Below are 72089 nucleotides of genomic sequence, written 5' to 3'. Positions count from 1 at the left end.
TGTGCGGGTGTGTGTGTGTGTGCGTTATAGCGCTTTGGTTAAAATTGAGGACACGGGGTCAGCAAAGTTTCTTTGGGGGAGAGAGCAGGGGGAATCAGGGTCAGGGGCCCCAGTTTGGATAGTGGGCCTCTGATAGGGACCACAGCTATTCGGGGGCAGTTCAAAACTGGTGTTGTACAAATGCATTGGTCTATTTGTTCACTATATGGTTTGTTGGCATATGTATATATGGTTTTGTTGCATATGTATCAGTCATCATGCACTTGTTTTGAACCAAGTCTGAGACTGAGACTATTGGTTATGCATCACATACTGTATATTGGTTTGTTTGCCTGGTTACTGGCTTGGTAGCATATATATATTGATTTCAGAGCAAACACATTGTTGGACTGGAGTGGTAGGCGGCCATGCACACTCATTGTTTTGCCTTCTTGTCAGGACACCGAGTCGGGTCGGGAAGCGAACCCGGGTCGCTGGATTGGTAACCCACGATTTAACTAGTGGGCTATTGAGGACCCAGATGCAGAGATTAAAGTCAAAAGTTTGTTTTATTTTCTCCCCGTCAAAACGGAGTTTCAAAAAATGCAACGTGTCTTGAACAGCAAAAACTCGAACACAAGAGGTAGATCCAAAAGCACAGAAGAACTCAAAAGGTAGTAATCCAAACGAAATCGTTAAATCCAAAAAGGTAATAATCCAAACAAAGAAGTAAGTCCAAAGCACAGAAGGACAGTCAATATGAAAAAGGCTTAACTAAGAAAGCTAGAAAAGTATAGCTCTTGCTCACCCAGGCGAAGAAACCAAAAAACAAGTATCCAAAGGCCACCGCTTAGAGAAGCAGAAACAGCGGCCGAGAACCGCGTTAGCAAACAGTAACTGTTACGAGAGGGTAACAAGGAACACTACGTCTGAACAAACGTCGCGATGACGTGTCTAGCACACTACCAGGTATTTATACCCTGGTCAAACAAAGTTAATTGAACAATAATTACAATGCAAAACAGGTGTGGGACAAAGACAGAGGCAAACAATTCAATAAGTCCGAAATAATGTCTTTAGGCCACCAGAGGTCGCCAATGACCCCAGTGGCGCAAACAGAAATCCCAAGTCATGACAGTACCCCCCCTCTTAGGGGCGTCTCCTGACGACCCCTGGGCGATCAGGATGCTTGCGGTGAAAGTCACTGATGAGGGAGTCGTCAAAAATGTTCCGGGCCGGGACCCATGAGCGCTCCTCTGCGTTGTAACCCTCCCAGTCCACCAGGTACTGTAACCCGCGCCCAACCCGACGGGAGTCCAGCAACCGGCGAACTGTGAAGGCGGGCTGTCCACCCACGATGCGGGGGGCGGGAGGGGGCCTGGCAGCCGGAGCCAGAGGAGAGGATAGGAGGGGTCGCAGGAGGGAAACATGGAATGAGGGGTTAATCCTCAGGGTGCGAGGGAGCTGGAGCTGGTAGGTCACCGGGTTGATCCTCCGGACGACCTTGAACGGACCAATAAACCGAGGCGCCAGCTTGCGGGACTCCACTCGCAAGGGAATATCCCGTGCGGACAACCACACCCTCTGCCCTGGACGGAAGGATGAAGCAGGTCGCCGGCGCCGGTGGCCTGGGACTGGTTGGTCCTCGCGGTGCGCACCAGGTTCTGCCGGGCCTTCCTCCAGGTCCGCCTACACCTTCTCATGAAGTGTTGAACCGAAGGCACCCCGACGTCCTCCTCCTGCTCTGCAAACAAGGGAGGCTGGAACCCAAACTGGCACTGAAAAGGCGACAGGTTAGTAGCGGAAGACTGGAGGGTGTTGTGTGCATTTTCTGCCCACGGCAGACAGGAACTCCAGGAGGACGCGTTGTCTGCCACCAGTGCCCTCAGGGTGGTCTCGAGCTCCTGGTTCATCCTCTCCGTCTGTCCGTTCGACTGAGGGTGGAAGCCGGAGGAGAGACTGGCCGTCGCCCCAATGATCTTGCAGAAAGCCCTCCACACCCTGGAGGAAAACTGGGGACCACGGTCGGACACGATATCCTGTGGAAGAGCAAACAACCGAAAGACATGGTTAAAAGTGAGTTTCGCTGTCTCAAGTGCGGACGGTAGCTTGGGCAATGGCACAAAGCGACAGGCTTTAGAAAACCAGAATAACCGTGTTCCCCTCCGCCACAGGGAGACCGGTCACAAAATCCATAGAAATGTGAGACCACGGTCGGTGTGGAATGGGGAGAGGGTGTAGCAACCCCAGAGGCCGCTGGTGGGGGTTCTTGCTTCGTACACAGATGGCGCAGGCACCGACAAAAGCCTTTACATCCTCGGCCATGCCAGGCCACCAAAACCGTCTCTGCACGAACTCCAGCGTCCGTCGAGCCCCAGGGTGTGCTGTGATACGTGAAGCATGACCCCACTGGAGTACCTGTGACCGTACGCCTCGGGGAACGAAGAGGAGTCCAGGCCTCTCCGGGCCTGGGGTGGGTTCGTCCCGTTGCGCCCTTCTGACCTTGGCTTCAATCCCCCAGCGGATGGACGCCACGATCCGGGAGAGGGGAATGACGGACCTCTCTTCCTTATCCTGGCTAGACGAGGGAAACTGCCGGGACAAGGCGTCGGGCTTGGTGTTCTTCGAACCCGGGCGGTAGGAGAGGGTAAAGTCGAACCGACTAAAAAACAAGGACCATCGAGACTGCCGGGGGTTGAGGTGCTTGGCGACCTGGAGGTACTCAAGGTTCCGATGGTCCGTCCACACCAGGAACGGATGTTGAGCACCCTCCAGCCAGTGCCTCCACTCCTCGAGCGCCAGCTTGACGGCCAGCAACTCCCGGTCACCCACGTCGTACCGGGATTCCGCAGGGCTCAGCCGGTGGAGAAGAAGGCGCAGGGGTGGATCTTGCCGTCCTGAGCCTTCTGTGAGAGATAGCCCCAACCCCTACCTCAGAGGCATCCACCTCCACAGTGAAAGGCAGGGATGGGTCCGGAAGGACGAGAATGGGAGCCGAAGAGAACCTTCTCTTCAGTTCACAAAAGGCCTTCTCCGCCTTAGGGGACCAGACAAAGGGACCCCGACCCTTCTTGGTCAGGGCGGAGATGGGTTCTGCAATAGAACTAAAACCTCGGATGAACCTCCTATAAAAATTTGCAAAGCCCAGGAACTGCTGTACCCCCTTAACGGACTTAGGAGCCTCCCAGTCCCTCACTGCCTTGGTCTTCTTTGGGTCCATTTCGATTTGGGCCTCCCTAAGTATGTACCCCAGGAAGGTGACTTCAGGCCTGTGAAATTCGCACTTCTGGGGTTTCACAAAAAGATGGTTCTTAAGAGTCTCTTGAGAACTTGTCGGACATGTAGCCGATGTTCCTGCAGAGAACTGGAGAAAATCAAAATATCGTCCAGGTACACAAAAACAAAATGATTAATCATGTCCCGGAGACAGTCATTGATCAGGGCCTGGAACACGGCTGGAGCATTAGTCAGGCCGAAAGGCATTACCTGGTACTCGTAGTGCCCCGTAGGGGTGTTGAAGGCCGTCTTCCACTCGTCCCCCTTCCGGATGCGGACCAGGTGGTAGGCATTTCGCAGGTCTAGTTTGGTAAAAATGCTTGCACCCTGGAGGAGATCAAATGTGGACATCAGTGGCAGAGGGTAACGATTACGGATGGTGATTTTGTTAAGGCTCCAGTAGTCGATACAGGCCGCAGGGAACCATCCTTCTTGCCCACGAAGAAAAACCCCGCTCCAAGCAGGGGACGTGGACGGACGGATGAACCCAGACGCTAGAGCGTCCCTGATGTAATCGTCCATGGCCTTCCTTTCTGGACGGGAAAGGGAAAAAATCCGCCCTCTTGTTGGACTGGTGCCTGGCTGTAGCTCGACTGAGCAGTCGTATGGCCGGTGAGGTGGAAGTGAAGCAGCCCGGCTCTTGCTGAACACCTCCTGCAGATCCAGGTACTCTGCCGGCACCAGCGACAGTTCAGCAGGCTCAGGAGGCTCGGGAAAACAAGGAGGAGAGTCACTGAAGAGGCAGGTGGCCGTGGCAGGTGGGACCCCACTCGAGGATGCGGCCGTTACCCAGTCAAGATGGGGGTTGTGGCGGTTGAGCCACGGGGAACCCCAAGACCACCGGAAACTCCGGAGAGCAGATCAGGTTTAGGGAGATCTCCTCACGATGATCTTCCAGTTGCAGCCTCACCCGTGATGTGACTCGGGTCACGCTGCCGTTCCCCAGTGCTCGCCCATCAAGGGCGGTGACAGCAAAGCGGTGTCTCAAGGGAGACCAGAGGAATCTTGAGCCTTTGAGCAAGCCCCCGGTCTATGAAGTTACCTGCTGCTCCGGAGTCTACCAGAGCCTGGCATGAATGTTTGTTCTTACCCCAGGAGATGGAAATAGGGAGATACACCGCCTGGTCCGGAGACTGGGAAGAAAGGGTTGCGCCCGTCACAACCCCTCCCCTGGTTGGACGGACGACCCCTTTTCCCGAGAGCTCAAGACATGAAGATAGGCGATGACCAGTCTCGCCGCAGTATAGAACAAAGCCCTCACGCATCCGCCGCTCCTTCTCTTTGGACCGGCAGTCGGGCCCCTCCCAGCTGCATGGACTCGGGATCTTCCCTTGATTTGGACCTCCCAGAGCCTGCTGGTAGTAGCCAGGAGACCCCCTGGTCCCCACGACGCTCCCTCATACGGTTGTCCAACCGCACGGCGTGGGCAATCAGAGGTTCTAACTCCCTGGGACACCCAATCGACGCCAACCCGTCCTTCAAGGCGTCCGACAGCCCGTGGTGGGAGGCCGTTACCAGAGCCCTGTCGTTCCATTCACTCTCCTCTGCGAGAGTGCGGAACTCTATAGCATAGTCCGTAACGGAACGCTTGTCCTGCCGAATGGTCATCAGCAGCTTGGCAGAGTCTGGCCCGGTCGTAGACTGGTCAAAGACCAGTAACATCTCTTCCTGGAAATCCTTGAAGGAAGAGCATACTGAGCCCTGCTTCGCCCAGACTGCGGTAGCCCATTTCAAGGCCTTGTCTGTGAGAAGGGTAATGATGTAGGCTATGCGAAAGCGGTCCGAGGCAAAGGCACGGGGTTGGAGCTCGAAGATCAGGTCGCACTGTGTAAGAAAGCCCCGACAACCCCCCTTGCTGCCATCATAGCGATGCGGCTGGGAGACCCGGGGGTCCGCAGCGGAGTGTGGGACAGGAGCCTCAGGGAGATGCTGTGCGGCGCCTCTCTGGTCCAGTTGTTGCAGGTGCTGGGTATGGCGAAGTAAGTCCTCTCGCTGGCAAGCAATATCTGCCTCTTGGCGGACAAGGTTCTCCTGCTGGAGAGACATGCTGTCGCGCTGGGAAGTAAGCAGCGCCTGCTGGTGGGCCATACGCTCCCGCTGCGCCGCCAGCTCTGCCTGCTGGCGAGTAGCTTCCTCCTGCTGGCGACCTTCTGCTTCCCTGTGGTGAACGAGTGCTTGTTCGTGCTGGTCAAGACGGGTGTTGCTTGCCTGTAGGCTAAGAGATATAGCCTGGAGCATCTGCTCCATTCTTTCCCATTGCTGGGACATTTGCTCTGCTAGGTCCATAATGATCGCGACGTTCTGTCAGGACACCGGAGTCGGGAAGCGAACCCGGGCCGCTGGATTGGTAACCCACGATTTACCCAGTGGGCTATTGAGGACCCAGATGCAGAGAGTAAAGTCAAAAGTTTGTTTTATTTTCTCACCGTCACAACTCAAAAAGATAGTAATCCAAACGAAATCGTTATATCCAAAAATGGCAATAATCCAAACAGAGAAGTAAGTCCAACGCACAGAAGACCAGTCAATATGAAAAAAAGGCTTAACTAAAGAAGCTATAAAAGTATAGCTCTTGCTCACCCAGGCAAAGAAACCAAAAAACAAGTATCCATAAACCGCTTGGAGAAGCAGCGAGACAGCGGCCGAGAACCGCGTTAGCAAACGTTACGAGAGGGTTACAGAGAACACCACGTCTAAACAAACGTCGCGATGACGTGTCAAGCACACTACCAGGTATTTATACCCTGGTCCAACAACGTTAATTGAACCATCATTACATAATGCAAGACAGGTGTGGGACAAAGACAGAGGCAAACAATACAATGAGTCCGAAACAATGTCTTTAGACCACCAGAGGTCGCCAATGACCCCAGTGGCGCAAACAGAAATCCCGAGTCATGACAGATAATCTGTCTCATTTTAAGAACTAATTATCTTTTAACCAAGGTGTCAGCAATGATATCATTCTTTTCTGACAAACTTGTCACTTCATTAGTGTTGACGAGCTGAGAAATAGTGTTTAACCCACCATATAATGGTGTTATATGTTCATTGCAAATGTGTTAAAAGGTACAAGATTTAGGCTATATGAAAGCCACTGAAATCTCTCAGAAACCTTGAACTGTGACTCCACTATAAATGGATGACTAGAGCTCTACCTGTATAAGGGGAAAACTATTTACTTACCAATAATCTTTAATCGCCACTGAGAACAAGACCGGATCCAGCGAGGGTCCAGTGTGGTTCCAGTAGGCAATGTTTCTGCCATTCTGGCAGAGGATGGTCACGTTGTCTGGGGGTGCAACTGCAGAGGACGGCAAAAGAGAATACAAGAAAACAAAAACAAAACATAAAACAACAGCACATGATATTATGCAGTCAGGTTCATCACAGTTGAATTCTGTTGATCTGTTGAATTCAAAACCAACAGACAACAAAACTACATAGTGAATAGCATGGGAATGTCTCTCTCCCCATAGTATGACTGTGGATCATCAAAATGAATAAGAGGGAATGTCACAGAAACTACTTACAGACACATACCTTAAAAACATATTGTCGACATACTGTATTGTCGCTTTGACAAGGCTGGTAAGGAAAATGTTCCAACCTGGGCCCTATGTTTTTAGATCTTTCGGGGTCAAAATTGTTACTAGGGACAAATAACAATCAAAATCGGTCCAGTATTGAGTTAGAGCCAGCAAGTTAAAGTAAACCCTTTGTTTTAGCCACTGACAGCTCCCACAAAGATCTATCAATAGGGCCAAAATTCCAGACGTTTCCGTTTAAGGGCATTATCTAACGACTTCTGTTCCTTCCTTAGCTAATTCTGGCATCCGCCTTGTTGCCTTTGGGGTTGGCAGGGTTTGGGAGGAAAATCGTAAAGCATGACTTTGTGCTTCAGGATGTACGGTTCAATATTGACCTACTTCATTACATTATAACAACATATAACTCCATGACCCTACCATGGAGGTGAGGGGTCCATCAGGCTCTTTACAAGGCAAACATTTCCTTTCTCTCTGTGCAGTGCTTAGTTTCTCTGAACCCGGGTTCTTTCTGTTTAAGATTTTTCTCTCTCACTAGGCAACCTAATCATCCAATATTTTCTCATCTGAAATTGTGTGCCACAGCAAAAGACTAGTTTGCAATTTTAATCCACTATACTTCTTGTCAAATTCAGCAAATTGCTCCTCACGGACCTGTAGCTGTACGTTCGATGTGTGTGCTCATAAACACTCCAGTATTTATAATACTATACACTCCAGTATTTATACACAGTCTCTTGTCACTGTAAATCGCCAAATCTCACCCCCTTGGTCACATGAGTGACAGAGTAGAGAGACAAAGCAACCAGCTGCCATTCATTTTCAATGGGAGTCGATGTTTTACACAGGAAACTCTCCAAAGCCAAACTTTGGAGCTTAAACCACTGAGCATTTAAGAACTTGAATTTCAGAACTTATTGTTAATTAATGTGGCCGAGAGCCGAAATATTTGAAAAGACACACCTAATTTGAAATGAAAGGGTGACTGACTGAGACTTCTTTTGTGAAACACAAAGGGCAGCTTTTCTGTTTCAGTTTTTAAGCAGTTACACTCTGGAGTGATTTGTACTATTGTTGTGCTATATGTTGCTGTTGTGTTATATGTTGTTGTGTTATATGTTGTTGTTGTGTTATATGTTGTTGTGTTATATGTTGTCCCCGGTCACACCAACAGGAGCAGCGCTCCAAATTTAGTTGTATGCAAATACAATGACAATAAAGGTTTTTAATTTCTTCTTCTTTTTCCACTACACTGAAACACTTCAGGACAGATAGATAGATAGATAGATGGATACTTTATTAATCCCGAGGGAAATTTAGGTCATCCAGTAGTTTATAGACTTATACACTTATACAACTCACAGACATACATACATCAATCACATACACATAGGGAGAACATGTTCACAAGGAGTGGGGTGTTTACAGATACAAAAATGGGTCTGACCCTATGGTACAATATGCATTGATTGTGACAATGTAGACGCCCAGGAGGAATCAGAATCAGAATCAGAATCAGAATAGTATTTATTGCCAAGTAGGTTTACACCTACCTGGAATTTGTTCTGGTGTATAGGTGCATACAGTCAGTGAACATAAAACATACAAAGACAATAAGTACTACACATAACATAAAAACATAAAAACCCACTAAGTACTACACATGAGAGAAGTACTTCAGATAAAACACAGTATATAGGATACAATATATATATATATTAGTGCTGTCAAACGATTAAAATATTTAATCGCGATTAATCGCATTTTTGTCATAGTTAACTCAAAATTAATCGCGATTAATCGCAAATTTGTATCTATTCTAAATGTCCCTTCGTTTATTTATTTTTTCCATCATTTTATTTTTATTTGAATGCCCTTATCAACATGGAAAAGTGGATTGGCTTGCTTTAAGCAAATGTTTTATTTTATTGAAACCCAACATTGTCAAACAGGGCGGTACAAAATAAAATTATAAAGTGCACATTTCAGGTAAACAAGGACTCAGCCTATAGTGTAGTTAAACCATGGCTTAATATTTTCTCTTTTTCAAGTTTGCTGGGAACATAGCAGTCAGGCCTCTTATTTCAGAAACAATGAACCATAACAGTTAGGTTACCAATAAAAGGTAAGCCTACTACTTCTTTGATTTCAGCCAGCTGCCTGTTGACATTTTCAGACAACAGTGAAGCTCGCTTCTTTTGCACAACACAACTTTTAAAAGTAAACTTTCAATTCAGAAGCTTTTTATCATCCATTTCGCCGTATCGCGCTCACCATTCACTCAAACCGTAACGTTAGCCTGATGGACCGCAGCCTCCTGCCGGAGGCAAGGACCTCGAAGAGTTTGTGACCCGGGTGGGAGGGATCGGCCACAATCTTACCTGCCCGCCTCAGGGTCCTAGAGGCGAACAGGTCCTGTAGAGATGGCAGATTGCAGCCAATCACCTTCTCGGCAGAACGGATGATACGCTGCAGTCTGCCTTTGTCATTAGCAGTGGCAGCAGTGTACCAGATGGTGATGCAGGAGGTGAGGATGGACTCTATGATGCAGGTGTAGAAGTGCACCATCATTGTCTTTGGCAGGTTGAACTTCTTCAGCTACCGCAGAAAGTACATCCTCTGTTGAGCTCTTTTGGTGAGGGAGCTGATGTTCAGCTCCAACTTGAGGTCCTGGGAGATGATGGTGCCCAGGAAGCGGAAGGACGCCGCAGTGTCGACTGGGGAGTCTCTCAGGGTGATGGGGGTGGGTGGGGCTGGGTTCCTTCTAAAGTCTACGACCATTTCCACTGTCTTCAGAGCATTTAGCTCCAGGTTGTTCTGCCCACACCAGGTCACCAGATGGTCAATCTCCCACCTGTAAGCGGACTCTTCCCCCCAAGAGATGAGCCCAATGCGGGTGGTGTCGTCCGCGAACTTAAGGAGTTTGACGGACTGGTGACTGGAGGTGCAGCTGTTGGTATACAGGGAGAAGAGTAGAGGAGAAAGAATGCAGCCCTGAGGGGAACCGGTGCTTATAGTCCTGGAGTCAGAGACATGCTTCCCCAGCCTCACGTGTTGCCTCCTGTCAGACAGGAAGTCTGTGATCCACCTGCAGGTGGAGTCAGGCACGCTCAGCTGGGAGAGCTTGTCCTGAAGCAGAGCCAGAATGATTGTGTTGAAGGCAGAGCTGAAGTCAACAAACAGGATCCTGGCGTAGGTTCCTGAGGAGTCCAGGTGCTGGAGGATGAAGTGAAGGGCCATGTTAACTGCATCGTCTACAGACCTGTTGGCTCTGTAGGCAAACTGCAGGGGGTCCAGTAGAGGGTCAGTGATGGCTTTGAGGTGAACCAGCACAAGACGCTCAAATGCCTTCATAACCACAGAGGTCAGGGCGACGGGTCTGTAGTCGTTGAGTCCAGTGATTTTTGTTTTTTTGGGGACGGGGATGATGGTGGAGGTCTTGAAGCAGGCTGGTACGTGGCATGTCTCCAGTAAGGTGTAAAAAATGTCTATGAACACCGGAGACAGCTGATCAGCACAGTGCTTCAGGATTGATGGAGAGACAGAGTCTGGCCCGGCTGCTTTGCGGGGGTTCTGTGTTCTTGTGCTACTAGTGTGAATAGTGCAAAGATAGTGTTCTTGTGCTTGTGTGTGTGTGGATAGTGCAAAGAGCAAAATATAAGTGGTTAAATCTGTGCAAGGAGCTAGTATAGCCAGTAAAGGGATGGACAGTGGGTTGGTAAAATAATAAATTGAGATGAGATGAGATGGGGTGGGCAGACTAAGGTAGACTCATGCAGGGAAGACCATCCCCCTTCTGCGGGGCGTTGTAAAGCAGACGTCCTCAGCCTGTCCGATGAGCATGACAGTGACAGCTGGCTTTTAAGGCACTGGCGATGCCAGGGGGTGTGCTGGGGCTCTAGAAAACGCTGAATAGAGTTGATCAATTGAGTTGTTCAGTTTGCGGCTGCTTACAGTTTTTCTCGATTGCATACACACATTTAGCGAATCATGGGTCAACTTAATCTAATGCTCACATCTTCTTTGCACAGCAAGAGTCTTCTCTGGCGAATGGGTTAACTATTTCTCATTGCTTTCACACAAATTTCTTTGAGTTTTAACTAGTGATGGGAAGTTCGGATAATTTTACCGACTCGGTTCTTTGAATCTGTATCATGTATCATGACAGTCTGGATGATTTGAAGTGGTCATTTATTATCACACTAGCATTCAATTATCACAAGGTAAACAAATCCTTTCTGTTTCCTCTTCTGAGCCTATGCAGGTCACGTGAAAAATTATCCTAAGATCCGTATCCGAAGACCCAGTCAAAATGAACGAGTAATTTCTGTTTTCTCTAGCTACCAGTGCTGAGCCTATGCAGGTCACGTGAAAAATGAACGATGAACGAATTGAACATTGATCCAAAAGACTTGGTTGGCAGAAGAACGAAATCCGAAGACTCGGTTGGCAGAAGAACGATACATTGACCCGAAGACACGGTCGGGAGGTGAACGATTCATTCATCTGCCGGATACAGATCTGTATCCGGCAGATGAACGAGTCGTTCACCTCCCGACCGTGTCTTCGGGTCAATGTTTCGTTCTTCTGCCAACCAAGTCTTCGGATCAATGATTCGTTCATCTGCCGGATACGGATCTTTAGATCATTTTTCACGTGACCTGCATACTGGTAGCTAGAGGAAACAGACTCGGTCTTCGGATACGGATCTTTTGATCATTTCCCACGTGACCTGCATTCAACGAATCATTTCTGTTTCCTTGGCTCAGCCTATGCAAGTCCCGATGCGTGGCCACGAGAAAATGAACGAATCTTTTTTTGAGAGGACTCGTTACTCTCGAGTCCTTGTAAGGATCACTAACACATCACTAGTTTTAACACACTTTTCGAAACAGTTAACACACTTCTCAGAGAAAGACACAAAACCATTTTGAATAACCATGTCAACACATTGCAGACACTTAGTAGCAGCCTACTGAAACTGCTCTCTATATTCTAAATTTCGTCAGCACCTGTGTGAACTCTCTGTGCACAACTAATCAAGTAGTCCTCAACCTCTAAAAGAGGTCAATAGATTGATTTTGATACCAAGCATGGATCGAGAAGGCCGCCACCAAAAATAGTGCAATAAAGGCTGTAAATACTGTAAATATACTGTAAATATACAGTAATCAGAATTCTACCGTTTATGTTGTAAATTACTTTAGTGAAACTACAGTACTACATTGTATTGTGGCAACACACTTTACAAAAGTATACAAATGGTTGTTGCCAAGAGTGCAAATACAATGAAACACAGTACAGTAAATTGACTGTAAAGGCCATCAAAGTGTCATTGTCATTGCCGAACGTACAAACAATTGATGCCACAGTATGACGGCTCAGGTTTGGCTGAACCCCGTGATCAATGACTGTTGCCCTAATTTCATTAGAGCATCTTACATGAACGCCACACAGGGGCCCCTCTATTTCTACTATGGCCTCTTCCTTGTCCTCGTCCTTGCTGAGGTACACACTGGCCCACACTGGTGGCAGGGGGAGACTGTTCACTGCAGAACAGATTTGACCTTTTTACTGTATCTTGAAACCTGTCATTTTGACTTACAGTATCCAATCTAATGTGAAAAAATGACTGCAATAAATATTTTTGTGTCAGAATCTTTGCCATTTTGTACACAATAGAACAAATGTAAAATCAATGGTGTTGACAGGTCCTTGTTTAGAATATCTTTTACAGTATTTAGCAATACAAAAACAGAACTACAATATATTATGTATACAAATGATCAGATTTCAAATACTTTCTGACAGTATATTGTCAAGAGTGCTCAGTACAAAACCCAAATTGTAGTATGTTGTCAGTGATAAAATAGTCAATGCTGTGAGGGTATTGCACAAAAGTTGAAGTGATGGATTCAGAGGTTGATATTAATAGCTGTAGTTTGAATTTTGTTATCCATTGTTAAATAAATGAGAAAACGTAAATTTTCAATTGAGCACAAATTGTAGGTTTTGATGGAAATGTTTGGTTTTGATGGGTGTGTGTTTTGAGAAGGTGGTGTCATTCTGCAAACATCAAATAGTGTTTTGGTTATTTCATCTTCTGTTATGGGCTGTGTGTGAGCTGTTTTGAAAAAGTAAACAGTGATTTGAAAAATGTGCCAAAGCAATCGAGAAAAACTGTAATGTTTGGCTAGTAACTTTCCATAAGGGCACGTATTACCAGAACTACTGGAAGTAAAGTCTAGACAGAGACATAATGTGATATGATATGAAAAAGCTGGTTTTTAATATGCTAAATTGACAGCTGGGGTGTGCTGGGGCTCCAGAGAATGCTGAATTTTTCTGTTTGGGGTTGCGTGATGTTTGCTAATTACTTTTCAAAAGGGCAATTAACACTAGAAATACTGGATCTAAAAATCTATGAAAACGCATAGTAAGTAATCTGATAATAGCCAATGTGAAATCAATAGCCATTCTGGTGTATTGGAAAGCGACATAGCTACTGATTCAGTTAACAACCCAATATAGTACAATAGTATCCTGCGGCCCAGTATCCTGAAAAACGTCTTAGTTACTTACGTAACCTCGGTTCCTTAAGCAGAGACCAGATATAACAGTATGGGTCATGACGTTAGTCATGGGTCCAAATCGAAGCCTTTATCCATTCACGCCTGAAAGACTGCGATTCGTCCAAGCTCCCTCCTTAGCCCGCCCCCTCAAGAGCTTATAAATTCAGGAGCGTGGACTGAAACTTCCTTGGAAAGAAAACTGAGCGTAGAAGTATCAAACCAAGGGCAACACTGTACACGCAACACTTTTCATATCTGGTCCCTGCTTAAGGAACCGAGGTTACGTAAGTAACCGAAACGTTCCTTATCGCAGCTGGACTGCAATATCACAGTATGGGACCGTATATATTCCCGCGTGATAATACAGTGGCAGCCAATCACACACACCAACTTTATACATTGCTTCGCCCTCCTAGAGGTTCATACAGCAGCTGGTGGTGAACATTATAGGGCACATCCTTTATACATCGGCGACAGGGATCAGTGATCCCTCGCCTGTAGGAAACAACCCTGGAATGGCTCATTCGCAACGTAACACGTAGACGCTAATGAACACATACATCATTATATCGCCCTCAGGCTAGGGGATTCAGAGATCGCCTGCCTGTAGAACACCTTGTAAAAAACTAGGTTCAGCCACATCTAACATATAGAATCTAATGAAAGTGTGGCGAGAACTCCAGCTTGCAGCTTTACAAATATCTTCCACTGAGACTCCTTTCAGTAAGGCCCAGGAAGAAGAGACCCCCCGCGTAGAGTGCGCATGCAACTTCTCCGGGGGATCCAAAGACAAACTCTTATAAGACAACACGATTGCCTCTACTATCCAACGGGAGAGGCTCGGTTTTGATAGAGGTCTGCCTTTTGCACGTGCACCAAAGCACACCAATAGCTGATCTGATTGTCTGAATGCCCCAGTGCGCTCTACATAGCATCGGAGAGCGCGTACTGGGCAAAGCCTATTCAAACGTTCCTCCTCTGCTGACGCAAAAGGAGGATAACAATTCTCTGCCCTCGTCCGCTACCCTGCTCAGCACATGCTGGAGGAGCGGAACTGGGGGAAACGCATATAGGCGCAGGCTCGGCCACTGGTGGCTCAGCGCGTCTATGCCGAGTGGAGGGTTGTCGCCCCCTAGTGAGAACCAGAGAGGGCAGCAGGTGTTCTGTCTGCTGGCAAACAGATCCACCTGCGCCCTGAAAAAACGCAGCCAGATCTGCTCTATCACCCGAGGGTGTAGACACCAATCTGCTGCTCGAGGGTCGCCCCTCGATAACAGGTCCGCCCCGTAGTTGAGGTGGCCTGGAATATGAACTGCTCTGAGGGAACGGATGTGAACTGCTGCCCACAGGAGCAAGCGGTTCGCCCAGTAGTGTAGTGACGGGGAGCGCACTCCGCCTTGGCGGTTTATATACGCCAATGCTGTAGTGTTGTCCGTCTTACCAACACATGCTGACCACTTAATCTGGGTAGAAAGTGGTGCAGTGCTAAGGCGACCGTTTGCAGTTCTAATACATTTATATGTGACACAGCCTCTGCCGCAGACCAGCGGCCGTTCACGCTTTCCCCCTCGCAGACCGCTCCCCACCCTCTCGTGGAAGCGTCTGTGTTTACCACTACGCGGTGCGTCACTATGCCCATGGGGCCTGACGCCGCGAGGAACCACGGGGTTCTCCAGACTGCCAGGGTTTTCCTGCATCTGGAGGTCACTGTTATTCTGCGGTGTCTGTCCTTGGATGAATTGAGTCTCAAGGAGAGATACCACATTTGGAAAGGCCGCATGCGTAACATCCCCAGAGGGAGAGCGATCGCGGCCGATGCCATCATGCCCAACAGCCGTTGGCAGCACAGTGACGAGACAGGAGGAGAGCTTGGCCTGGTAGCGCTGCAGGAGTGCTGCCGTGTTCGTGGTGCAGGCAGCCTGCCCTGCTGCCAGGTAGGCTTTCTCAGCCAGAGCCGCCTGGTGCCTGGCCACTCGCGTGGGCAGGAGGGGCTTCTGGCCGAGGCGCATCGTGGGGGAGGCGGGCGAGAGGTAGCCCGCCACTGCATCCTCGACCGGCGGAAAAGAGAGGTAGCCGCTGTAGCGAAGGGAGAGCATGGTCACCCCACCCGGACTCGAACCCGGGTCTACAGGGTGCCAAACATGCGCTCTGACCGCCACACCAAAGAGCCCGGCTCAATGGCATGGCAGCCAGAGAGCATATTCAACCGTAGGGACGATCACATCATCACACTGCCCTCACCTTCGGGAAGCGCTTCACGTACACAGACATCCTCACGCATACACCAATCATGCTTCTCCCATCCAGAGCACCCCACACGCAAGTGCTTCACCCAACCATGGGGTTCTTCACACAGTGCTTCACCCAACCATGGGGTCCTTCACACGGGGTGAACATTCCTGGGGGTCCCTCACACAATGTTCACGGGTGCGCTTCCGAAGACCTCACAGCAGGGCATCCCACTTCTGACACCATTTGTAGCGAAGGGATTGCGTGGTCACCCCACCCGGACTCGAACCCGGGTCTACAGGGTGCCAAACATGCTCTCTGACCACCACACCAAAGAGCCCGGCTCAATGGCATGGCAGCCAGAGAGCATATTCAACCGTAGGGACGATCACAACGTCACAGCCGCTCTCTTTGGCCTGGTCGAGGTGCATGTACGAGGCGAACCCCGGCACTGGGGCACGGCCCGAGTAGGGGGTTGCCCACGTCGTCTTCAGCTCCCCATGTACCTCCGCAAAGAAGGGGAGGGCGCTGGGGGCTGGCACGGCTGGGCCAGCATAGAATTCCCCATCCAGCAGCGAGGCCAGCACGCTGGGAGGGGGAGGGGGAGGGAGAGGGAGACCGAGGCAGCTCGCTGCCCTCAGTGCAACCTCATGCAGCTGCTGGCCCAGAGTCCTGGATGTGGCCGGGGGAGAGGTTGCCCGTGGCCGAACATCCAGACTGAGCTGGTAAAAAACCTGATTAACTCACCAACTCGTAATGAGTAAAAGCACACAAAGATTCTTTGAATACAGAAATGAGCGTAGGAATGAGATATACTCAGACTGGATACTTCGAGGCGAAGTTTTCAAAGAGGAAGTTTCAGTCCACGCTCCTGAATTTATAAGCTCCTGAGGGGGCGGGCTCAGGAGGGAGCTTGGACGAATCGCAGCCTTTCAGGCGTGAATGGATAAATGCTTCGATTTGGACCCATGACTAACGTCATGACCCATACTGTTATATCAGTCCAGCTGCGATAAGGAACATTAATTATTTTGCTGAGAGTTAAATACTGTAAAAGGGTTGATATTGTAACTAGCTTTTACTCCGATACACAGTGGTGTAACCCCTTAATTACTTTTCAGTCCACGACATGATTGCCGAAAAGATATTTTTGTTGACAGCACACAACTACTGTTAACAATAAACGTTAGCTTAAACTGACTGATGCTTTGTTTCCACTCAGACGTTTTATCGGCAGGCGGTATTCCGCCTAGGGGGCATTGTCAGAAAAATCACGTTTGCCTGTCAAGTAGCAAGTTCGTCGTCATGTATAACATTAAGCCTTGTGAATCTACCTATTTAGATGAGGGTTGCCGCCGTTGTTCTGTTCTTTAGAGCTTTTAACAACTATCCTGACACTAATATAGAGTCTAATCATTCTATTATTCCAAACAGCCCTCAAATATAATATAACAAACCACAAATCTTGGCCTGCTGTTCTTCCTTACCATGCTAACATTACATTATCGACCAATACTAATTAAACGAACACTTACCCATCCTGACATTGCTGACTCCTTCCAAAACCAATATAAGCTGAAATAAACGAACTGTTTCTATCATGTTTCATCTGATGTGCGTCCTTTACTGCTGAGGAGAAACGCTTCCCCATACATGAAGCTACCGACAGGAAAGTCCCTCTGTGACGACAAAGGGAAAACCGAAGCGCACGTAGGCTACAATACGGAGACCAGGTGATTATTTTGGGGGGTTTTAGCTATTTTGCGTCCCCTCACAATACTTTTGCATTACCTCGCAATGATTTTCTATTCACTCGCATTGATATTACATTTCCTCACTTACTCAAAAGTATTGCAAGTATTGCAAGTATTGTAAGTAATCCATTTCGTGTGTACCTAGAAGTATCGCAAGGGAATGCAAAACTATTGCCTTTCCTGCGGATGGGAGGGATTTTACACACAAACCTTCCTGTCCCTGACAGAATCAAGAAACCCCACTTAACACACAAATGGTCAGCAAGACCCTCCCTGTCTGCTGACATTCACACCTTTTCATATATAGGTAGACCCCATGCCTAACATGCCCCCAACTTACAAGTTGAACCAGACCCCAGTCACACCCATTACGCTAAGTTGTGTATTCTACCGTACTATAACTAAAATTTAACTTGTATGCCGAGTTTGTTGTGTTGGAGAAAGAACATCGTAGAGGTTCATGGGAAGAGACGGATACTTATGCCATTAGGTGCCATAAAACAAGATGAGGAACTACCCCTCCCCACAGCCCCCATTCCTATTTTGAGAGTTTCCGGTAAATCATAGGTGTGAACTTGAGAGGAACATCCCTATATTTTGTCACAAGGTGTCTTTATTTACAAATCAAGATGTACAAATAAAACAAAGCCAAAACATGACGATGAAATGAAAAATGACAAACAAGAACAACAGGTTAACAACAGGTTTTGTTCAGTAACTTGTTCAGTAACGGTATTCAATCAAACCAAACTAATAACAGAACTTGATACCGATGCTCTGGGTTTTCCCTGCCATAGAAAGGCTTAGGCGCAGCATTGACGTTTAATTGGTTGGTCTTTGACTTTGACTTTGATTGGTCACCTTGAATATTGCCCATGACCTTTGATTGGATGTTTCACTGCCATGAATAATATATAAGTGTGGAAGCATTTTTGCAAGTTTCTTTTTGGTTTTGGAAAAAAACTAAACAATAACGCTCATGGTAGTTAAATAACTGCTTGAGAGACCCCACATTCGATTCTGTTCACTGAAATGCATGTGTATGTCATCTCCATGTAGATTTACATTATAAAAAATATCTATTGCTATACTTCTGCTAATAGCGAAAAATAACACCCTACAAAGCAAGCCACAAGTCACCATTGCTCGCTTTACAGTTTAGGGATTATAAATGCTCAACAACAACACGGTCAACTTAAACACATCCATTACCTGAAGATTTGATAGGCACAATATGTGGCATAGAAATAAGATGAAGTTTTTTGCAACAAAGCTCCATGAGATCTTCATTTCAGCCCAAAAGCTCCTAGATGGGGCGCTAGTTCAGAAAGCAGAAGGCTAGATCATGAGGGAGGGGGTCCTCATCAGCAAAAGGAGGGGTCATGCTTTGCTAGTGAGCTAGCGAGGTCCGTAACCACTGACACTGTCCCCTGGAGCGATCTCAATGACGACGGAGGCGCGAGGGCTGTCTGAAGTGTTGTTGGTGATTCTCGCTCTCTGCATGTAGCAGTCATCATTGCTGACATCACAGCCCTGAGGTCGTAGTTGGGGGAGTGGCTCAGCCTTGAGACGGGCTTCATAACCGTCCCCTGGTTGATCCTCACTAGAGGTGGCTGGAGCGGGGATCCGGAAATGGGTCTTCTCCTGGCAGCTGGATGGCGTGACGGCCGTCGGGGTGACGTCGGGGGAGTCCTCAGGCGACTGAAGCAGAGGAGTGCACCCCGTCTGGACCTGGCTGGCAACGGAAGACTCAGGTTGCAGAATGCATTGGGAACCTGCCACTGGTTTGGATTTTAAAGAACCCTGAACAAAGAATGAAAAACAAGACAAAGGAAGGAGAATGATGACATACAATCGTGCAGTAGAACAGACAACTGGAGACCACAACTGGATGGTGCCACTGCTGCTGGGATATAAAGCAAATACAAAACCAGCTCTCTCTAGTGGCCAAAATCACCACTTCAAAATGGATATGTGCACTCCACCATAATCAAGTGACCAATCACTGAATAAAGAAACAGCAACCTAATTAACCTTTGCAATACATATAGCACTAGTAGGTAGCACCACCTGCTGGTAAATGACAAACCAGATGTACAGCTGGTTTGACTACAAGTGGAGAACACATTGATTTGACTTAATATAGATCTCAGGCATTGCCATCATCTGGAGAATATGTCCAAATATGAAAAACCGCCTACATGAAGCCACAAATGACTAAACTTTCATTCTGACTATTCTGCAACTTTGCATGTCTGTGCGTGTATGCGTGCATGTGTATGAAACAAACATAATCCACAGTGATCATTCTCAACAACATAGACAAAAATGAAAAAATTTCACAACAAACACAAAAATGCGATTCTAATGACGTGTCTCTCTGGAGAGTGACTTTCTGACTTACGGGCATCATGACGCTTGCGCGTTCTATCATAGTCTTGACCACTTTCCGTGCACCCAGGAGAATGCCCACTAGTGTCACCAAGACCATGATGCAGCTCACCACCAACAGATAGATGGGCCAAGAACCTGTACATGAGAGGTGAAGGGTCAACAAGGTTTCCAAATAAAACAAAAAATATGCAAAATAACATTTACATTCAAAGCCAAAAAGATCCCTTGTAAAAGGTTAAAAGGAGATTTTGTCTAAATCTAGAAAGCTATCTACTTAATAGCCAACAGACTCGCCTTGCACATACCAACAGCAGAGCAGGCTGTGAAAATCAAAATAGATAGCTGATCTTATTTGTTTGGTTGTGTCCATCCCGGAGCACAAAACTATATGGTGAATAGCTGGTATAGTTAGTGGGAACAACAGGTGTGTTTATCTCTCCATCTCAAAACCATCAAAATTAATTTAAGGATGATGTATCTACCTACATAAATATAGCAACATTTAAGAATGCTGCTTTAAATAAATATACAAACAGCCAATATGCAATTGTGAAATGACAAAAAAGGCTTTCTGAAAAGTAACTTAACTAACCCTTTTCAGAAGCAGAGTTGCATATGTTTGTGGAGGACTTATAGCGCACGGCGTCAAGGTATCCCTCTATCTCCAGGGCGCAGTTTCCTGAGTCTGCGCTCCGCAGTATCTCGCCATAGCATATTTCAGCCACCGGGGAGCACTCAAAGTCAAGTTGCTTCTATGATGTACAAAATTGAATAGAGGATAAGGCACATCATGGACATGAAGACAAAAGTTTGATATTACTGTAGTGAAGAGAAAGCAGACATGTAATTATCAAAATTGAGGAATAACTGGAATACCAAAAAAATGTAGTAAAATGGGGCCAAATGATATCTTGTGGAAAATTAAAGTTACCTCCTACAGATTGTGTAATTAGTCAACATTAATCTTACCTCATTATTGATGTAGACAACGTAGTAAAATTGCACTTCCTCTTCATCGTGTCCTTCAGTGTAATTCCCCTCGTAGTCATAGGGCTCACCTTCATCGACAGGCACAAGGGCTGACGCAGGATTTTCAAATCCGAACTTGACCAAATTGGTCCCAACCGTCACGTTTGGCCTCGGGAGGTCCATGAAACCTGTAACAAGGAACACAAGTGGTGCTTATCAATCAATCTGAGGGCACAGGCTCATGCATAGCATCATTCCACTGAAGCATCACAGCGAGGGCCCTCAGATTCACATGACACTTCTAACCCACAGCAGCACATTCTGCAGAACAAGTAACAACATGAAGGCTCTTAAAACCATAAAGAATAGAGCTCCTCAACCACCATCTCTGCCACTGGGTGCTAATCTATGCTGGGACACAATCCAAATATACCCGTTTCTACCTGCAACCTATATTACAGCATGAAACGACACACACACACAATGCTTTGAGTATCACAAGAGCTCTCCTTACTTTTGCGGTGTTTCTGGTGTCTTGTGTCTTGTAGTATTGCGATATTTGGGCCACAATTTCAATATTATTGCGATTCTTAACATATTGCGATACAGCAAGTATTGCGATTCGATTCTGCGATATATTGCGATTCATGTCCCCCATATTATTCAGAAGGCATTACAATAAATGAGGAAAATAAGACTGCTCAACTCACTTCAAATGTCACATTTAATTCTGTGTACAACATTATCTTCTACACATTAAAAACAAGTGCAAAAACAAAAAATTCTGATTTCGCGGGAGCTTTTCCAAAATGTTGTGAAGAAAGTTGCTGTGTTTTTTAGGTGTTTGTTGATGCAATTGCGGGAGCAAATGAAAGTTGCGATAAAAAGTTCAGAATTTCCCTCTTTGTAATTATAAATGAGTTATTTGTTGAAAAATAAGTAATTAATAAACAAACATTCATTAAAGCCCAAAACCATTGTACTCTTAATAACCTTACCAACATGCCAAACAAAAGATTATCAGGACTACAAAAATGTAGCAAAATAGGCTTTACTTATCCACAGCGAAGTGCACCACGGATCATTTTGAGCATTTGATATAATCAAATCATTGAATTTGCGCGTGTCCTGTTCAAACAGACAGGAGACATTGAGACGGTGAGGCAGCGACGAGCTGTGCCTCAGATTGCGCAATTCCTCACAAACTGGGTTGAGCGCATGCGTAGAACCTATTTAGTCTTGCTGATCTGACATAAAACCACTGTGAAAAAACACAGAGGGGAGGTAAACACTACCTCTGCCTCAATGAATCCCATCGAGAGCCCAACGGTCGCGTTTAAATGCTTGTTCTGCCGTTGCTTTTCTTCTACACTTATATTTGACCTTGACCGCGAAAATGGAAGATTCTATAGCTAAGCTTAAACATTTCTCAAAACTGGACTTTCAAACAAAACGTAAAGTTATCAATAATGGGAGACCAATGCCGGAGCTAAAAGGTATGCTTCAAACGAAGCTAAAAGGTATGCTTCTCACCCCTCATTCGCTAACATTACATTGATACAAACCATGTACAACCGGTTGTGATGGTGAAGCCATTTTCATTTGAATTTGCTGTTGAATGCACGACAACAAAGCACCGCAACAAGCGCCACCTTGTGGATGTAATATGCAAATGTAATATTATCAGAGTAAACTCTGAGAAAAACAATGGAGAAAACCCGAAAGTAAAACACATAATTATATAATTAAATATTGCAATACTTTGCGCTACTGTATCGATATAATTGCGTGGGCAAAATATTGCGATACTGAACAGAATCGATTTTTTCCCCCACCACTAGCTGCCCCTATGTCTTACCTCCCAGATACAATGTTTAGAAGATCTCTATACCTTCCATTTCCTGTCCCTGTACTATTTCTGAGCCTATTTCTAATCTACAGGTTTTCCTACACTGGTATTATGAAGATGGCAATCTGTGCCAATGGATCTATCCCCTTTTTTCTGAAGCATTTGAATTACTAACATGCAAATTATAGATAAACTGAATCTGAACATGATGCTTAACACAAGTCAAGATGCTAATCATTCAGTAAATTGTTTTGCAGACCATTTGAGTGGATGAGTACTTACAGGCTACGTCAGATGAAAAATCACGGTCATAGCTGAATATGACATCAACTTCATCAGAAACGCTGGATCCATCACAGGCCGCCAAAGTGAAAATGTATATGCCCTTTTTTGTAGGCGGCGTGGCTAAGGACATGTCGATATGATGTTCGGATGTGTTGGATTGAATTAATGTCGCGCCATCCCTGTTGACAGAAACATCATAATGCATACATTTGGGCGTCACCAAATTTAGCAAAACTGTTTTCTCATCTCCTCTCTAGTGAGAAACCCAATCTTGCATTCATATGGGATAAAAGCCTGTCATTTAAGCCTACTGAAACAATACTTTGAAGGTAAACAATCATGAGGTGATTTTTACTGCTGTATTCCCTTGTTCATTTTTGAAAACCATTTTTCATTGAGTTTACTTTTTGCACATGTGCATGTGTATCAGCCTTGACAGGATGTTTTGATATCTGGCTGGGCAAAAGTGTGTGTCTTCTAATTCTTATTTTTCTGATACAACACTAGTGATAATCTGTCTCATTTTAAGAACTAATTATCTTTTAACCAAGGTGTCAGCAATGATATCATTCTTTTCTGACAAACTTGTCACTTCATTAATGTTACAATGAAAAACCCTGACGAGCTGAGAAATAGTGTTTAACCCACCATATAATGGTGTTATATGTTCATTGCAAATGTGTTAAAAGGTACATGATTTAGGCCATATGAAAGCCATTGAATTTTTTCAAAGGCATTTTAGGTAATCTCTCAGAAACCTTGAACTGTGACTCCACTATAAATGTATGACTAGAGCTCTTCCTGTATGAGGGTAAACTATTTACTTACCAATAACCTTTAATCGCCACTGAGAACAAGACCGGATCCAGCGAGGGTCCAGTGTGGTTCCAGTAGGCAATGTTTCTGCCATTCTGGCAGAGGATGGTCACATTGTCTGGGGGTGCAACTGCAGAGGATGGCAAAAGAGAAGAGACAAGAAAACAAAACATTAAACAACAGCACATGATAATATGCAGTCAGGTTCATCACAGTTGAATTCTGTTGATCTGTTGAATTCAAAACCAACAGACCACAAAACTACATAGTGAATAGCATGGGAATGTCTCTCTCCCCATAGTATGACTGTGGATCATCAAAATGAATAAGAGGGAATGTCACAGAAACTACTTACAGACACATACCTTAAAAACATATTGTCGACATACTGTATTGTCGCTTTGACAAGGCTGGTAAGGAAAATGTTCCAACCTGGGCCCTATGTTTTTAGATCTTTCGGGGTCAAAATTGTTACTAGGGACAAATAACAATCAAAATCGGTCCAGTATTGAGTTAGAGCCAGCAAGTTAAAGTAAACCCTTTGTTTTAGCCACTGACAGCTCCCACAAAGATCTATCAATAGGGCCAAAATTCCAGACGTTTCCGTTTAAGGGCATTATCTAACGACTTCTGTTCCTTCCTTAGCTAATTCTGGCATCCGCCTTGTTGCCTTTGGGGTTGGCAGGGTTTGGGAGGAAAATCGTAAAGCATGACTTTGTGCTTCAGGATGTACGGTTCAATATTGACCTACTTCATTACATTATAACCACATATAACTCCATGACCCAACCATGGAGGTGAGGGTTCTATCAGGCTCTTTACAAGGCAAACATTTCCTTTCTCTCTGTGCAGTGCTTAGTTTCTCTGAACCCGGGTTCTTTCTGTTTAATATTTTTTTTCTCTCACTAGGCAACCTAATCATCCAATATTTTCTCATCTGAAATTGTGTGCCACAGCAAAAGACTAGTTCGCAATTCTAATCCAATATACTTCTTGTCAAATTCAGCAAATTGCTCCTCACGGACCTGTAGCTGTGCGTTCGATGTGTGTGCTCATAAACACTCCAGTATTTATACACAGTCATGGATCTTTAGCCGGGAAACAAACATAAACAATACCAGCCAATAGACACGTTGCCAGAATTGCGGACTCTGTCTTTAATGACGATAAAAAAAAAATTTTTTTTTAAAAACAATAAATGACTATAAAGTAAACTACTGTCATCACATTTCAGTACAAGGACCCATGATAAAAAAAATCCTCTGTGCCTCCTTCACTCTGTGTAAGTTGTGCCAACCATTTCTTAAACATTTTTGTTATTTTTGAAAGGCTTTGGAACAAAACTGCTTGTAGCAATTGTCCCCCATCTAGATCTAGGCCGACAACTGCAAAATTGTGAGAAAGGACATCAGGCCACTCTCTGCACATCCAAGGTGTTCCTCAGAATGGGTGACCAACAGTTGTGGCTGAATGGCTCCTCATGTCCTCAAAATTAGATTGTTGAGCACGCTCTACCTTGGTCTACTGCTGCCAAAAAATGTAGGCCCTGCTATAAAAATGACAAATTATTCAGTGTCTTAACTCAAGCCTGCTTGGAGTCTTCAGCACAGTAAAATGCAAACGTTAAAGACCGAAAAGACTTTAAACAAGTAAAAAAATGTAACATCAAACATCAGACACAAAAGGGGAGTCTGATACTGGTACACATTCAAAATGTCATGACCTATATTCAGAGGCTTCCTGTAGAGTTAAGATCAGGACACGTGACCTCCATTTCTACGATATGGGCCAGGATCAGAACAGAAAACTTTCTAAGAGACTGCTGTGTGTGTCAATTTTGGAGGAGTTCACTGCAGGAGATGAAGTTGTTTTGCAACCTGCATGTGATGCCTATTTCACTTCCTTCTCAACATCAGATCTAATGAGGAACTGTGGTTGACAGTCAAGGTAACCCATCAGAAACATCTGAATACCCCTCATCTGCCTGTTGATGGATGATGTATAGTTAAGGAGGTCAAAATAACGTAGTACTATGAGGCGGTTTTCCATTGCAGGAACTCATGGCATTTCCCAGGTTGCACAAACGTGTGCAGGAACGGCCCCCTAATCGGCCCTTTCAGCCTTTCTGTTTCTATTGTAGTGTAGGAACTACCTGACCTACTTGATGTAGCCTTTGCTCTTCGATCGCAATGTCAACTTCGAGCATGAACAAATTATATATTCCTCCAGCAACAGCACCAACAATTAGACTGTTAAACCTGAGATTTTCTAGATAATTTCCTGCAGCGCAAATGGCACCTTATGCCAAACTGATTTGGTAAAGCCCACTCATAGTGCCAATGTGCTGTGTATGAAGATCGTAAACTTTACACCTTTCCTGTACTCCAAGTAATTGTGGATGTAAGTGTGCACAAGGTTAAGTATTAAAATTAGAATATAGTTCCTGGACACAGTCTCAGTTCTTAGTGGCTCTTTCTCACTTCGCACTCTCTCTCTCTGTAGGTGTGGGGTGAAACAACATCGCTTCCACAAGACCTCACATGACACCATCCGGGACGGTGAGTCAGAGCAAAACAAACAGGATATCGAAAGCTACGCCTCAGCGAACCACAGGCACATGTACAACGTGTGAACGAGGCATCAGCGGACCACAGAGACATGTACTACGTGCCACAACGTACACGTGTGAACGAGGCATCAGCGGACCAGCTGCAAACACTTTCCTCTGAGCACATCAGCACACTGCACTGTTTGCATTAACATTGAAAACTCTGTTCCGGTAAAAACAAATGTGAAAGTTTTGACACATAAGCATTTATCAATTTCGGTGATTCACCTCAAGTGCCTTCACAATATGATTCTTCACTTTGTAAGACTAATAAGGTGTCAGGTACATCACTGAAGAGAGTATAACAAATTGCAGGGTTTATAAGGAGTGTCTCTGTCTTCCACGAGGATATACACTGTTGCCTCATGTAAACAAAGGACCAACATCTAAACAGTTCTGTAATCCTGCATTCGTTCATGATAAACAACTAATTCCAGGAAGACTGTTTGCAACACTTTGCTACTATAGATCATTGACAAGTATATACGATTCACTAACAGGCTAACCAGACCTATGGCCTACACCAAGTGCAAAATGTATGCAATCTTGTCATATGATCCTAGCTTCTACTAAGACACTTTGAGGGTGAAATGATGCCAAGACTGCAACCAACTGCCACAATATATAGTTACTTTATTACTGCTTGTTAACATCATGAAACTACATATCTACAAGTTGTTTTAATTGAATTAATTTACACAACATGATGAGCAATGAGCTATGTTTCAAGGAGCCTAGGCTAAGTCAAATTCAAAGGCCTCAGCACCCAGAGGCAAGCGTTATGGAACTAGTGGCAACTCCCTTTTGACAGGAAGAAACCTTGAGTGGTGATGGTGAAGAAACACCCAGAGCTAGGCTTAAGTCTCTCACACTGACAGTTAAACAAGTCAACCTGCACAGGCATGGCATAGTAAGAGGATAGAATCATTTTGCAATATCACTGCAGGGTGGGACAAGTGTTGTTGTGTGCAACGTAGTACTCACCGGTCTGCTCAAAATACACCTTTCATTAATTGATAATAGGACACAATGGCCAATGCACCACAACTCATTCCTTTATGGAGTGCAATCGAACTAGGCCTAAATATTGATCCATGCAACAAAAACAGAAACAGGAGACAGACGTTTCCAAATAAGGCTCGGCTGCTGCATACTTTTGCAACACTTAAGACATTTCGCAAGAGCAAGAGGAAGTGGGAAATGAAACGTTGCAACACCTAAGTATTGTGAAATCAAATACGATCTGTGCTTCTAAAGAACAAAGTCAGAGAGGACACTGTGTGCATGAGTTATTGACATTTGCTCTGGTGTCAACACTTCCTTGCACACGCGAACGCAAATACATACTCAGAAGAGCCTGTGCGTGCATTATCTTCTGCTCAACGTCGTGACCTCCGTTGTCCCTTGCATAATCAACTGGTCATCTTCCCAGGATTTATAAATGAAACAAAGCTGTGTCACAGAATGTCTGCCGAATGGTTTCATTAATGGCTTATATTTCTGTCGACTTTTAACATTTTTAGCAAAGGGCAAAGATATCACTTCAGCACTGGTTGTCTACATGTGCAAAAAAAAGCTTTAGAACAGAACTAATTGTGAGGAACTTTCTGGCTGAGTGGAGTTGAGGTGACGAGTTGAGATAGGACTATTCTAGTGTCAGCCTCTCTAAACAAACCCTGTTTACAACATCCGAAATTACAGCATAGTAGATAAATCAAAACTTTTAGTACTACTACTGCTGCTACTACTACTAATCATATTAATAATAATTGGGTGGGTATGTATGTTAAATGCAGAACACACTGCCAAGGAAACACATCATCATCTGCAAATGCAATGCTATAGTTCTGCTCCCAAATGAGCTTGACCACAGTCCCTGACCACATACAGCACGTGAGCTTTCGTGGCGGTTTTGCAGTGCAAAGGTGTGAAAAAGAAACCAGTGCTCTGGCAACCCTCGCAAATCAAGGCACAGAATGAGCTACTGTTTGTATTCAGAGTGAGAAATTCATATTTACTATGCGTCACACTGGATGGTCTCCTATAGACTATCTACAGATGCTCAGATTATAAACAAACCACTTATCTGTTGAAACTACAATTCATGGTGAAGGTTATGGTTAGGAGATGGATTTGGTTATGGTGATGTTCAGTGGACAATTAGAGTTGCTGAGGACTGGGAGTAGAGGATGTTCTCAAGACTTTAAATAGTTTTTGAAAGGAATGATGTGTTCTAAGATGTCAATCAGTCTAAAGGAAGCTACTTAGTTTAGGCTGCCAAAACAAATGTTCCACATCTTTTAAGAAATCAGCTTTATGAAGAGAAACAGTCATGACTCGCACAAATCAGCCCGGGAAAAGAGCGAAAGCTAATATTAAGAGAAGATTTCCTTGGTCTGATCTAAAATGTTGCTGCAACTTTATAGTAATCACATACAAAATACCATGGAAAAGAACTTTCACAAACTCTGCTTTATATAAATCAGGAAAGTACAAAAAAAAGGTTATCTCTGCAAATCAGTTACACTCACAAACTACACATGGACCGTAGAGACATTGTTAACAACACCTTTACATGTAGGCAGTGTCATGATTCAGTGAAAATCAGGCGATTGGGGCTTGGCTCAGAACAGAGCAATTTGATTTTGAAATCTTGTGACTGAATTTTAATTGGGCTTTATTGTTGTTCTTCTATCCAGGCTGCAAAGAGTCCTCTTTTAACAGCAAAACACAATGGCTTCGGGACACTTCAGTGTCTGAGTTGCACAGAGCACACTACACTGGGTGGTGAAAGAAATAATTTAAATAGCACATAACATTCATTGAGACGTGACCAGCAAGTCCATTGACTGAAGTTTGGGTAGTACGTAAGAACAATTTGATATTCTATGCTACTCCAAGCCTAACTCTGGGTGTTATACAAAGATTCAATGTGATGTTACTCTTTATTACACAATGTACACATTTTTTATTTAATAGTGTAGTTACACAGTAAATCACATTTGTCATTTTCAGTGTTGGTGGCTGTGGATGGCATGTGCATCAGTTTCGTTTCCTGTGAGGATACGTGTGAGGTGAGGATAGCATTACCATAACATTTCAACTCATTTACAGAAAGCCAACCTTAAATAATGACGACAACAACAGTTGGGAGAAAAAAACTAGGTATAAGTTTACCACTGGACCACTGTAGGTCTCGGTGGTAACATTAGGTTTCTTTTTTTTAAGCTATATTAAGCCAGCTAGTGAGGCGATGGTGTTACATTATGTAGGCTCTGTTTTATAGCCAAAACTAAGTCCTTAAGCTAATAGGTTGTTGCAAGAGTGGTTGCTAGGGTGCCACTATGGTAGTCAATATGGTAGTTATGACGATTTCTAAGGTGGTGCTATGGTGGTTTAGATGGTTGCTGAGGTGGTTGCTAAGGTGTCATTAGGGTAGTTTTAGCAGATTTTAAGGTGTTGGTTTGGTGGTTTAGGGGGGTGGCTTGGGTATCATTATGGTACTCAAGGTGGACACAGAAAGAGAGCCTTCATATTGGCGCAGGTTACGGTTGACAGTTGACGGTCAACGGTTCAAGGTAGGGTAAGCGATTCTGGAGAAACCAGCAAGAGTAAGACAGCTTTTGAACTGAAAAAATCCCAACCCCTTTCTTCAGACCCCTGCAAAGCCATTCCTCCTAAACACTTGAACATGCTAGCCTACTGCACATTCAGCGTTAGGGAGAAGAATGCAGCAAATCATTGCCATCTATGTCGTGTCTCAGTCACTTCTAACTCTATGGTCACACGAGCGACACAGAAGGGAGACAACCCCTTTGTTGCTTGCTGCTTATGGTCGTCCCTAGCTCGTGGTTACAAGGTTACAGAAAACCAGGGGGGAAACCACTGAGCAATAAAGCATGAAGTTCAGAACATATTGTTAATTAATGTGGCAGAGAACCAACATATCTGAAAAGACTTCAAGCCCCAACACACCTAACTTGAACTGAAAGGGTGACTGACTGACTAAATAACATACGTGAGACTTTTTTTGTGAAACACAAAGGGCAGCTTTTCTGTTTCAGTTTTTAAGCAATTAGACTCTGGAGTGACACTTTACACTGAAATACTTCAGGACAGCTGGCTTTTACTGGTGCTGGGGCCCTACAAAACGCTTAATAGAGTTGATCAATTGAGTTGCTCAGTTTGCGGCTGCTTAATGTTTGGCTAGTGACTTTCCATAAGGGCACTTATTACCAGAACGACTGGAAGTAAAGTCTAGACAGAGACATAATGTGATATGATATGACAAGGCTGGCTTTTAATATTGACGGCCAGGGGTGTGCTGGGGGTCCAGAGAATGCTGAATTGTTCCGTTTGGGGCTGCTTGATGTTTATTGTTAATTAACACTAGAAATACTGGATCTAAAAATCTAGACAGACATAATGCGATATGCGATAAGTAAGTAATCTGATAATAGCTAATGTGAAATCAAAAGCACTTTTGTCCATTCTGGTGTAGGCCTACTAGCAAGCGACTACTGATTCAGATAACCCAATATAAAGACAACATTATCCTGCGGCGCAGTATCCTGAAAAACATTCATTATTTTGTTAAATACTGTAAAAGGGTTGATATTGTAACCAGCTTTTACTCCGATACACAGTGGTGTAACCCCTAAATTACTTTTCAGTCCACGACATGATTGCCGAAAGGATATTTTTGTTGACAGCACACATCTACTGTCAACATTAAACGTTAGCTTAAAATGACTGAGCAGTTGACGTTAGATTTCATTAGGTCGTCATGTATAACAATTCGCCTTGTGCATCTACCTATTTAGATGAGGGTTGCCGCCGTTATTCTGTTCTTTAGAGCTTTTAACAACTATTCTGACAATAATATATCTTGGCCTGTTTATCCTTCTCCTACTCTCTTACCATGCTAATGTTACATTACCAACCAATAGGCTACTAATAAAACGAACACTTACCCATCCTGACATTGCTGACTCCTTCCAAAATCAATACAAGCTGAAATAAACGAATCGTTTCTATCATGTTTCAACTGATGTGCGTCCTTTAGTGCTGAGGAGAAAAGCTTCCTCATACATATGAAGCTACCGACAGGAAAGTCCCTCCTTGACAGGAAAGGGAAAACCGAAGTCTTTACGCACGCGTAGTACGGAGACTCACCAGGATCAGATTATTTTGGGGTTTTTAACTATTTTGCGTCTGTCCCCTCACAAGACTTTTGCATTCCCTCTCATTGATATTACATTTCCTCACTAACTCAAAAGTATTGCAAGGCAACGCAAAATCCATTGAGTGTGTGCCCAGAAGTATCGCAGGGGGATGCAAAGCTATTGCCTTTCCTGCGGATGGGAGGGTTTCTACACACAAACCTTCCTGTCCTTGAAGAAACCCCACTATCTACCTAGACCATTTCTAGACCGAAGCTGTCCAGCTGTTCAGTTTAGTTAGTTTGGTGGAAAATGAAATCTACGACCACTAATTCAAAGATAGTAAATTATATAAAAATCAAACTTGTATTAGCTTATGTCCACCTGTAAGTGTGTATGTTTTCTTTATTTTATGCAAACATTTGTAATTTGTAAACACATAGGCCTATGCTGCCGCACACACAAACTGTAGGCATAATCATGGAAAGCGCAATTAGCAACTAAACTGTGGGCATAGGATAAAGGTAGACACAAAACAATTGTAGAAATATATTGCATTAACAAACTGCATTGACAAATGACAATACTTCTCATAATACATGTCATTAATGTATACATAACATGTATACAACATAACACTGATTGATGGATTCTTAAAAAGGCTAACAGACTGTATTTGATTTCACATTCAAAGTTACTGTTCTATAGGGCTTAAAGTCGGCAAGTACACTGCAGCGAACACGGTCTGCGCGGGAAACGTTGTGTACCAGCGGACTTGTGCGCTCACTGCACAGGTGCATTTAAGTTTCCAAGCACTGGCTCGGGATCAAGAAAAAATAAGATCTATTTATGCTATTTATTCATTCAGCAGACGCTATTTCCAAAGCGACTTGCAGTAGCCTACAGATGCACATTTTCATTAGTATGTTTGCTCCCGGAGAATAAAACTACAGCAGACCCGCTGATAAAATTGCATGCTTCAGGGAATAACAGCTGATTACCATTACTAATTACCAGTAACAGTATTTTAGGGTAGCAATTACTATTAGAGGAGTAAACAATTATGAAGGGGCAGAGAAAAATATAGACCATTACAATAATAACGGTCTTTGCTGTATATTCATAGGATGTGGACATCATTTTTCAAACATTGCGATTAAGTGATTGAGCTTGTGCGCTGAGACGCTCCCACGACAGCAGAAAAACGAGTATACACAGCCAGTCCGTGTCGGTGTTGCACTAAGCCGTGTCCGGAGTATACCTGCCCCTTAAAGGCACAGTGTGTAGTTTTTAGTGTCATCTATCAGTAGAAATGGAATATAGTATTTATAATTATGTTTCCATTAGTGTATAAATGACCTGTAACTATGAATTGTTGTGTTTTCGTTAGCTTAGAATGAGCCCTTTGTATTTAGGGAGTGTGTCCTTTTCCCCAGAGTCCACCATGTTGCACCGCCATGTTCCTACAGAAGCCCAGAATGGATAAACCAAAACTTTGACAGGAGCAGGGGCGGCTTGTCCATAAGGGCGATTGGGGCGACACACTGCCTAGGAAAAAAAAAAAAAAAAAACCTGATGTATAAACGCAATATCCTTGTAAGTCGTGTAAATGACGACATGTAAATTTAAATGTAATAATTTTTTTTCTGTCGGATTCTACCACTAGACCGTCTGATCTGCCTCTGTATGTCATTGTCGAATCAGGTAACAGTCATTCAGTCAGCCTAAATTCGTGCTTCAAATGGCCCCGCCCCTTCTGGGGCGATTTGGGGCGAAATGAAAATCGCCCCAGACCTCTCCCATTGACTCCCATTGTCGCTACCGGATGGTAGTCTTCTACCGGATGGTAGTCCGCATGCGCACTACCCGATCAGTCGCCACTTTGCGACACTGTAGACAGCGGAATACAATCGCTGGCTAAAGCTGATGGAAGTTCGCGAAAGACGGTATACTTTAAGAAGTTTGGTCATTGTATACAGCTGTAAGTTCTTAACGTTTGTATAATAAAGAAGTTAAAGATATACTTGATATCCTCTTTTGTTCTCCCTGTCAAGTTCTATTGGCTAGCACATCAATGCTTTATTTGTTTTACCTACTGCTATATTTTCTCACTTCTTCATAATACAAGCTATTTGCCTTTTACCCTTACTCTGTTTCCACACTTTTAATAATTAAATATTACATTAAATATACCCACATTATGCGTTAAGACAACCCCATATGTTGACGTTGAGCCTTCTGCCATAAACCGTTTGTGTCTGAGCATGCGCGATGTGCGGGACTACTATCCGGTAGAGGACTACCATCCGGTAGCGACACCCATGTTAACTCCATTTTTTTTCACAAAACAGAGCTTTCAATGCATTCTCTATGGCTTCCGGGAGGGCTCGCCCCTCCATGTCGTGTCATAAGTAATGGACGTAAAAGCCTATAGGAACGTCATACAGCTCGAGGCATATTCTGTCAAGATGGCTACTGTTCAGTGCAATAACTCGATTCGCTCTTTGACAGAAACTCCTTTTTAGTCGGTGTACTAATGAAGATACATTGACAACAAAACAATTAGGACTTCCTAGACCCAATGTATCCATTCAACAGGTTACTACAAAGGGAGGGAAATCCTACATCCAAGAATTGGAACGAAAGAAAAACGCGGTCGTGAAGTGGCTAACGCGGTCTGTATTTCATATACCACTGTCACTTTTCACAGTGTGTTTCACAGTTCGCTTCTTGCACTAACACTGAATATTTTTTTATGTGATGACTTATTTTGCTTTTGTAAGCCAATACTTTCAAGATCAGTCAATAAATATTGTTGGTTTTGACTTATGTTACCCCTTCTTTATGTTGTTACTGGACATATCATATCCTGTTAAGCTATGTTACATCATACAACATTTGAGACACGTGGATAATGAAAAAGTGGGATCATTTAATGTGGAGCCACATCATGTTTGCTTATGAAGGCTCCTGGATGCAACTTTCTTCCATAGCTTTCCACCTGTAACTTGCTAGTCTAGCTATGTAGCAAGAGGGGACATATTACTGTTGTGTGCTGCCAATAGTGGACAAAAAGGTATTGCTGTATGAGTTAATCAGCTAACTTAATGTACCTACTGTATGGGTCGCCTTAATCATTATCAAAAAAATTGCCCCCCCTGAGAATTTCTTCAGGAGCCGCCACTGGACAGGAGATAAGCCTTTTTGCCTTATTATGACATTTGGTGACCACCATAGGTCCACTTCCACTATGTCCACTATGGTTTTACCCCAGATAAAATCCCAGATAAAATCCTGACAGATAGCCGTCCAACTTCATGTCCGCTGGACTCCATCCCATCCAACATCCTTCAAGCCATATCGCCTACCGTCTTACTGGCAATCACACAGGTGATTAATGCTTCATTTAATTCTGGAACATTTCCTTCTCTTTTCAAAGTGGCTCGGGTAACGCCGCTGCTCAAGAAGCCGTCTCTCGATCCCACTCAGGTGGAAAACTATCGACCGGTCTCACGCTCCTATCTAAAACCATTGAAAGGGCAGCTTCCAAACAGGTCACAGAGTTCCTGTCAAGGAACAATCTCCTCGATCCAAACCAGTCTGGATTCAAAAGCGGTCACTCCACCGAAACAGGGTCTGTGACGGAGGCTTTAAAAACAGCTAGAGCAGTAGCTCAATCCTCGGCTCTTGTCCTGCTTGACTTATCAGCTGCGTTTGATACAGTCAACCACCGCATCCTTCTGTCCATACTGTCAAGTATGGGCATTTCTGGCAAGGCGCACTCCTGGTTTGAATCGTACCTCACTGGGCGCTCGTTCAATGTGTCATAGCAAGGTCAGCTGTCTGTACCTCACCGCCTCACCACTGGGGTGCCCCAAGGCTCGGTGATGGGACCACTTTTCTTTGCCATTTACACCACCTCGTTGGGCCCTATCATCCACTCGCATGGTTTTTCCTATTACTGTTATGCAGATGATACTCTACTGTTTCTGTCTTTCCCTCCTGAGGACACCACTGTCTCGGCGCGGATCTCGGACTGTCTTGCTGATATATTCACATGGATGAAAAATCACCACCTTCAGCTGAACTTGGCCAAAACGGAACTGATGGTCTTCCCAGCCAAACAGGTCGTCCACCACAACATCAATATCAATATTGACTCTTTATCTCTTGTTCCATCCAAAACAGCAAGAAACCTCTGGGTCATTATTGATGACCAACTGACCAAGTGACGCGTGAGCTTTTGTGTAGATCCGGCCCAAAGGTAACAGTAGCAAACAGTAACCATAACACTGCCCCTAGAGAGAGCATTTCGTGTTTATATAGCAACTGACGGCCATCGTAGGTTTGGGAAGGGGTGACTGAGGGGTATTTAGTTAGATGCAATGTGCATTCTTGCCGCTAGATGTCACTAAATCCCACACACTGTCATTTTAGTATAGGGCGGGTTAAGTGCACGATTAAACGCTGTAAAAGGTCAATAAAAAAATTATAAGAAAAAATTAAATAAAAGGTAAAGTTGTTTTTTTTGGGTCACTAAATAAATCGCCATTGAAGGCTTAACCACAAAAAACACGGCCCACCACTGCTAATAACATTATTTTCTGTAGACGAGAACGGGAACAGCACATCTTCTAAGATGAAGCAATGTCGCCATCAAATGGTAGCATTGCAATACGGCCGAAATGTGCTTGGTTAGTGCAAAGGAGTAATATATTTTGGGGAATGTGCTGGTCTACAGCTAAGTTTTTTTTTTTTTTTTTTTTGCGCAGTTCCGGGTATGTTAATTAATGTTAAAAGTTTCCTTGACCCGCAAATGTTTCATTTGGCAGGGGCTACATGGACATTAAGGGACATGTCAGTTTATGCCTCAACCAGCCTATTAACCAGCACATTGGCTAGGTGCCTAAGGCATACAATCATTTGAGATAGGCTACTGATAGCCTACTATTGTATGATATGCTCCTCTGAGATCCCTTGATCCTCCAACAGTAACCTGATGACTTATATTCTTTACCAGACCATCTGACAGCCTGAGTTAGGCCTATCAGCATTATTTATCAGCATCGCATTTCTGAAATGATCATTCTCCCCTTCCTGTCCTAAATCTAACTTGTGTGAATATGTGAAGCACTTTTTAAACTCGCTTGTCGTGCTGTAGCATTACTATTAGGCTCGGCGTATCAGGTCTGCTAGCAGCAGGTGCAGGTAATGTTGTTATCATTGATATTTATGATCTATAATATATAGGCTACGATGGAATGCAAGTGGTGCAGTGATTTGCGCTCTTAAACACTTAAATCAGTGACGAGGGAGAGTCTGCGCCTGTGTTGGCAGCAATCAGATTATCTTACTGCCATGGACCTACAGACGACAAGGGTTTGTGAGATATGTACTTCCTTCTCTTACGTCTGAGCAGCACAGTCTAAACTCCTCATGCGCTGCTCGCATCCGCTCATTCTCAGTTCGCGTCGGACAGTATTAGGAGGTAAGAATTTGCCCTCTTTTTTCCCTCTTGCCGTATCGTTAGTAACATTGTTATAGCCTTAACCAGTTTAAAGCTAAATAGTTGGATTTCTGTTTTTGGGGCGCCGTTGTCACAATTTCACCAAGGATGAGGTAATAGTCTAAAAAAAGAATTGTAGCTGCCCAAGCTCTTAAATTGTGCTACTTCTATACATCCAAGTCTACGTTCATGTTTGTCCTAAGAAATCGAGAGCTTACTCATTCCATTCAACCTAACATATGACATATGGATTAAGTGGTTGTAACTTTGACAAGAGATGCATTCCTTATCCCTGGTGCTCCAAAGTTAGCTCTTAAGACAAGAGCTCTGTCCAGACGAGCTTGAGTGACTAACACTTTCCCCACCGATATCCTGCTCTGACCGGAAAATTTATATGGTGTTGTATGAGTTTTCCCAAATAGAGTCTTACACAGTCAGATCAATATCCAGAATTACTGCGCTCGTTTTCATTAATGTAACGGTATGGTTTTTGCTGTAGACGTTTTAGTAGACTCAGCAATCGTTGCGCACTGGTCGTTGCAGCTGCAATTTACATTTCCCTATCGGCTTGGCCCAAGCAAGTATAGCGACGGGCCAAGGCTACCAGAGACAGTTCAGCAGCTCTGAGCTAAGATTTAATTTCCATTCTATCCTTTGCAACAGTTTCTTGGGTTTGCCCTTAATTGACCCACAATGTTCTAGTCCATTCTGCGCATTTTCATTGGCTTGGCAGCAGGACCATGCGATGGTCATTTGTGGGAAATTAAGGAATAACGGTTCACGTGTGAAGCATGTTTATGTAATGACCCCAAAGTTGTCTAAACTTAAAAAGGGTTTGTGGTTTGTTCCCTTCTTTGAACACGGACATACATAGGCTACTTTCATTTACAAAGAAGCATTGACAACTGAGAAATGTTCATTAACATTCATTACAAAACACAATTAGGATGAATAATGCATTTGACACACACATTTGTATGATACATTGTGTAGGTTATAAATACTTTTTCAAAATTACGTCACTGGCGTACCACTGCTCAAGGGCTGATATTGAGGAAAACAGACGTATCCTGTAGTTTTCCATATTCCAATATTCATGTCATGTCATGTCAATGGTCAATCTCTCTCTCTCTCTCTCTCTCTCTCTCTCTCTCTCTCTCTCTCTCTCTCTCTCTCTCTATCTGTCTATCTATCTATCTACCCACAAATATGTGTGTGTGAGTGAACTTCAGCAGACAGAGGGAATGCTGTAGCAACAGAAACCATGCAGCTTTGCCAAACACAGGCCAAAACGACACGCCCAGATCTGAGTCATGGGATCTAATGCAGGACAGCTGGATGGATCGAACATGGCAGGACCCATTGAGGGGAATAAACACTAGTTGCTAGCAAGACATCACTAACACACACACGCATATACACAGGTGCAGGCACACATAGGCATAGATGCATTAACACACGTACACACAGTTGTACATGTATGTGTGCACACAGACATGCACACATGGGAAAAGTATGTCACAGTTACGTAACACATACTGTGGTCTCACAGAAAGTGAGAGAACAGTCATGGAGGAACACTGGCGAGCCGCGCCGTGCGCTGCCCCTCACTAAGTTGTCCAGCTGTTGTTAAATGTTTTATGTGGATGCAGGAATGGCCTCACAAAACCTAACCTCCTTCGTTTTGAACCTACACAAATAAGTTTAACAACCGAGCACAATAGCATTACTCTGTTCAATCCAATCCATCCATTTGTGCCTATGCGTGACAGAATGTCATCCAGTCACGATTTAATCTTTCTCCCATGTAAGAAACATTTGTTTAAAATGAATGTAAACAATGTAATTGAGCTTAAGGGAGGAAATATATTAACATTACCCTGATAAGCTGTCAAAAATGGCTGAGTTTTCAGTTTTCTCCTCTCCTCCCATACTCTCTCCTTTTCTCCCTTCTCCTTCCCTCCCTTCTACTTCTTTTCCACTTAATAATTTTGTGTCCTCTTCTCTTTTCCTCTTTGCCTCACTCCTCCATGGTATCTGTGTGCCTCTCCCCTCTCTATTCCTCATCTATTTCCTGCACACTTTTACTCTACTCGTTTTTTCTACTTCTAATCTCCTCTCCTCTCCCTCTTCTGCATTTTTCTCCCCTTCTGTGGGTTTCCCTCTCTTTTCTCTCCTCTCTTCTTCTCATCTGGCCTTGCTGGCACCTCTTCCCCTTCTCTCTTTCTTCCACTCTCTCCCTTTCATGCCCCTCTGTAACTGACACCTTAATTTCTCCTTTACTCCTGTCTTTTCCTCTCCTCCCCTCTCCTCTTCCATCCTCTCTTCCTTCTCTCCTCCAGCAGAGTTGACCTCCTGAACCCACCCATGCGAGCAGAGATCTGCGGCCAACATAAATCTCCCCATCTGATGGGGAGAGCACAGGCAACCCATGGAGTGGCGTGACCTGAGCACTGGACAGAGCCACAAACAGCCCAGGCATGTTGTGTGATCGGGGGCCCTGACTTCGTTTCGCAACTGCTGTGGAGCTGCTTTTGGATGTGTCTGTCGCAGACCTTCCTCTGCACCCGACTGAGGAAACTAGATCCTCCATTTTGAAGGGGGATCAGAGGAGCCATATTGGCTTGACTTCAGAGCGCTGAGGACCGCTTTTGTTCTTTCTTTCTGTTTGTCTACCTTTCTTCTTTCTGTTTATTATAAGTTGTGTTTTTGCTCCTTCACAAATATATACAGGCAAGCGTGCAAGTATACACACACACACACACCCACACACACACACACACACACACACACACACACACACACACACACACACACACACACACACAGATACAGTCTCAATCCATGTCTTAATATAAGCCTGCAAGCAGTTTGTCTCAGCACCTCCAATCTGAGGCTAGCCACCGGGCCACCATGAGTCTCCTGAGTGTGTGTGAGCAAGCGGTCCTCTCCTGCCTGCTCTGGTTGACCATAGCCCCGGGACTGTTGCACGGTGAGTTCCACGTAGCCCGCGTGACGGACCACAGCCTGTGCATCTGCCTGTGCGTACGTGAGCTCCCCCACTGCAGCGAGCCCGACTCCAGTGAGTGCAGCTGCAAGGACCACCCTCTCTCCTGGCTGCAGCGGGCCGAGGGCACCAGCCTGGTGCAGCGGCGCCGGTTCACCGTCTGGTACTCCTCGCCGCCCCACGTCGCCCTCTTGCTGCACAACGCGGAAGTGCGCCACTTGTCGCTGGTGAGGTGCTGGGCCCTGGCCGTGGCACCAGGCTGCGTGGCTGCCTCCGCCCTCTCTGCTGGTGCCACCGCCGCCACTGCCAAGCTGGCATCTCCTGAGCACTTTGTGGTGCAGAGGCTGGAGAGGCTGACGATGTGGCCGCCTGTCGGTCGATCCGGGTCGAACCAGGACCTGTTTCTGGGAAGGGAGATGGGCGCGCCGCACCACGAGGAGGCTCGCATCGCTGTCATAAACACCTCCGTGCTGGCAGGGGACCTCAAGCTCAGGGCCTACACGGTGAGCACCGGCTTGGATGGTAACGGACTCCTGCCGTTCCCTAACCTACACACGCTGCCCCGCGAAGGGCTTCCGGACAGTTCCAGCATATTTGTGACCTTTCTCTATTGAACGAAGCCAAATGCTATTGGCTGGAAAAGGATTTTAAAAGAAGAATTGTAAAAATTGGGATATGACACAATTGCAGAGTTTGTTTCTTTTATAAATGTAATGTTGATTGGGAGCTATTTGAATAAGCCAGCACTAATAAACACTTTAAACTTTATATATGATTCTGTTATGAGACTGCCATCTTAAAAAAAGATAATGTATTTTTAGCCATTTTCTCTACGAACAGTAAGAGAAAACTGAGACATTACAACTGCAGATGTGAAATGAAGGTTTTACTGTACGTGACTTGTGAGACTTGTAAGATCCTCAAGCCATCTGGCCCAAAACTATTTCCTCTCATTTCCACTCACTAAGTTCTCTAATAAAGTATATTACTCAGCTTCAGAGACAGAAGTTCAACATTATAGTATACTAATGCAGGGGCTCTCAATCCTGCTTCCAGGGTGTCCCTATCGCCCTCTGCTCTGAGCACACCTGATTAATATCTGCTATTGAGGTATACGCGATCAGCATATCAAGAGTGCCACTAGTGAGTGTTAGGGGAGTTCTGTGGTGCAGAGTTGCGTTAGACCAAAAACATGAGCAGAGGACAGAACAGGGCGGGAGCAGCTTTGAGAACTCCTGTTGTGATGCAATACTAATACTAATAGAAAGGTGCATTGGAGCTGTCTTTCCAGACTAGGCAGGTAGGGCTTTCGTGAAGTAGCTTGACACTCACACACTCCTTCAGCCCAAACAGCTTTTTCAATCTACAATCGACTGTTTCTTAAAGCCAATTATAATTTTAGCCTATTTTCAAACAAACCAAGAATAACTGTTACTCATTTTGGCAGTAGTTGCTGTCTCTAGATATGCTCTAGATCAGAGGTCTTCAACCGGGGGTCCGCGACCCCCAGGGGGTCCGCGCAGGTACTGCAGGGGGTCCGCCAAATGATTTCATCTGAAGCATTTTTTCCCTCTTCCAAAAATGTACAACGTCCTAAAGACTACATAAACATAAACAGAACGTAAAAATTGCTTTCTATTACTTAAAAATAATACACAGGCTACCCATGAGTCTTCAGGCGATCATTTGATCATAATGGCAACATGTGCACTTTTAGCTACATTTAGCTATCTGGTGCCAAAAGACGCTACCAGCCATATATAATTGATCGTTTGTAATTTCTCGGAACAAAAGCTCCTCGTCAGACACCACTGATGGTGGTTAAGATGATCTACCTTCAGAGGATGCCAACATGAACAGCCAAAAGCGCAAACGGGAGTAGACAGGTAAATATTCAGAGAATTATCTGAAGTTTGCCTACACCTACAAAGATACCGATGGTGAAGAATTAGCAGTGTGCGTGGTTTGCTCTCAAACGAAACTATGAAACCATCAAAGCTGCAACGACACTCAAAGACAACCCATGCTCACTTGAAAGAAAAAAACATTTAATATTTCCCGTTTAAAATCTTTTGAGGGCCAGCAGACCTTGATGAGACAATCAGCCAAAGTGTGCGAGCTAGCTTTAAAAGCTTCTTATCAAGTTGCATTACGTGTCGCTCAGACCAAACAGCCATACATAATTGCGGAACGTTTAATATTGCCAACAGCTAGTGATATGTGCAAAACAATTTTGGGAAGGATGAGTACGTAAAAAAACTGAAAAGCATCCCAATGCCCGCCCTATTGAATTGAATTGGCAACTGATGTGAGGGCACTATAAATCGCAAAACTCCCGAAGGCAGATTATTTTGCAATACAATTTAATCCACCGATGTGTCAAACGAAGCTCAGCTTTTAGCTTTTTTGTGATTTGTCGACCAAAATGAGATGCAGGAGGAATTTCGATTCTTTAAGCAGCTGCCTGGAGGTAAAAAAAAGTTCAGAGATTTTCAAAGTGATCGACAATTTTTTCCATGAACATGATATACCCTGGCCAAAATGTGTCGCGATGTGCACAGACGGTGCAAGAGCCATGTATGACGCACTGCATGCTTCATAGGGAGAATGTCGTTGCCAAAGACATGAATGATGAATTCTCAAACGTCAGATCTCTCACTAGGTATGAGATATTTCATCCATACTTAAGCTTCTCAAGCTACTCAATTCTTTGTCCCTCCCTAATTGAATATAGAGTGACGACTAACTGTAAGGGAGAACAAATGTCAAAAATAAACAGAATAAATTGAAACTAGTTGTGTGTCACAGATGATTTGTAATTCTGTTCAAACATGTGTAGGGGAGTGTTTGTGTGTGACTGACAGTTCCAAATAAATTATATGAATATCAGGCCCAAATTTGGGGCGGCGGGGGTGGGGGTCCCTGCTCAGCGTCTCTCTCAGCCAAGGGGTCCTTGGGCTGAAAAAGGTTGAAGACCCCTGCTCTAGATATTGGCATGCATGATATACTGGCTAGTCTGGCAGGGATTCAACCATGTTGCGGTGCACAGATGGGTCGTGTGCTCTGTGCCCAGCTGGCCCTAGGCCAATGTGTGGCCTTTCAGACCACATGTAATGCCCGCTGTGCCAGAGCCCCCGTCTACATACCCACAGGAGAGAAGCGTTTCCACCAGCCCTGCCCCAGCAGACTCAGAGAATGACATAGACTCCTCTGTGTGACTTTCAGGGTGCTGTGAGAATTAGGCCACAATTATAAATGATTTTATGAAGTGCAAGCATCTATTTGTGACATGCAGTACAAACAAAGAGAGAGGTGTGGTATTTTAAGAAAGATGGGAGTTGCCATTAGATATGTTTTTTGTGACCCTGACTTTGTGTAGATTATGAAATAAGAGTCCAGGTCTTCAGTGGATTAGTTTCCTTGCATTGTTTTTGGTTCACTGCAGTAAGCTTTGAATCATGAAGCTGTTTTGTTGGGTTTACTTCTGACTGTTGGTGGAGGTTGGAGAGACACTGTGTGTCCCTGGAAACTCATTTGGATGGTGTTGTTCAATGTATTTTGTACATGTACCACAACAGTAGCTATGTCAGGGGTCAGTAGAAAGCCTGTTGTTTTCTCAGTTATTCCTAGTCACCACTGAGCTTTTGCTCTCTTTAGAATCAGGAAATGCCCATGCTGTGTTTGTACGAATTCATGGGAAAATGTACAACATCAGTCTGGAAAGGCTGGTAAGGATGTGGTTTGCCCAGGAGCAGCCTGCTCTGGGTTGTGTTTGCCCAGTGACTCATGCTTATCCAAGTTCAAGGCGTTTTACTGCTCAGTGGAATTATCTGCATCAAGCACATCACCATTACGCACACTGTAATAACTCATGACATACTATATTCCCACTGAGATTTGCTGGTATGCTGCCTGGGCCAGGCACAGTAAAAACTTCCACAATGATTTGTGGAACAAACGGTGAGAAGTAAAATTGTTGTCTGCATTCGGCTGAGCATAAGGGCTATGTTTCAGCCATATCTGGTTTGTTACTATTAATATATTTTTTTAAATGTATCTATATTATGACTTATAAATGAATAATGCATGAAAATTATTTCAGTAATTAATATATTTTTTGTGTGAAAACTACATGATAATGGTGAGATAGTGCTACAAACGGTATTTTTTACCACACTGTTTTTATACAATTAGCTTATGCCTATGAAAAAATAGACAGTGTTGGAAGCTTGCCTGTAGCCTGGCAGATGTTCACCACTAGAGGGCACCCATGCTCCACATAGACGAGTATCAAGACGGAGTGCTCAGTCCAATTGGCATAGGCTAGGCGTGCCACTATTGCTCTCTCTGTGAAAGTGAGATGAACAGATTGATCCTAGAGGGTGAGAAACTCACAGTTTGTTTGGTATGAACTGTAGTTGCATGACTTCAATGAGAAGAAGGCAATATGTTTAAGGCTTTGATGGCATATTTCATGGGTCGAGGCTAGCACAGTTAAGGCCTACACAATGATTTGCGGGACAAACTTCTAAATATTGTTAGCCTGATACGCTTTGTACAATTAGTCATCTACAAGCAGACTTAAAATACTGTAGCCTTACGATGGAAATGTAAAAAGCCCACAGACATCAATTTCTGTTTCATTATCTTAATTGTCTTAATTAGCAATCTCTTGGATTTGTACCAAAGAAAAATAAATAGATAGGTTATCGCAGTCCGTTTGGATAAATCTGCTCCGAGTTTGATCGGTGGATTTGTAAATTGGTTACTTCATAGGTCATAATTAAAATATTTTACTGATATAGCAGAGGCTATATTGTAGCATCAATTCGAACGCATACACAGACCATCTAAAATACCCCGAAGTGCTGCTAGCTTTGTCTACACATTTTGAGCTGAAACTTAAATATTTTAAGTTAAATAGATATTATGTATTACGTGTAAGCTATCAGCCTCTGGCCTTTGAGTCCAACCACCTGACACATGGCCTGCTACACAAAGTTTATTTTCTAAAGCTCGTTTAGAGAGACACCTGCTGAAGTGTCAGGCAGACAGACGAATCCTCTCATCAAATGAAGGGTCTTCTTTGCTGATTGCCTGCCGTTGTGCTAAGCAGCGGTTGACCCCACCGTTCACATGTTTGACCCCTCCGCATGAACACAGCTGAACGAGTATGATGTGCAGGATTAAATAGATGCAGAAGCCGCGGGCATTTTATAAAAAGCCGGGGAAGTCTATAAAATCAGCCTTTGATCTCCACACTGGCAGTTTACCACTAAACATTTTTATAATCAGCCTTTATTGTTCTCTTCCTCCTTGTGGGAGACCCACCCATGTTCATTTTTAAAAGGCCAAATCAACCATAATTCAGTTTATAAACTGCGGTGCCGGTGGTGGATGCCTGCATGAATATTCATCGGCCTCCCTCAAGCTGCCTCGGTCAGTGATTCATTAGGCATATGTAAATATCACTCACTTTAATTGTCCCTAAACTGACTCAACATAATGTTGTCATTAGCAAATTATTACTTATTTGTGAAACTAATGGTACAGTATGGCGTGCATGCTAAACCCGTACCCCCAACACACGTATATGATTGCAGTTATAATCCCCTTTCTCCATGGCCCGCAGTATGCTGCTCCTTCCGCTTGGCGCGGCCTTGATGGATGGTGCGGGCCCAGGCAGTGTGATGATAATGAGGGGACGTTAGAGAGGGTGGCTGGGTGGTTGCGCTCCTCTGTTGATGTGCCAACAATTAAACAAACTGGCACTTTGATGGGTTTAGGGCACCGTTGATCTTCCTCGTACGCCCCCCAGCCGTCAGAGGCAGCCCGAGACGCGCGCACAGACTTTTACACACCCGCACTTCTGCACTTACACCCTTTCCACACGAACACAAACAAGACACACACACACACACATTGAGAGAAAAAGAGAGCGATCATCGTTTATGGATCATCCCATCTACTTCCATGGCCCTTTCATTAGGACCAATTATGTGCGTTCAATTACCAAAGGATTTTTTAATATACAGAGAGGTAGCATGTCACACATGTTTTGGTGCCGGCCTGATGTGTTGCTTGTCCTCTTTGTAACAGCTTTTAGACGGTGTCGACGGTGTCGAGAGTTGGAAGTTGGAAAACTCAGAAATTACGACTCTAAACCATACCACTTTTCAGCAAGACTTTCATATTAAAAAATGTTATGCTTTAGGATAAATGTAGAATTTAATACAGTATTTAATCGTGGTTGATATGTCAGTGGATGTAGGCTATGTCATTTCTAATGGGCCCCCTTTGCAGAGTTAAGGCTTGCAGAGAAAAGAATAGGCCTCTTCATCTGCCTCTTCATTTCTGCCTTCGCTGAATAAAAGCACAGCAAGCTCCCGACGCTCATTATAATTTTATTGGAAATAAAACTAAATACTTTTAAGGAACGTCACAGAACATTTATAATTAAAACATCTGGTTTTCTGTTAACCCCGGTGCTGCAATTGTAGTTTTATTTTCTGTGCTGGTGCACAGACCAATTTGCAATTGTGATAAATTTCTCCAATAATAAAATATGCCTTAATGCCATAAAAGCCGTCTGCTGCTGTTTCTTTATGGAATTCTGAGCAGCCCTAAGCCTCCATTAATGAAGCAACGTCGTTTGTAAGAAATGCAAATCTTCTGTGCAGGAGATATCACCGGCTATGAATAACACACAAACACTAGCCTAATACACTGCAGTTGAAGAAACTCAGTGAAGACTTACTTTTGGAAATGCAGCAAAATCAATTATATGGATTATAAGTACATTTTGTAGAAGTATAAATATTAAAGTTCTCCGGTTATTCGTTTACTTTGCATCCATCCATTTTTCGTATTACAAAATCTTTAAAAATGCAAATGATACAAATCTTAAATTAGATACAATAAAATGTCGTTGTCAATGTCACGACTGAAAATAAAATTAAAAAGTATTTGAACAGTGTTAGGAGGAGGGGCTTTACTCATGATCTTACAGCTGTTTTTTTACCCAGGCACTACTCAGGGCATTGAATATGTGTTTTTATGATCAGTTCAGGCCAACAGGGCTGTGATGGACCCCGCCAGACCCTGGACCTTAAACCTGTACCCGTAGCTACTCTTGGGGACTGGCTATGTGATGGTCTTGCAGGAGTGCTAATGGGGTCTAACGAGGACTGTGCATCTTTTTTTAATCACCGTCCATTGCCCACACTTTTACTCCCTCCTCCTCCTGCTCATCACTCGAACCACACACACACACACACACACACACACACACACACACACACACACACACACACACACACACACACACACACACACCCCACATCCACACAAACTCAACCACAAAACACAACACACACACACACTTACACACACAAACAGATCGAAAGAGAGAGAGAGAGAGAGAGACCACCCTTCCCAGTGAACCCTCTCCATTCCCAACTTTCACTGACACAAACATGCAAATTTTTTACAGCCCAGCAATTAAACTGTTTGGAGTGTTTTATGGTGCCAGTTGTGCTTAGCACAACAACCATGACAAAACAGGCAAACAAAAAACAGCAACCCAGCACTGACAGAGAGGAGAGACATAGGAAGACATAGAGAGAAGTAGAGAGCAAGAGAAAGAGAGAGGGAACGAAAGGGATAGTGAGAATGAGAGAGAAGAGAGAAAGGCTCAGCGAGTTAGAGAGAGTCATACAAAGAAAGAGAAAGAAAAATAAAGACATAGAGTAAGAGAGAGAGAGAGGGAGGAGGAGAGGGGAAGAGATAGAGAGAGTAGGCTAATAAAGTAGCCTGATGGATGAGCTGCTTTTCCCTAAGGATTTGACACCATGTAAATTGGCCGCGACAATGCATTATGGATAAGGCGTTTGAGATTATAGCTTGTTAATGTGTCCTCCCCCCCAATGCCTACTCCCACAGCTCCACACCCCCACTCCCCCTTACACAAGCCCCTCTGCTTCTTTGCTGGCGATGACATGGTCACCTCATTGTTGGGGCACACAGGTCTTTAGGTACAGATGGAGAGAGAAAGGGGTGTGAGCGGAGAGGAAGACAGAGGAGGAGGGAGTGTGTGTGTGTGTGTGTATGTGTGTGTGTGTGTGTGTGTGTGTGTGTGTGTGTGTGTTTGTTGGTATTTGGGTGTGTGTGTGTGTGTGTGTGCTGCAATCTGCCAGCCATTGTGGCTCATTCACTCAGAGGGAGCGAGGAGAGACCCCCAAAACAGCGGCCAGCGGGGAGCATCCCAGTACAGCCAGTGGGGGACAGAGGCTGCAGCCATATGCCTCTGCAACACACACACACCCGCCTCCACACACACACACACACACACACAAACCCCTGATGGTCCTCACTTCCACATCCTAAACACACCCCCCCCACACATACACACACATCCACATCCACACACACACACACACACACACCCCTCTCCCTGAGCTCCGTGTGGCCCACACAAGGCCTCCCATCAAGCCAGTCTCCAAGCCATCTGTTTGAGGCAGACTTCTGTGCCACGCAGGCTTGGGTCTGATGTGGGATTATGCAGAAGGCCAGGAGCAGCGGTAGGGACGCACTGCGGAGGATTACTGCAGGGTCACACCATTGTCCTACAAGCTAATCATTGATGGTATGAATACGCTTAGGAACGTGATGACATGTGTCATCTTCTGTGGTCAGGCTATGATGTGTGCTGCATGGCACAACCGAGAAGTTTTTAAAACTTTGGAATGATTTCTCCCTGAATCACGGCAGAAAACAAATCTGTGCTCCCGGGACTATGACTATGAAAATGCTTTATGTTGTTTGGTTTGGGTGTGTTAGGGTAATATTTTAGACATAATTCAGTTTGGGGATTTCTATTTCAGTTAGTATTGAAGGCTTGAATTTTAGATTCTCAACTAATGTCCAGATTGTTTTGGAAGGTTAGAATTGGTCACAAGCACCATTACATCCATGAGAGATGGTGCATGTACGGGTTTTTAAGTGACTTTGCTTCAAAATGTAGAGTTAATGAAGCTGTATGTCCTTTATGAGTCTGTTGAATGTGATCTATTGGACCCCGTCAACCATGGCAAACTGAACACAGCTTTAGACTTAAGTTTGTAAGTCTGGTGTCTCTGATGAAACGACACCACACATGTAGACATGTGCTCAACCTCCTCTCCGCGGCTCGCAGTCGCAAAGTAGTTTTCAAGGCTGTCTCACTTGCGACCATAATCAGGCACATGGTTGCTTCTGATCACACATCAGCTTCTCCAGACACTTTTGGCTAACGTCAGGACTGTGCTGATTTGCCAGAGCCGGAGCACCATATGCTGGAGGAGCGAGGCACCTCCACTCGCCCCTGCCGCAGATCATAACCGCATCGTTGGGGCTTGTTTATCGGATGCGACTGTTAGTGTAATTTATGTCCCCGCTCGCATTCCTCCCTCCTCTCCAGCGTTGCATGCTAAAGAGCGAGGCAGAAGATATGCAAATGCCCACGTCGGCCCCCCGAACTCCGCCGCAGTAAAACAAAGCATTTGCATTTGATAGAGCACATAATAAATGGGTTATTAGCATTTTAAATGCGTCAAACAAACTTTGGAGGCGCTCACCGTGCATTCTCGGCGGTTTTAAATACGCCAACACACGTGAGCGTCTCAGCTTTATATATGGCACGGCTGAATGTCAATCAACAGTTTATGGCCGGGCCCTGCATTACCGGAGCATTATGAGTCTAGATCAGGGGAAAGGTGTTGCAAGTTAATGTTTATGATGCTCTGTATTACAAGGTGCAGCAAAAGGAGACATGCAAATGTTTTTGATGTACACCCCTAAGAAGCAAAATGTGAACTGCTTTTGTGTTTTGACTTGATTCATTCGTTCCAGCAATGTGTAAATGAGTGCAGTATAACAGACTTACAGCCAGTGAGCAGTTTCCGTTGGTTTGACAAAACTTCAGTCATAGTTATGTGATTTGGGGTCTTGCTTTATTTGAAGCAGTCACAGTTACGGTGCACTTTTGTACAATTAGTAATTAGGGGTTTTAATACAATGTAATTGTAATGTAGGTACATAAGTAAAAGGTAGTCTAGTGTATACGTTAATACATTCATGGTTAATATAAACATTTGTAACCAGGTCAGTATCTTAGTAGAGTTTTCCGAGAGGTTGGGAGCAGAAAGGCTGATTTTGTGGACTGATGTCATCCATCATAGTATTACAAGGAATACACAGATGGCACTTCTTCTAATAAATTCCCCTGTCTCATCTACAATGTTTCTTTTTTTTCTCGATGAATTCTCTATGAAATTTTACAAGTCATGAAACGCGTCGTCGTTGAAGATTGCACTGAAGATTTTGTTTTGATGAATATGGGGAAGACATTCTCTCTCATTATATTGTTTTTTTAATCTAAGACATTTTAATACACAGTGCCATCTTATTTCTACACCAGCGGTGGAACATTATGTTTTTTTTATTTGTTTTACACATGGTATAATACATGTAATTAATTAAAGGTTAGTGTGTGTTAATGTGCGTGAGAAAGACATGGACTAATGGAGGTAAAGGTAGAATTTGTATGTGTGTGTGTGTGTGTATGTGTACATGTGCCTGCCTACAGTTGGTGTTGGTGTGTGAGCAGGACCAGGCCAGAGCCCAGGCCAGTGAGTGCGGGGGGCATGCTGTCCGTGCCACTCTCCCTCCATTAGTATGGAAATCAGCCCAGTGAGACAGGTGGCCTTACAACCAATACAATTCACTTTCTCCATTAGCCTGTGGGCTTAGAGAGCTGAGAGGGGCTGAGAGGAGCTCACTACACACACTCTGTCCCCGAGCAGCAGCAGTGGCAGGCTGTCCTCACCTACACACACACACACACACACGTATAAACACACACACACACACACACACTCACATGCATAACACACACACACACAACACACAACACACACACACGTATACGCACACACCCACATGCACAGGTGCGTGTGTGTACACACACACAAACACACTCACAATAAAAAAATTAAAAAAACACACACAATCACACATACCATTACATTTGAGGCAAGGTGTCAAATAACGCCCTTAATATCCCCAATAATAGCCCCCCCACCCCCACACACACACACCACCAGCCATACTGGCCAGAGGCATTGTTTCACTCCCTAGCTTCTGCTGAGCTCACATATGTGACTCTGGGATGGGAGCAGAAGGCCTTTTCTATTTCACTGTAAAACCCCTGGAGATCAGACATTTGCTTAGGGATTGCTTCCTCCTGTGTAACAGCCCTAAATACTGATGTGCTGGCTGCTTCTGTCTCTTGGACTGTGTTCCCCTCTTCTCTCTGTGTTTGGCCGTGTCTCTCTCTTACTCACTTTTACTTTTTCCATTCCCTCTCTGTCTGTTTTCTCCAGCACTCTCCCCCTTTCTCTTAGTCTGTTTGTTACTCTCTCTCTCTCTCTCTCTCTCTTCCTCCCGGTCTGTTTGTGTCTCTCTGTCTGTCTCCACATCCCTCTAATGCTCTCAGGGGGATCCATTTATATATGCAAATCATTTACTTCTTTGAAACATTCTGTTGGCACAGAAAGAACAATTTTCTTTGACAAGGACTACTTATGGATGATCACACTAATACTGCACATATCAGAGGGATACTGGTTTTTCATTCCCCAACTCATTTGCAAGCAAGGATTTAATCAGATAAACAGAGCCAATTTTTTGCATTATTATTAGAGTTTATAGACATACCGTTTTTTACACCCATAACTGCCTTGGAGCATAATGACAGCAAGTTTTAGGATGATTTAAACATTCTAAATTGTCTTGCTTCTGTGTAATCTTGTTGCCATTGCAAGTACCTGCTAGCTCGAATAGATGTTAGTTACTGCCCTCACGTTGCTGTTATATATTCTATAATATATTCAACAACATATTCTATCGACTGAGGAGGAACATGATCTATCCTCTTCAATCATCTCTTTATAGGACTAGATATAGCTGCGTCTGTGTTATGTGGACTCCTCTTTTCCTGCAGTATCTAACCATTTAACAACCCTATTGCCAGTTCTATCCCACATCTCTCCTCTCTCTTTCTTTCTCACTCTCTCTCTCTCTCTCTCTCTCTCTCTCTCTCTGGCAGCCCATGCTGGGGTCAGGCTGGTCTGCTGTGGGTCACTGTGTGGCGGTGGCTGTGTGGGCCTTCAGCAATTGGATAAGTGTGAGATGCTGGGCCCACAGCTCCTTTGCTCATCGGACAGAGTTGGCAGAGCTACCTGACAAGCCAACGGCCACTGACCAGGGAGCGCTAATGAGGTGAGACAGCACAGTGCAGAGGGACCAGACCTCATGGGGGACAAAGGAGAGAGAGAGAGAGAGAACGAGTGAGTGAGGGGAAATGGATTTAGAGAGTAAAGCACATTTTCAGGGAGACAGATGGAGGGAGAAAAAGAGGGAGAAAGTGAAAGAGAGAATGGGAGAAAGAGAGACATGTTTATGCCTCTTTTTTTTTACAGGTGTGTGTTTGTGTGCCTGTGGGCAGAGACAGGAGTGTTGCAGTGAGTAAGAGAGAAAAGGAGTGATGGAGATTGAGAGAGAAGCTTTGTAAGCCCACAGGCTAATGGAGAAAGTTAACAGTCAACAAAGTGTTTTTTTTCAGTAGGTGTTCTTATTGTGTTAACATACAGCAGCAGTTTTTTTTATTATAAATTTGGTGAAACCTGGTCATTATTAGTGAGCCAGACCAATTCAAATTTGAAATTAGTCATATCTGCTTGTATTTATTTTTAATGACATTAATTAGTTTAACCATATTAGTGTAGTAGCCTAGTTTGTTATATGACAGACTCAATGTTTAAGCCATTCTCTCCATGCACACATTTACTGCACATTTATTTGAGCACAAAGAACTTGATTTCTGCCATCGCCATCCTTCCTCTTGTTTATCAAGGGCTCTAACTGAAAATTGCGATGGCATATTAGGGCCATTGTAGGTGAAGAACAAAACTATGGTGCTGGGGGAGGGGGATAATATTCTGTGAAAATGTTTGAATTTCTGAGATAAAGAAGTCATAAATCTGCCTGAAAAAGATATTCTCTGTGTCCATTCCCTCTCCATCAGTAGTTTCAAAATCAATTATTGAGTGCTCGTGATTATGTTATAAAACTCTTATGTCGGTACCTTCAACTACAGTGTTGGAGTGTCACCTTGATTAGCACATTACATCCTTATGACAATACAAAATGAGAGCTGCTAATTTGAATGAGTGAAGTGCACACATATTCACTCTAACATATCCAGTGGTTGAGTATAGTCTACTGACACAACAAAACATGGAATACTGATAAGGTACACAGTTTGCCAACATCTACAGTCCATTTAAGAATATGGTCAACCTCACTTGTGGAATGTGTAAATTAAAGTTTTTAGATCAGTGTCAAATCATTACTTCTAAAAGCTGCACATGTCTGAAGTCTCTATTGAGACTGTGCAGAGACCCTTTGAAACGCTGGGCTTTTGAAGTGAGTTAGCCGTTGAGTTATATTGTTTTTCAGGGCTGCTTCCATGGTAAATAGTTGTGTGATCTCTTTCTCCGCTTTCTTGGGTTTGAAATTGTTTGGCTCCAGAGTTGTTGGCAAGGCATCTAACAAACTGACCCCTTGTTGGCAAGCCTTTGCAGGAAACAGAGAAGGTGGTAGTCCTTGTTGTTGGATTGCAGTGGAATTACAGCATAATACATGTCATGAACAAATGAAAATACTTCCAGTGATCCACGTCCCAGTATCATTTCAGCTGTATTTTTTTGGGCTGCTACTTGATGATCTCACCACATTTTAAACGTTTTTTGATTAGTTGTTGATCTCACTACCGTTACCTGGCTTCATGGTGAATACACAAACACCCACAGCAACAAATCAATCGCCTCTTTAAGCAATGAATAAAGCCATTTGAACTGAACAGTGTCTTTAACACCAACACAACAACGCATTGTGCTACAGCTGCTATGGTCAGCCCACCTCTAATCACTGTTGGTGAGAAAAGATGACCACAATGTAATGAGAGACCATGAGTGGTTGTGTGTGTGTGTGTATGTGTGTGTGTGTGTGTGTGTGTGTGTGTGTGTGTGTGTGTGTGTGTGTGTGTGTGTGTGTGTGTGTGTGTGTGTGTGTGTGTGTGTGTGTGTGTGTGTGTGTGTGTGTGTGTGTGTGTGTGTGTGTGTGTGTGTGTGTGTGTGTGTGTGTGTTTGTTGGTGTTTTTGTCTATGTGTGTGTTAGGGGACAATCAGGAGAAGAGAAGGCTATAAAAAGAGAGAGGGACCCTCCCACAGAGTTTACTGGGAGCGCCAGAGAGCTGGTGCTGGGCTGGCCAGTTTAAATGGGTTTAATCTCCTTCAGGTCATAAAACAGCAGCACAGAGCAGCACTCCTGCTCTCTGGGAGAATGAGGCTCAAAGGCCAGCCTGGTAAGGTGACCTGATGTAGACTCTCAGGATATACAAGTCTGGCTTTCTTTCAGGATGGGGTGGGCTTAGGGTTGGTGTGCTCATCAGCACCCGTCATTGCCACTAATAGATTTACACAACACTCATGTAGGTGTGTGTATGTGTGTGTGTGTGTGTGTGTGTGTGTGTGTGTGTGTGTGTGTGTGTGTATGTGTTGTAGGGGGACGTATGTGTAAAGGATGGAGGTGTGTGGGGGATGGGGGGGTGTCACACCATGGCGGGGACAAGTTGGTGGTGCAGCTTCAGTGGAGAGGCTCTTGACAATCCCCCACCACAATACCACTTATGAGGGCTGGCTGGGGCCACAAGACTGAGGCAGTGCCCACTGAACCTCCCAAGACCTGACGAGGCTGCAGAAGAAAAAGACGGCGGAGAAAGACGGGACTCAGCTGGATGGAGGAGTCGTTGGAGAAGATGAGGGTGGGGGCGGGGGTGGGAAAAGAAAAGCGCTCTGGTGCCTCTCTAAAGTTGCACCCAAGGGGGTCGCTTTGCATTGCACCCAAAACATCCCTTAGCACAGGATCAACGATTCCCCCTTTTCATGATATTATTCCCCTCCGCCTGTTTCGGCTATTACCACATCTGCATTTTCTCCAGCGCATACCTCCCACCTTGTTGAGCCAGGCTAATGTGTAATTAATGAAAACAACCTCACTCCGATTGACCGGCACAATGGGCGAGTGAGAGTGGGAGACCCCCCACACCCCCTGTCCCTGTCCCCGTCCCTGGCCGCGCCTGTTGTGGGTAGGGAGGGGGACAGGAAAGAAAGGCCGAACCCCTCTTCCCCCTCATGTCAAGCCCGTCTCCGGCACAAAGCTCGCTCCCCTGTGTCCGGCTTATCCCGGCCGGGCTTACACGGTAATCTGTCCCCCCTGCTCCCCCGGCCCTCGCACAGACTCCCTCCATCTCCCGCCTCCCCTTCACCCCCTACGCAAAAAAACCTTAATTTTCTGGTCATGTGCACGCATTGAGAGGGGCCGAACCGGACACAAACTGACATACAAAGCAGAATGGAGGCGAGCGGGCTGCAACACAGTCTGAAAGGGAAGGCGAGGAGGTGGACAATTGTTCGTGCTGAATGGGACAGTTAAAATAAGACGGGGAGAGGCTGTTGCGGCAATGGAGTTTTCGTCACTACATGATGGCAAGCCCTGCCACAAGACTGGACCCACCTGAAAGAAAGCTGGGTGGGAGGGAGGGAAGGAGGGAGAGAGGGAGAAAGACTGAAAGATGAAGAGAGAGTGAGTGAAAGATATTGAGGGAGAAAGTAGAAGTAAGTGAGTTATTGTGTGAAAGAGAGAGAATTAAGAAAGAGAGAAAAAAAGAAAGCCAAACACAAGGCGTGTAACGCATGGGCCATCTGCCAAGTAGAAAACAGACCCAAGGGGTTTGCAAATTGCATGTTCAGGCTAGATATCATGGAAGTCTTTTTTTGCAAAAAAATATTTTTCCTCAAATTTAAGACAAATACAAAATTGAAAAAATATCAAATTATACAAACGTTTCCTCCACCACGAATGAACACTTTCAGAGTTATGTCATAAAACTGTTTGGATACGAGAAACGACATGAAATACGTTTTTAGGATAACATCTGAATTAAAAATTCCATTCAGTAAATGATATGTTTTGGCAAAAGAACTTTCTTAATGATCATGGTGTCTAATGGATCAGTGAGTGACAGCTTTGAAACCATAGACTACGAAGGGTCTCAGACAGCTTAAGGAATTCATAAATGGTTTCAGAACTTGCCAATCTAACAAAGAACATAAAGGGTCCCATTTCATCCTGAATTATAATTTCTCATGTTTTGTCTAATTACTGTGACAGTTACTTCAGAGGGAAATAACTTTCAAGCAGAAATAATTATAACCTACATATTCATTGTAGAGCTCCTTTTAATTAGCAAGCTTTTACTGTTTGATCGTAAAGATAATGAGATATTTCTAATTTGAAGGTTTGTTTACTTCTCAGATAACAGAATCCAGAATCCAGTAACACAAAGCAACATTGATATCAATAGATGGTGATTCTTCATCACAACCAGCTGTGGTATCCTGTTATAATGTTGGGAAATCTTTTGACCAAGCACCCAAACCCAAATTTTGCAAGAAACATAAAAAAAGACACACACATTTGCTTCTTTTACACATCTTGACAAACAATACAAGGCAACTTTGTGTGAGAAAAGTTCTGTTTTCAACTGAGCCTGAGTCTGCTGGTGCCTTTAGCTGTCTGAACACCTGAAGTTGAATCTCTGTAGGTACTCAACACGTTTCTTGTTTTTTATCAGAAGAACACACATTTAGCTGTTCTACGGGTACTGCTCGTGAAGCATTCTCTTCGTTAGTCCTCTCTGAGTTCTTTGAGGAACAGGAGCTAATCACTCATACCGCATTTACACTTCTTTGGTGATCGCAAAAAAAATTATCTTCAAATGCTCATTTGAGTTGAGTGACGTGAAGGCCAATTCAACAATAGTATCTGTGGCTCACCCCATGTTTTGTTTAAAAGCTCGCCGTAGAACTGTGCAGAGACCCCTCTGTGTGTGGGCATGACCTTGGCCTCTCTTTAAGCATGTAGCCTAGCCTGTCTAACTCCGACAGCCAAGCTTTTGATACGTTCTGTGTTGATCTCAGCCCGTTGGCTGCTAATAATGACAACAGGGTTTTTAAACAAAAGCTACCACTCACTTCACACCGCGCTAACAACCTCATGCATTCTCTCGTAACTTCTCTTCTGCCTTCCAGGGTTACAGACTGTGCTTGGCCCACCCTGGAGATGCTGAAAGCTGTATTTTGCAGCACTGCTAATTATATTGTGTGTGCAGTGAATGGGTCTTTTTAACAGGACTTTGGGATGTGTGTGTGTCTGAGCGTCTAGGGTTGGGAGTGTCATGCGTGGCCTGGATTGCCAAGGCCGTCTGGAGAGACAAACGGACTGGAGAATGTTGAGGCCTGTCTGTCTGTCAGCCCCCGCATGACATGGCATGGAGACGAAAACCTGCTATGAGTGGACCGTCAATCTACAAAGGCTGTCATTTTGATTTAAACAAACCAAGTACAGTTAAGACAATACAGAGCGATTTGGTGATAAGGTTGCTGGGAAGGGAATTTATTTCATTTGACGAAGACCAACTGTGAACCAGGCACCAGAGAGCGTTGTGTTAACAGAACGATGTTCAAGATGTAGCATTGATATAGAAGAGGAACCTGAAACAGGAACCAGGAGCCAGATGGTTATACTGATATCTACTGGATATTTGCCGGGTGATAACAAAGAAGACTTGCAACACAGCCACCACTGATTAATAGTTTTAATAATTTATAATTTAATTTAATAATTCAAAAATTGGTATATGGTTTAACTCAGTTTTTGTTGTTTTAAAGAAAGACAGCATGCCTTTTTGTATACAAAACAAAAGCAAATAAACAAACATTGACAATAATTCAGTCGCAATTTTATAAGCAAATGCTCTTGTCACACTGTAAGTCTGGCGAATTTGTATAGAAATTCCATAAGATCAGTACATATTCTTTCTGTTGTTCTTCTGGCCCGTGACGACCTGATGATACTTACAGGCAACAAGTGTCTGACAGGGCCAGTTTAGGTAGAGATAAGCCCCCCTAAACAATGCACTTCTTGCTAAATACTGGTGTAACCCAAAGCATGTAATTGGCTGTTACTGGGTATATAATGCAATGTATATGCAGAGGTAGTTAGCGACTAACCGTAATGTGTGAAAGGGTTTAATGTTCACACACAGGGACACATTTACTCAAATAAGCAAGTGCAATACATTCCAATATAAAAACTGCATCCAACAGAGCTGAGGCTCTTTAAGTCATTTAAATTCATACTTTATTCTCCAAACTTCAACATTCTCCACAAAAACGTCCCCACAGGTCACTTTGGCTGAACACAGTATTGGGTCTGTTTTGGAAAAAGATAAAAAAAATGATGAAAAGACAGAGGGGAGCAAAGAGACAGACAATCAGGCCGCCACGGACACAGAAAAACAGAGGGTGAACAGAGAGATAGATGAGAGAGAGAAGGAAAGAAAGAGGGATAGAGTAACAGAGAGAGGGAATGTGAGAGTGGGAAGGCGATGTTGAAAAGGCTGGGGGCTTAAGGAACAAATTCAGCACATCAGAAGGGCCCTGCTGGGGCAGTAGCGCTGAGTAAGGACCCTGAGTAAGGAAGAGAAAAAAACTCCTCCATTAGGACTGAATAACTGATGCTCTGGATGCACAGAGTGGGCTCACGGGACTGGCAGGAGGGTGGGGGGGGGGGGGGGGCATTTAAGGGTCTGTGCACTGTGCAGCGGGGTTGAGTAGGTTTGGGGCGGGACAGGGACTCACAAGCCACTCCAGCACAAGCTTCCTTGACATAGTGGAACCCCCCCCCCCCCCCCCCTCCAGCCACCCCCCACCCCCCACCCCACCCACACACACACACACACACACACACATAACATGCATAAACACTTTTAGATATCCCATCCATGCCAGCAGATATTTCATACCCCACATCTGGCACACACAAACAGACAGAAACACACACACCCACACACACACACATGCACACACACACACACAAAATCCCTCTCCCCATCTCCCACATTGAGACATTTTTCCACATTGCCCGGATTAGGAACACTTTCACTTAGATCTATGTGGTTGCCCCACGGACAAAGAAACACTTGGGGACAGGATTAGTAGGCTTAAAAGGGATTCACATATGTCCAGTTCAAGCAATTGGTATTCAAAGCTTTACACTTTCAAATGCCACCAAGAGAGAGCAAAGAAGCCCGGGGCTTTTCTTTGCATTGCAGTACCTTTATGAAGAACGGTTCTCTCTCTGTCCCAACAATGGCATTCTGAATACACATTTTCACTTTTTTTTTACTTGTGTGTGTGTGGGGAGGGGGGGATTTTATAGCTGAAGAACACCAAGTAGAATATAAGCTATGATCCTCTCTCTCTCTCTCTCTCTCTCTCTCTCTCTCTCTCTCTATTACACACACACACACACACACACAACCACCACCGTCAGATCAGACTATGGGATGATGCCGGCCTACCTTTCCAAAATGACCTCCGCGTCGAGTTCAGTTTTCCTTTCTGTGTCAAACAAAGGCTTGAGAGGAACTGTGGAAACTATTGATGTGATGAGTCTAAATATTTATCAGTTATATTTGGAGCCGAGGGCCACACCCCCTCTGGAGACCCAGAGACAATCGCAGACAGCATGATACTTTGGCATCAAACCATTTCTAATTGACCCTGCTAGGACTCAGCCCACACACAGAAACTGTGGCATTGTGCTCAAGTTTGAAAAAGCAACGTAATCACAGAGTAATGACTCTGGACTTTTTATGCGGTCTGGGAAGAAGTAGCAAAGAATGTATGAACATTTCAAGATAAATATGCATGACTTCTAGTACAACACAAAACACATCATTTAATTGATAGCAGCAACAAAAAAAACGAACTAAATTTAATTCAATTTTTTTCCAACGGTTACAATGGTTATAACAAGGTCCATTATTCATCATGTTAAAAAAAAAACATGAGTAACCACACATATGAGTCTAAATACAAAGCATTGTTTGAGATCATATCAAAAACCTTGGCAAATCCGAACTAGGGAGCTTTATAGAAGATAAGAGTGATCCAATGACTGAAGGAAACTCATTATCTGTCTACATCAAAATGTTTCAGAAGTTCATCAAGACAGAGACACAACAAATGGTTGAAGGGTTTAGTTGATTGGTTTGTCAGCTATAAGACAGATAAACAGAATGACACACACATTGACCGGACACACAGTAGTACCTATGTGATTACAAATGCAGATGTTGAGTGGTGACAGTTTTGCACATAACTGGACATGAACAACATTACAACAATTATATAATATCAACATAATACCAAGGAAGTCACTGATCTTTTAATACATTTAGACTAGTCTGGCTGAAAATAATTCTGCTGAAATGTGTGAAATGTGGCTCTGAAGGGAAACTTCCACTGTTCTATCACAATCTTCTGTCACTGCTACCACTGCTATTTTTTTACTTTCATTCTACTCTTATACATTTATATTATCCCACAATCATTATTATCCTTGTTATTTTTGCGGTTGTTGATGTTATTGTTGTTGTATTTGTTATAGTTGTCAGTGGTGGTGTTAATTATTATAAAAGGCATTAGTATTAATATAAATCACATGTAATACAGACATGTAATTCAGCTCTCAAAGTAATTTGTAAAGCAGCGTGTCTTTGGTTGGCCCATAAAACAAATATGGGAAGCACCGACACGTCATGCAACTGATGTCCTTGCAGTGTGGCATGTGAGGACAAGACAACTGTGGACACTTTGACCAGTGTATGATGAATATGAATAGTTCCACAGAGATTTCTAATGTTATTATTTCAGTAGATATATGTTGGCATGGAAGAGCTAACCTACTTTACCCTGTGGTCATTGAGTTTCGCTAAAAAAGCAACACCTGTGTGTTGCAACACCTGACAGTGCTTCATACACTTAAAAAAAAAAACTTCACAAAAGCAACTGTCCCCATTACAGTACCCACTTTATTGACAACAGAAACGGAAATATAATTCATGTCATGATTTGTTCTATGATAAATCTAACAAGAAAATAGTTAATTGTTAAATCATTTCTAATTTTCATAGTATCATCAATAGTTGTAAAGGTGGATAGGAGCTACAAGAGCAGAACGAACTACTGCAACAGCCATTCTATTATGATAAAATAGAAGGGCACACGGAGAGAGCAGACCTCTGCCAAGGCCAGATGCCCCATCTCGCAATGTTAACGAAAGCGAAAAATAATTACTGGATCCATCCCGTGATTCGGATGCGATCCAAAATTTTACGGGTTTTCTTTGGCCCATGCTACAACCTTCCACCAAGTTTCATGAAAATCGGGTAATCCTGCTCACAAACCGCTCCGAAAATATAATCTCCTTCGCAGAGGTAATACAGGTATTTTTATGATGGACTTCAGATGAGCACTGATCTTTGTGGGTCGGTGACTAAGTAAGCTACACCAGTCCAGTAACCTATTGTAAGTACACAAAATATGCTGGATCCTTTCATCTGAATCTGCAGTACAAAAATGGCCTCCAACATAAATGCTAATTTAAATGTATATCATGTTAGTATGCACATTTTTATGTGTATTCATTGCACATATTAATTTACGGAAACAGAATTGTATATGGAATTAAAATATTACGGCTGATGACAGGTGCTAAAACCAGATAGAAAAAAAAAGTTTTCTTCTCACACAGATAACACATTTACTAAACAATGGTTTACTTAAATTTCCCTGTTATTATTTTTCCTAACGAAGGTAAAGGTTATATCAAACGGAAAAAAACAATTCAAATGTTAAAAAAAAATATTTTCTAAAGTTTAATTGGAAACATATAAATAATCAAATGATAACGAGAACAAAATAATGATAAAAATGTTCGCTACAATAGAAACTACACTTATGCTGTCTACAGTGTCAAACAACCATGTTGTGAAACGGCAATAAGCTAATTAACCGTGGATGCAGGTCGTCCAAAACATGCTAAGCGTGTGTCCCGGCAGCGTTACAATGCATTTGCAAGGTGCATCTGAAGAAACAGTTGTTTTGAACTGACCCGGTATTATTTCAAGAGAGCCGAAGAGTGTTTTCAAGTTGCCTTGGTTTCAGAGGATCCAGGACTGAAGTGTCCCCCACGGTGGCACTACAATGAATATGAATAGATGCTCCTTTGGTCAATGGGACAGTCAAAGCACACCGCCCCGTATAATGTGGACGTCATTCTAATCAGAGCATTATGAATAGGGGGTTCCTTTTGTCTGTCAGCTCTGTGGCTGCACTATAAATGCGAGCCCTCTGTTACCTCGCCTCAGAACAGGAGGTGCACCCACGAGATCAAAGAGGCGCGTTCGAAGTTTGAGCAAGCCGACAACCTCTCCGCGAGTGCGTCGACTCGAAATAAATTCCCTTTAAAGAAACAGAATCTAGAGGGAGAACGACATCAGGTGATAGTGTTTGCGTGACTTAAAACTAGAGGCAGATCGGCAAGCGACCTCCTACCCAAACCGAAGTGATAAAATGAATTCCGACTCGAGCTCCAGTAGATCCTCCTCCCCCGATATAGATGGGATGTATCTCCGCGACCATCACCTGTCAGACGGGCTACTCAACTCGGTGTCTTCGACTCAGAACGAGCTCCTACATAAGATGACAAGCGAGCACCTCGCTAGGCACGGGGAAAAATCACCTGGCGGGAGCAAGTACAAGCTCAAGAAGCAGGTGAGCGAGCACGATATCCAAGACCTGCGACTGAAAATCAACGGACGCGAGCGGAAAAGAATGCATGACTTGAACATGGCCATGGACGGCCTGCGAGAAGTCATGCCATACGCGCACGGGCCGTCTGTCAGGAAGTTGTCAAAAATCGCAACGCTCCTTCTAGCCAGAAACTACATCCTGATGCTGACAAGCTCTCTGGACGAGATGAAGAGGCTGGTGGGGGAGATTTACGGCGGGCATCACTCTGCGTTTCACTGCGGAACGATAAGCCACCCCGGCGGCCACACGGGGAACCCCCCTCACCACGTGCACCCGCTTCTAGGGAGCGCACTGACATCCTCCACTTCCTCCACGCTATCCACGACCTTACCTGGACTTACCTCCATCAGGGCGCCGCACTCTTTGATGAAGACGGCCCCAGCACCTCCTCTGCAGCTCGGCAGTGGCTTCCAACATTGGGCAGGCTTGCCATGCCCCTGCACCATTTGCCAGGTGCCACCAGCACCCCATATTCCCATCACCTCATCGGGATTAACGAGACTGTCTAGCGAGAAGGAAATAATGAAGTAAATACGGACGTTTTAACAGCTGTGTTACCGTGCTCATTTTGACCTGCACGGACTATGGGAACGTGCTGTCGTGCATGCGTTGTTTGTCTGTTTATTTGTTTTCCATCAGAATACCCCTATCTCCTCCTTGTAACAAGGATTTCGTCAAAAAAAGAGACGAGTTTAAAGGTAACCCTTTTGTTGGCCATTACGTATGCCCATACATGCGTTAACAAGTGTGTACATATATTTCTGACTTGTACAAAACTCAATGTATATGTTAACCTGTCAGAGCTTTTAGGTGTGCGTGACGCGCATAGGCTGAGTCTTCAGCATCCGCGGAAATGAAAGCACAAAATGACTTGTTGATCATAACTGTAATGGGCAAAAAGAAAAAAAACGCATGCAGGTGTGAATTTTGAAACTGGCCCAATTCGATGAAATGAAAAATGACATTGATTCCTTGTAACAAGGATTGTAAAATAGCTGTCTCTATAACTAAATGAATGTGTGATTAGTTCGCCATAGAGCGATATAATATTGTCTTTTGACGATTTCATTGGATTATGGATATAGTTTGATTCTAGATGTGTGGCGCTGTACTTACGTGCATTTGTATTGGAGTCTTTTAGCATGGCTTCTGGTTAAAACCACTACAAGCATGTTTGTTCTGCTGGAAAGATTTTGTTGTGCCAGAGACTGTCTTTATTTTTGTACATTCTTGATGATTAATGAAATATTTATTATTGCCCAGTGTTCCTGGATGAAATTTCAATAAAAATGTTACATTGAAAAAAAAAACATTGTTTTGTGTTTGGTGTATTAGGTTCCTATATCTGAAAGCACTACAGGAGAGACTTTCAGAATGTAGACAGTTATTCATCTGTTGCTACGCTGTAGTAGCTAGCCTACTTATATTTCTTAATAAGGTTGTTGTAAGAAGGAATGTTTTGCGCCCAAGTGAGCTTAATATAATAACGTTCACATTTGGTGAAAATTCTGGCAGCTTATGGAGGCAAAACAAACCCACATCTAATAGGTTACATTAGGCCTACACATTAGACGACAGAAAGGGGTGGGAATTAAGACATACAACTTCAAAAGGCTATAGCTACGTTCTAAAATCACTATCACAGATGCGTTTAAATAATCGATTTATATTGATTATTATCATATTAGATTAGACTATTATATTAAACTATATTATATTACAACTGTCAAGTAGGCCTACAACACATAGGTTACAATAAATACAATAAAGAACATATACAAAAAGACCCGAAACAACCCGGTAATGGAAACCTATAACATTATAACGACCAATCTCTTCAAATAGTATGAAATTAAATGCACCTACATAATACGCCTAAATGTCTGAAAACGTATTATTGTTATTATCATTGATTGATTGAATGATTGAACATAGATCAATGTGATTTGTCCATTGATTATTCGAATTAAATGCCTCGAACTTGTGGTGATATTGTGAATAACATTATGCTGTGTATTGAGGCAGCTGAGGCTGAAGGCTGCGTGGTGCCCATAAGGAAGACAAAGCGCTCCACCAGTCCCCTGGGTCCTTTCAGTAGCGCAGTCCTGATCAGATAGGCAGCACAGAATGTATGTTTGTGCAGATTACAAGTTAATTGTTCATATGGGAATGGGGAGAGCACAGCATCAGAGAGAGCGCTCGGATTACAGGATCCTAAATGCAAAAGATTATGCATTCAGCAACCATTCTTAGTGCATGTAAATGAGCTAGCGGATTTTAAAAGAAAAGCCTTTTGTAACTTTCCTTGTTGAGAAGCTCAAGTTCTTTCGTCCGAGTAACTGCGTTCGGTTGGGCGAGTGAAAGAGGACTACAACTTCGGAGTCTATGCGCGGCAGATGGACCAAATGAAGACCCAGAGCATATAAAGATGACAGGGCACAAAATTTAGGAAGGAAATGTCAGATAGACAGGTCGGCTCTCCACAAACAGATATAACCCAATTCACTTACTTTTTCACACAGCACACATCTGCTGTTATAGGCTTGCCTACCTAATGAGGTAACGTACAAAACAATTAAGTGGGCTGGAAGGCCTAAGTGTTTCACAGCTCACTGGGTACCAAAATCAACTTACTCCTCGACTTATGCTAGGCTACTTACAAGACACAAGTATGACTTTTGAAAAGACAAATGAAAGTCTGCACATTGCTACCTAAGCCTATTTTAATTAGATTTAATTGCAGATTCATCTGCAGTGTAATAATTGGTGGGAGGCTAAATGTCTGCTGTCTATCTCTTAGCAGGTGACAGCTTGCTCATTGTCAAACAATTGCATTGATTTACGTGGGACTAGATAAACATTCGACCAGTTTGGTAGTCACTTCCATCACTCCCGCACAAAAATACCACGGTAAAACTTCCAAAGCAAATTGTCACGTTTTAGTAAAAAAAGAAAAGAAAGAAAGAAAGAAAGAAAAAAAACGTACCCTCATATTTAGTTGCAAGCAAATGAGAGCGTACTAGGTATTTTTCTCTCTATGCCACCCCTGTTTGTTGCCTTTAATTACAGTTTTTTTGGTTAATAAAAACCCTCTCTGTTGGAGATTCATTAGAAATTCTGATCGTCATGATAACAACTCTGTGAACAGAATATTTTGTGTTTACTGAAAGAGCATGGCATAACATTGTCAAGGTACCTGCTATGTTTTACATACTCTCTCTCTCTCTCTCTCTCTCTCTCTCTCTCTCGACTCATCTCTTTCTCTCTCTCACACACACACACACAAACAAGCTAATATTGTGAGCAGTCTTCATTCCGAATGTACATGTAGCCTTTGATAACCCAAGACGACTGCAGATTTATTTTTGATAAAGGAAGATAGGACCTCGAAAATGCCGTTTATTGATCAGCGGTCTTCCTGTTTACGCAAAAGTTGCGCGCTAGTTAACCAAACATTCTTGGTGTAACATTGAAGTTATTAAAGCGGACCCCTGGGCAATTTCTTCTAGGCCACAGTGGAAGAGACAGCTTTGCTAAGTGGACCCTCTTTCAGGACGTGACAAATGGCCTGTCGTAGTCAGTGGACACACCTGTTACTGGAAACACTTCAGATTTTACACTTTTGAGAGTGGCCTCGTTAGGACGGTATTCTGCTCAAAGGTCTCGCACAATGAACACGGACATCAACAATGCCCCGTATTGCCGAGGGGCCAAAGCGAGCTGTCAAAGCCGATCTTGTGCGGCCAAACACCGGGGGCTGCAATTGAAAATACATTTCAGTTGAATAAGGAGGCATCGGCTGCATCGAAGGAGCCTGTGTCGCCCCTAGAACAAAAGCAGTTGCGGGGATAAGTTATTGACTCCGCTGACAGACTGAATGCACACCATTATGGCAGACTGCTCCTCTGTCGGCCGTGTCCGGAGCCGAATTAGGCGGCAGGTGCATGAGTCTCTCCTCCGTCCCCCACGGGAGAGCCGGCGGCCTGTCATCAGCTGATTTCATAGACAAATGTTTGTCCCATATAGCCATAGCAGAAAGCATATTTCCATCATAAGAGCATTTTGCCACAGTCATTAGTGTCGCGGTACATTTGCATGTTAATTGGGCATTTGACGTGGTAATGCCACACATCCCCCATCTTCTAAATAGGCTGAATAAAACAACTTTGCGGGCTGTTTAATGTCTCCTGTTTTGTGATTTCTGCACTTCTGCATCATTTATATCTTCGGAACAGACACACTGTAACAAATTAGGAGCAATAATGTTTCAAACATTCATGGGGCAAAAACTGTTTGTGTAACATTTTCAGACATGATTTAGTCAAAGGTTGTTAAAAAATGAGGTTAGATTATAGTGATTATTAGGTAGCCAATAGTGATTATTAGGTAGCACTGAATGGCTCTCAATGATGCTAAATTAACTGCACTATGCACACTTATATAATCTTCAGTTTCACATATACCATCACAGCTGGGCTTCTACGCTGTTTGGGTTTCAGGAGATTTGAATTTAGTAACAACAATCTCTGAACACTCAATCTTGTGGAGTCTGAATCAGTAATAACAATATCACCGAATGCAAAACAGTGATGAGATGGTGGATGCATTCATCACAGCAACATTTAACAGTTCAAATTACAACCAGGCCCTCTGTTTGGTTGTGTATGTTGGTTTTCTGTGTAAATACAAAGGCCAAAGAGAAAGAGAGAGAGAGGGAGAGGAAATCAAGCCATCATTTCTGCAAGCCGTAACACGCTCCCACTGAGTCTGACAGATGGCGTTCACTGGTCGGCCATAAATGGCTGTCACAGAGTGTTTGTCTGTCTGCCAGTAGCCCGTGGCTCAGGGACTCCCCGAGAGAATGTTACTGTCCTGACACCGCCCAAAACGAACTGTCCTTGATTGTCAACCGCCGACTAAACCCAGGCCCTTGTGCCACCCCCAGCCTTCTGGACAGAGAGAGGATGCAGGGATCTTTTGGTGTGGGTGGGGGGAGCAGGTGCGGTGAGCAGGGTAGGGCGGGGGGTGGGAAGGGACGATATTTATTTAAATCACCAGTGGCCCACATGCTCAAAAGCTGCCACTGCTAATGCCACTATCAGAGACTCGACCTCTGCAGAACAGAATGGGGAGTTCAGAAGTCTTTCCACTTTCTTGAGACCAGGTAACCACCTGATCATGTGACCAGGGCTGTGGTTGCCTCACAACGCAATGTCTCTCAGACATGCAACAAAAGATTGAGGGGTATCACCAAGAGGCCCACAGAAAGAGACGCAGAAGAGATGCCCGCAGGCGGCAGTGTGTCTGCATGTGCCAACTCAGGGTCCTGGCACAAGACAACGTGGTGCTGCCCTGCCCAGCATGCAACTAGCCGAACAAAGTGAGACATAAACATGCCGAAGAAGTGATGACAGACAAACAACCACCATAACTTCCAGCTGGGAATAAACCTTGTTGCTGAAAACCTTTATGGAGTTCATCCTCTTAATCATTTAACAGACTAATCCATTGTAATAGGGCAAAGGTGTATTCGCCCAAGGAAAATCACCCATAAGTCCACCTCAATGAGGAAGATAAAATAGGGATAGAGGGAGTGAAAAGACCAAGAAGAGGTGCATAAAAGCGAGAGAGAGTTAAACTGAAAGAGGGATGAGAGAAAAGAGAGAGAGAAAGAGAGAGGTGTTAGCGGAGATGATCACTGTTCAGGTCACTGAATGAAACTATCCCTTGGGCACTTACTGCCTTAAACAAATCATCTTGACACAGAAGGACAACCTGAGCACGCAATCAAACCCACATCAATGAGGTGAGGTGCTAACAAAAACAAGACAACATGTAATACATATTGATGAAATACTTAAATACTGTACTATACTGTAAATACATAGAGGTAAATGTAAATTTAAATGTGAACAAGCAGATCATACAGTGGGGATACAGAGGGGGTGTTAACAGCTTGGCACAAGCACGCATGGCATTTCACCATATGATGCCCATGTAAATTAAGCACTGTATGCAGATGGGGTAGGGCTAGTGCGTGTTAAACACATGATCACAAGGGACAAGGTGGCACTATTGGCATTTTTTTCCTGAATGACATAAAAGCCAATAAGAAAATGAACATTTGTTTTTACCGTTAGATTGTATTAGGTTAGATTTGTGAAGGCTCAAAACTGATTTCTGTGAACCGACATCTAAACTGCAAACCTGGCTCTGATGGGTGAACACTGCCTAGTGAACACAGCAGGAGTCCAGCCATCCAACCAGACATTGTTTATGTTTTAGCCTCATTTGGTAGAAAGGCACTTCCATAAGCTTGATGTCTGCATCTCTACACCCCCACCCGCACCCCACTCACGCCTTCATCCCCCCCCCCCCCCCCACACACACACACACACCATCACCCCTCTGGCCCTCACGACTTCACACTGGGGCCACCGGGATGCTGTGCCCCCCCCCGCCTCGTCCCACTTGACTCATGTTCCGTGGGGCTGTTGGCAGAACTGGAACCGGCGTTGTGAGCCAAGAACCCATCATGTGCCAGAGGAACTCCGTCACAGTTGGTGGTTTCGATCAGCCTCAACCCGTGGCCACTGACAGGAAGCTTGTGACAAAAACAAACATGTTAACACATAGAGATGCGCTGGGGGCAGAGGCAGCGTGCTAAGAGTCTCCAGACCCTTAGCACAGGGCTATGGTAGCCAATGATTCTAATCTAAAGTAAACACCTGAAACAACAAAAAATATAATTTTATCCTCCATTCTTTTACACAAGAATCTTGCCCACACATTTTTTTAGCAGGCTAACACACAGAGAGGAAGAGAGCATCTCCTCCTAGCCATCTATTATTATCACAGGACTTTGACAGTCAATTTACAGTAAAATAAACATATATTTCATAAAATGTTGTTTTTACGCCTCCATTCTCCTCCTTTTCTCCTCCACAAGATCTAAGGCTAAGAGAGCTGAAGAATCGACACATTTCTCTCATACCACAGAGCTATGACAGTCATTGACTATCATGATAAATACACAATGTGGTTTTCTTCTCTAGTCTGACGTCTACACAGTATCTGGACCAAAAAGAAATCAGGCGTCACCTCAGTGCCCTCTGAGAAACCATAGAATGGACTCACCATGTCTTGTCCTTGCCTCTGCCGCAGGGGTGGACAGTAACAAAGTACATCTACTTGAGTACCGTACTTTTACAAATATTGTACTTTTGACTCCACTACATTTCTTTAAAGATTTCCTTCACTCAATAGCTTTGAAGTCAGTGGATGAATTTTCTTTTCTTTTCTAAAATGTGATAGGCCACACACTGTGTTTGTCACAGGAGGGAAAAAAACAACAACCTCTAGGCTATCAGTCAAGTTCAAAGTGCTTGCTGCTTTTTTTTAACAGTTCAATTTGAACTTGGTGGTGGTAATGATGGCTACGGCAGATAAATACGACTATTCCTCACCAGAGCACCCATGGCCATATCTTGATATCCATGCAGGTTACGTTCAAGATTACTGATCAAAAACGTATAAAAGCACTGTCTACAGACCAATCAATTCTCTTCGTCATCATTTCTGAAGGATCCCGTGGACCAAAGCCTGTACCCCGCCGCCAGGGTTGCAGCTGAAAGAATGATGCTATTATTGACTTACACATAAGAATACATCTAAGCAACCCATTAATTACTTAATGGAATACACAATTGTAATTATAGTCAAATCTATTAATACCTTAATGATGGGCCAGATATACTGATAAGTCTATTAATTTAAGCATTCACACAGTCTGCAATTTTTTGCCAGCTTTCCTTCCTGGCTTTGGCTACAGCAACTGTGTTGCTTTTAGCCTGTTTTATAGATACAAATTCCTCATATTTGTTAAGGATTATGGCTTGTTCTTCTTGAGATAACTACAGACATTTCCATGTTTGCGATTGGCCATCTGGTGCCAACACAGCCCCTTTTATGTGTTTATATCAACGCGCTCATAGCTAGATTGGGAAAACCTGGGTTGACTTAATGAGATGTTAAACACCACTCTGACATTGCTTATGCGTGACTGTGGTTGTTAGGGTTTGTCAAGCCTGCTAACGAAAAGATACCCTGGGTATGTTGAACTTGCTTCCCTGAGAGAGCGTGTCAAAGTCTGTGGGCCTAAACATTTGTTTAATTTCAGACAAACATTTAAAAAAAAGTTGTCTGTGCTTGTATGCTATGGTTGATCAAACGACATTTTATGGATTTGCCAGCCAAGTTGTCGTATTGGGATTGGGTCCTGCGTGAACCTACTGCAGATGCATTGGCCTACTAATAGCTTGCGAAAATGCAGAGTTCATGCCACTAAAGTCCTTTCAGAAATAAATTTCATATCTTGTCAAATAAATACAGTGCTAGTGGTAGGGATAGGTACCAAAATGAAATGGTCCCCACGGCTAAATGATTTCCGTAGATGATTGAATGGCTAAATGAAGTCCATAGGCCTCGTATTCATACTGCTCTTTGTGTCAGGGCTGGGCTTCTCCACATACACACATACACACAAACACACACAATACCACATTGCGCTTTTTACTCAAGTAGTGGAGCTGTGTACTTTGTCCGCCTTTACTTTGCCATACAAGTGTGTCACCAGCCAGAAAGGTTCAGAGGGAGCAGAATTTATTATGGGGAGATCCCACCAGACCAGGGAAGCAGCATTAGCCTCTGTCTATGCGTGTGTGTGTGTGTGTGGGGGGGGGGGGGGGCTCAAACAGCGTTAGCCTCTGTCTAAGCGTGTGTGGGGTGGGGGGCTCAAGCTGAGGGCCGGTGAGAACTACGATGTGACATCAGCGCTGGTGGACGGTGGGTGGCAGGGCAACGGGAACATTCCGTCTGGACAAGCTGGAGCCGTCATATGGACAAATCACATCTGATCTGGGTGTGTAATGGCTGCCAGATGTTAGTGCTTTGTACCCAATGGGTCTCCAGGGAACATATCTAATCCTGGAAGGGGGAGGGGACATCTATGTTCACATGGGTGTATACATGCGTGTGTGAGCGTGTGTGTGAGTGTGTATGTGAAAGTTGACTAGGTGTGTATGTTTATTGGAGAATGGAGAGGATCTGTAATGGGTAAATGTGTGTCCATATGGGTTTTGCAAGTGTACCGTAATTGGCAAAGGTGTGATACTAGTTGAACATATCGTAAAGGTTATGTAAGGGGCAACTGTGAAAAACTAGGTAGAGCTTTCACTGAAGCTGAGATGCCTA

At 44.0% G+C, this 72089-nt stretch overlaps 4 protein-coding genes across 5 annotated transcripts in view; 2 read left to right on the top strand and 2 right to left on the bottom strand.

Annotated features, from left to right (window-relative positions):
- LOC105888574 overlaps positions 1-17332 on the bottom strand; it is a 55829-nt gene extending 38497 nt beyond the window's left edge. The window contains exons 1-2 of the mRNA XM_031578628.2: positions 17140-17332; positions 6442-6559 (exon numbers count right to left, since the gene is read on the bottom strand). Of these exons, the coding sequence (XP_031434488.1) occupies positions 6442-6559; positions 17140-17206 (185 nt within the window). The 5' untranslated portion in view covers positions 17207-17332. The remainder of the gene's footprint in view (positions 1-6441; positions 6560-17139) is intronic.
- Positions 17333-17953: 621 nt separating this feature from the next.
- Positions 17954-31424, bottom strand: LOC105898158. Its single transcript, XM_031579309.2, has 7 exons — positions 31253-31424; positions 23684-23801; positions 22853-23034; positions 20722-20909; positions 20345-20504; positions 19763-19887; positions 17954-19161 (listed from the first exon to the last, which is right to left on the bottom strand). The coding sequence occupies exons 1-7, from the start codon at positions 31317-31319 to the stop codon at positions 18757-18759; spliced, it is 1245 nt and encodes a 414-aa protein (XP_031435169.1). The 5' UTR covers positions 31320-31424; the 3' UTR covers positions 17954-18756.
- Positions 31425-35626: 4202 nt separating this feature from the next.
- si:ch73-52p7.1 (uncharacterized protein LOC100321084 homolog) lies at positions 35627-40722 on the top strand. 2 transcript variants are annotated; one of them, XM_031579499.2, is made up of 2 exons: positions 35627-36929; positions 39293-40722. In XM_031579499.2, the coding sequence occupies exon 2, from the start codon at positions 39861-39863 to the stop codon at positions 40566-40568; it is 708 nt and encodes a 235-aa protein (XP_031435359.1). In that variant the 5' UTR covers positions 35627-36929; positions 39293-39860; the 3' UTR covers positions 40569-40722. The 2 variants fall into 2 exon arrangements, with proteins under 2 accessions (XP_031435359.1, XP_031435358.1); XM_031579498.2 differs by having other exon boundaries at positions 39290-40722.
- A 21875-nt stretch (positions 40723-62597) lies between these two features.
- Positions 62598-63368, top strand: olig3 (oligodendrocyte transcription factor 3). Its single transcript, XM_012825172.1, has one exon. It carries the CDS (start codon positions 62598-62600, stop codon positions 63366-63368), a length of 771 nt encoding a protein of 256 aa, XP_012680626.1.
- The last annotated feature ends 8721 nt before the right edge of the window (positions 63369-72089 follow it).

This window comes from Clupea harengus, chromosome 13, assembly GCF_900700415.2.
Source record: "Clupea harengus chromosome 13, Ch_v2.0.2, whole genome shotgun sequence".
Classification (NCBI taxonomy): Eukaryota; Metazoa; Chordata; class Actinopteri; order Clupeiformes; family Clupeidae; genus Clupea; species Clupea harengus.
Note: the sequence above shows the minus strand (reverse complement) of the source record. Positions and strands in the feature narration are given on the sequence as shown.

Coding starts and splice junctions, on each gene's coding strand:
- olig3 (XM_012825172.1), top strand. CDS start 62,598: ATGAATTCCGACTCGAGCTCCAGTAGATCCTCCTCCCCCGATATAGAT.
- si:ch73-52p7.1 (XM_031579499.2), top strand. CDS start 39,861: ATGAGTCTCCTGAGTGTGTGTGAGCAAGCGGTCCTCTCCTGCCTGCTC.
- LOC105898158 (XM_031579309.2), bottom strand. CDS start 31,319: ATGATAGAAACGATTCGTTTATTTCAGCTTGTATTGATTTTGGAAGGA. Junction 20,910..22,852: donor TTTTTCATCTGACGTAGCCT/GTAAGTACTCAT, acceptor TCCTTGTTACAG/GTTTCATGGACCTCCCGAGG. Junction 20,505..20,721: donor TTGTCTACATCAATAATGAG/GTAAGATTAATG, acceptor TGTACATCATAG/AAGCAACTTGACTTTGAGTG.